Source organism: Metopolophium dirhodum, chromosome 4, assembly GCF_019925205.1.
Source record: "Metopolophium dirhodum isolate CAU chromosome 4, ASM1992520v1, whole genome shotgun sequence".
In the NCBI taxonomy this organism is placed as follows: domain Eukaryota; kingdom Metazoa; phylum Arthropoda; class Insecta; order Hemiptera; family Aphididae; genus Metopolophium; species Metopolophium dirhodum.
Genome location: NC_083563.1, coordinates 38,616,933 through 38,688,789, shown reverse-complemented (window position 1 = coordinate 38,688,789; position 71,857 = coordinate 38,616,933). Strand labels below are relative to the sequence as shown.

At 40.1% G+C, this 71,857-nt stretch overlaps 6 protein-coding genes and 2 pseudogenes across 6 annotated transcripts in view; 1 reads left to right on the top strand and 7 right to left on the bottom strand.

Annotated features, from left to right (window-relative positions):
• The first annotated feature begins 2,901 nt into the window (after window positions 1-2,901).
• On the top strand, window positions 2,902-4,074 carry LOC132943649 (uncharacterized). The gene is made up of 2 exons (XM_061012672.1): window positions 2,902-2,913; window positions 2,986-4,074. Exons 1-2 carry the CDS (start codon window positions 2,902-2,904, stop codon window positions 4,072-4,074), a joined length of 1,101 nt encoding a protein of 366 aa, XP_060868655.1.
• Window positions 4,075-4,422: 348 nt separating this feature from the next.
• LOC132942351 (uncharacterized) lies at window positions 4,423-5,854 on the bottom strand. Its single transcript, XM_061010660.1, has 4 exons — window positions 5,735-5,854; window positions 5,426-5,660; window positions 4,676-4,849; window positions 4,423-4,616 (listed from the first exon to the last, which is right to left on the bottom strand). The coding sequence occupies exons 1-4, from the start codon at window positions 5,852-5,854 to the stop codon at window positions 4,423-4,425; spliced, it is 723 nt and encodes a 240-aa protein (XP_060866643.1).
• Window positions 5,855-9,537: 3,683 nt separating this feature from the next.
• On the bottom strand, window positions 9,538-11,102 carry LOC132943271 (zinc finger BED domain-containing protein 4-like; annotated as a pseudogene).
• A 98-nt stretch (window positions 11,103-11,200) lies between these two features.
• On the bottom strand, window positions 11,201-13,318 carry LOC132943272 (uncharacterized). Its single transcript, XM_061012193.1, has 2 exons — window positions 11,550-13,318; window positions 11,201-11,445 (listed from the first exon to the last, which is right to left on the bottom strand). The coding sequence occupies exons 1-2, from the start codon at window positions 11,617-11,619 to the stop codon at window positions 11,201-11,203; spliced, it is 315 nt and encodes a 104-aa protein (XP_060868176.1). The 5' UTR covers window positions 11,620-13,318.
• A 20,024-nt stretch (window positions 13,319-33,342) lies between these two features.
• Window positions 33,343-35,203, bottom strand: LOC132943729 (uncharacterized; annotated as a pseudogene).
• A 5,251-nt stretch (window positions 35,204-40,454) lies between these two features.
• On the bottom strand, window positions 40,455-40,961 carry LOC132943648 (uncharacterized). Its single transcript, XM_061012671.1, has one exon. The coding sequence runs from the start codon at window positions 40,959-40,961 to the stop codon at window positions 40,455-40,457; it is 507 nt and encodes a 168-aa protein (XP_060868654.1).
• A 3,858-nt stretch (window positions 40,962-44,819) lies between these two features.
• LOC132943647 (uncharacterized) lies at window positions 44,820-45,970 on the bottom strand. The gene is made up of 2 exons (XM_061012669.1): window positions 45,429-45,970; window positions 44,820-45,378 (listed from the first exon to the last, which is right to left on the bottom strand). The coding sequence occupies exons 1-2, from the start codon at window positions 45,968-45,970 to the stop codon at window positions 44,820-44,822; spliced, it is 1,101 nt and encodes a 366-aa protein (XP_060868652.1).
• Window positions 45,971-70,240: 24,270 nt separating this feature from the next.
• LOC132942342 (uncharacterized) overlaps window positions 70,241-71,857 on the bottom strand; it is a 2,273-nt gene continuing 656 nt past the window's right edge. Inside the window, exons 1-4 of the mRNA XM_061010653.1 lie at window positions 71,169-71,857; window positions 70,808-70,930; window positions 70,554-70,750; window positions 70,241-70,447 (exon numbers count right to left, since the gene is read on the bottom strand). The exon at window positions 71,169-71,857 is cut by the window's right edge and continues 656 nt beyond it. Of these exons, the coding sequence (XP_060866636.1) occupies window positions 70,291-70,447; window positions 70,554-70,750; window positions 70,808-70,930; window positions 71,169-71,204 (513 nt within the window). The 5' untranslated portion in view covers window positions 71,205-71,857 and the 3' untranslated portion in view covers window positions 70,241-70,290. The remainder of the gene's footprint in view (window positions 70,448-70,553; window positions 70,751-70,807; window positions 70,931-71,168) is intronic.

Below are 71,857 nucleotides of genomic sequence, written 5' to 3'. Positions count from 1 at the left end.
ACGGCAATGTCCACAAATAATTGAACAGCTAACTCCTATTTTTCTGCACCCACAGTTAGTACTACAGCCTTTTGTACAATTACAAAAAATCATATTCAACAATTCTTCAGGTGCGGGTGGTAATAATGTAGTTACAGGTTCCAAAATATTGTCATTCATAGCCCACCCCCACTGTTCAGGATTTAACGTGTTACCCAGCCACACTTGTATTTGATAATACACACGAAGTAGATGCTGTTGGGCGGCACTAGTTGTGGGTGGAAGTGATGATAATTTGACAGGTTTATTATTTCTGGTCAATTTGGCAAAAGTTAAAAATCTATAATTATCAATGGAGTCCTCGTGTTTTGGAGCACCATACATGGCTAAAATGAATTGCAATCCATGTTTTAAAATGTCTGCGATTGGACAGTTTTTTATTTTAAATATTTCTGCTATTTTGGTAAGATCTGGACGTTTTTCAAATAGTTTTAAAACATTTACTTTTCCTTTATTGAAAAATGAAGAAGTTGTATCACATCCAGTGATAGCGTGCAAAAATAAGATTATATCTCTACCATAATTGTAGTGGTCCATGCAATCAGGTGAATATATTTTTGTTTCAACTTTTCCTTTCCCAGGTTTTAAAAAATAAACTTTTTCGCGTGACGTAGTTCGTGAAATAAGAATAACTAGGAGATCCACGTCTTCTCCAACAATTATTGTATTTTTAGTTTGAGCCTCTTCAATTGCCGTTTCTATGATAAGTACGTCAGCATCATCCTTAGCTTGTCTTGACTTAATATTAACATTTTCTAATTTTTTCATTAGTGTACAAATTAATCTATTTTTATTGAATCGATTTGAAAGAAATGTTTCTTGGTTTGTAGGTACTGTCATAGTAGAATCATTAAAAACAACTTCCAAAGACCCAATAACTGACTCACATCGTCGACGCTGTTCCATTGCCTTTATGTTTTTACTATTATCTTCATATCCATCAAATACAACTACTATATTGGACCCAAAATGATTTTTCAAATATTGAATATATTTATTTAATATAGAATCATAAGTTTCACCCTGATGCCATACAACACGATGCAAAAGAAATCCACCGTCAATAATATAGGTTGAGTTAGAAGTATCCAATTCAACAACACTTGGTTTAAAACAGTTGAATAGTGCGGATTTATTAGTTTTCCGCATACCTATTTCATCAAATAGAGCTAAAGGGTATGGAGATAATTCAAATTGTAAATATTCATGTATATTTTCTTGAAACTTTTTATTTAAACTAATCCTTTGAAACAGTAGTAGAGGATCTATTGGAATTGAATAGTCATGAACTTTAATAGAGCTTTTAACACTTAAAAGCGGGAGAACTCTGTTCGCACGCTTGAATTTAAAGTTATCAAATGTTAATCCAACCATACTATTCATTGTGACTATACCAACGTTATTAGCATCATAACAGTTAATTTCATTATTACCGGTTATTCCATTCGCTAATGACATAATTTTATTCGTACATGGGAAAGGATTGTACATTGTTAGCCACTCAATGATTTTTTTTACGTCTTCATTATCTCTATTTATGCGCGAATCTCTTGTATCAACATGCTGATCAACGGTGTCTAATGAAATGTTACAAAACGTTTCTAATTCTTCACATATTGAGTTCAAAGAATACATGCCATAAATCCATTTACTCAAAACGCTCTCTTGAGTACTTCTTCCTCGTGAAACTCCTCCTTCAGTCTTCATTGATTTCATTAGTGATTGTTCGATCACCATATCACTCCAAGTTCCGCAATTAAATTTATTATTGCGTCTAATTGTAAAAAATCCATCAGTAAATTTTTTAAACGACTGTTGGTCCATATTGTTTTGTAGTTTAAGCATATCCTGCAAATATAAATGTGCTGATTTTGCATATAGATAGTGTCCAGATGCATGAAAAAAAGGGAGCATTTTTTTCACAGCATTTAAGTGTCCTTGCCAATTTCCTAACCTTTCAGATCTGATAAAGTCTTTGACTATAGATACCATTTGAAAATATTGAACCCATAATTTTGCTGTGGGTCCTCGACTTTGTATATTTTTTAAAGTAGCATTAAACTGTTCTATATATGGTTCTAGTATACTGCTAGAACCTTCTACATCTTCGTATGAACAATTTTGTTTAATTATTTGATTAATATAACCTCTTAAATATTCGTCAGTAGAGTCATCTATTTGTGTATATTCAGCAACAATGGTTGATAACGCTAAGTGAAGTAATATGTGACCTCTAACTGCTCTTGAATAAGCATGTCCATTTAATATTTTATCCACTGAATTTGGAGCATAAATTACACTAAGAGCTTCTTTAAGTCCACTGCCTGCCATTATATATCCAATAGATCCAAGAAAAGATATGAGTAAGTGACTACGTTTACATGATACGAGTTGAGCCGTTCTTAATTGAAACCGTTTTTATTATGAGTCGACCTAATATTCCTGACCTGTTTACATGTGGGTCTTCAATATTAAATCGGTATGTTATAAAATTCATTATTCCATGACATTAATATTTCTTTCCAGCTCCATTATCATATATCACATATCCATTATCACAATAATCAAATATTAAAATTTAAAATATTTAAATATTAAAAAATATGTAATTTGTTTCTTAAATTTTAATATTTTTTGTTTATTATTTAAACGCTGACTAAAATGAATTCTATACAAGCAATCGCTTGTTTAAATCTGTATAAACTTAAATGCGAGGCGCGTCGTAGTAAATATAAACTCTTATTACTACGCCATCGACGACAATTTCAAAAAAAAATGATGTACCTTCAAATGGCTATAGAAATAATTAATCAATTCATGTACAATATGATTACTTTTAATTTAAATCATATGAGCAGAAGGATGTGGATGAAGGTACTCAATATCAATACCTATTAATTTTTGTAATAATCAGTCACTGTTATAATTTGAATGTATGATATTTAGAACAGAAGCTCCGATTTTTGGGACAGAATAGTAAATAGCAACTTTGAAGAAGAAGATTGGCTCGAAAACTTCAGAATGAGTAAAGAAACATTCCAATTAATGTGTTTCAAGTTGAATGATTTTCTTAAACCATCTGAAAATGCTGTACGTCAACCATTGAGTGTAGAGAAAAAAGTAGCTATTGCTTTGTACAAATTGGCATCATGTGCAGAATATAGGGTGGTCGCAAGTTTATTTGGTGTTCATAAGAGTTCAGTGCATAATTGTGTATATGATGTTTGTATTGCTATTATTACGGTACTTGGTCCATCTTATTTAAAAATGCCTTCAGTGACAGAAGCAATAGCTTTGGCTGAATCAGTAGAAAAAGTAACTGGAATGGTACAAATTTTTGGAGCTATAGATGGAACACATATACCTATATTACCACCTACTAATGGATATCGTGATTTTGTCAATCGTAAAGGTTGGCCATCTATAGTTATGCAAGGTATTGTTGATTGTAATTATTTGTTCAGAGATATAACAGTAAAGCACCCAGGTTCTGTTCACGATGCTACTGTTTTAAAAGATTCCAATATATTTAAACAGTCTAAAGATAAATTACCAAATCATTGTCGCATTATATCTGATTGCTCTATTCAACTGATGTTGGCTGGAGACCCTGCTTATCCTCTATTTTCTTGGTTGCTAAAGGGTTACACAGGAGCTCTTACATCAGAAGAAGAGTCATTTAATACTTACCTATCATCTGTAAGAATTTGTGTTGAAAATGCTTTTGGCCGTTTGAAAGCTAGATGGAGAGTGTTATTGAAAAGAGCTGATATTAATTACAAATTCATGCCAAGTATAGTACATAGTTGTGTCATATTACACAATATAATTGAAAATTCAAAAGATAATTTCAATCCATGCTGGTTAAGATCTGTCAATGAAGTTAATATTGAAAGACCACAACCTCGACAAGTAACGGTTACTCGGGCTGAACCACAAGCAAAGGACATTCGTGAAGTCTTAAAAAACTATATGTATAATAACTATCCATTAAGACAATCATCAGTACAAAATTATGTAAGACATACAGTTTAAAACATCTTTATTAAACATTAAAAAACAAAATAAATTTTAAAACTTAATACTTTCTTATCTTATTGCATTATTCCCCAGTCTTTGGTTTACAATTTTTTTTGTTATTTTAAAAATATATACATAATGGTAATTAATTAATATTTAGTCTTTGGTAAATGTATAATAACAATCCATCAAAACTATCAACTGTACAACATTAAGTAAGACATACAATTTAAAAAATCTTAATTAAACATTTAAAAACAAAATAAATTTAAAACTTAATACTTTCATATCTTATTGTAATATTTTCCAGTCTTTGGTTTACAATTTTTTTTATTTTAAAAATATATACATAATAGTAATTAATTAATCTCTAGGCTTCAGTAAACTTGTCAGAAGGCTAGTAAATTCTGCTTTGTCTTTCTGTGCTTGTTCTTGTTCAGCTTTTAGTAGATCTTCCTCCCATTTTCTCTGTTTTTCATTCTCTTCTCTAATGAAATCTTTATGTCCTTCCATAGTCTTATGAAAAGAATCCATTATGTTCAATAAGTCGCCAGAATCTAAAATGTAGGCAAATGCATAAAAAAAGGTAATTTTGTATACAAAGAAGTTAATTTACTTCTAGTTTTACGTCGAAATTCTCTTTTTTGGGATAGAGTTTTTGTTTCATTTTTCTGTGTTGAACTTGAGTCTAACTGGTCCTCTTGCTGGTAAACTACTTCATAACTGACATCTTCATTTTCTTCGTTAACACTTGTTATATTTTCTTCAACTTCATCAATGAACTCCATATCTATATATTAATTAGTTAGGTAAGTTATTTTATGATTTTTAAGACAAAATTTAAATAAGTAGGAATTTACATGAATTAATTATATTCTCAAATATTTAGTTATAAAGTTACTTGTATAATACAAGCTACTTGGCTACAACAAGCTACTTGGGGCAGGTGTTTAGCTTAGGGCAAAAATATTATCTATATAACAATAATGTATATATTTTGCAATTATAGGTACACAATACACATAAAAAATACAGGACAGATAAATAATATGCAACACTCCCTATAAGCATAGCTTGTATTGGGAGAGTAGACTTTAGTTTATAAGTTAATTATGTCACAGCAAGTTAAAAAGAATATAACATTAGTAAACAAATTTAAAAATAAGGAATAATAATTTAAACAAAAATAAATATATGTTCAATGTTCAAATATCATCAAAGTTCAAACCTTAACTAAAAACAAAATGTTCTATTGAACATACACCTATATTGATTAATCTTAAGTTATTTACAATGTATTATATAACATCAAAACCGCCCTAAGTTGGTCGTTTCTTTAACACAAAAGCTAAACAAAGGTCCTTACCATTTTCTTTTGTCGAGTCTGTTCCAAAGTCCAGTGGTTTTATAGATGGACGAGTTCCAAGGACTTCATCTAAATCTTTTTCTGAATCACAAGACATCCGGTTGCTTCCACTTATCTTGTTGAAACGGTTCTTCTCAGAATAGCCACTTTTGAGCGCCTTCCACTTGGCTCGAACTTGAGCAACCGTTTTAGATGAACCAATTTTTTCTAAGTCCAGTCTTACAACTTCATAAATCTGCAAGTTGGGTAAATTAGTTTATACTACTATTTTATTTTAAATTGCATAAGAAAATCAGTTTTGTTACTTACATCTGCGTTTCTGTATCGTTTCCCATCAAGGAGTTTCATTATATTATTTTCTTTAACAGAATCAACCAATGTAGCAATTTCTGCAGCACTCCAACTGCATCTTTTGTTAGAGTTATTCATTTCTTATAATATACAACTAATGAAGTTAATAATTAAACTTATTAGAGTAGGTAATAATACGACTTAGTTCACTAAAAACTTGAAAACAATTAAAAAAAGTTTTACGTTAATATACGTAAAATAAAATCTGATATATATTTGGGTATTATCATGATATTATTTCATCACTTATCAAAATAAAAGTGATCGGTTTGTTTATCGAGTGTTTACATGACAAAAATACAGCCGACTTTATTTATTAAACCGATTTAATTTGGTTAAACCACATATTCGAGCGTCCTTAAAATAAAGACGGTTTATGTTATTAAGGTCGCTTTAAAGCGTTTACATGATGCATGATTAGACCGCTTTAGTTTTTAAACCGACCTTAGTTGTGCATGTAAACGTAGTGAGTGAAAACCTCCGAGTCGTATTATAACTTTTGATAGTTCCGAACCTGGTTTAGAGGCTGCAACTATTTCTCGAGCTTTTATAAACAATGGTTGATCAAAAGTCACGACGCATGTTTCATGGCCATATGACTTCATGTTATTGAGAACACAGTTTAAGGTTGTATAAATTGTATTTAAATTACTCGCTGGGTAATGAATAAACGGCAAAAATAGTATACGAGATGTTGAAAATGTATTATTTTTTTTTGTGAGATATTCTAGAAAACCGTTCCATCCTGGAACACCCGGGACATTCTTCCATTTCCCATACATCCACAAGTAATCAACGTTATTCAGGAAAGAATCTATTGTGATGTCGTCACACATAATATTTTCTACTACAATTTTGCTCATTCCTGAAACACCATAGTTGTCATATATTTGCAAAGGCACGTGCGCGATAGCAGCAATATCTTTTGCGGCTGGCAATTTTTTTAATTTTGGTATATGATCGTTAGATATAACTGCACTTTTTGGTGTTACAATTTGTATTACACCCATAATGTGCACTGTATTATGTCCATCAATCGTATACACATTGATATCTGCGTTGTCAGCAGAATATTGTATAAAAGCGCCTGTTTCAGGTAATAGAATATTCGGTTGAGGGTGTTTAACAATAGCAGCTTCATATAACATTGCTTCATGATATGTGTTTGAAAATCCTAAGGATGACAAAATATCTGATATACGCTTAGATCCAAATCTTCTATGAAAAAATACTGATAGACCAAGTAATAATCGGGACAAAAATGATCGTGGGCGAGTACACTTCATTATAGCATGACTTATTGCAGTACATTTAGTTTCCCATGAGTTGATATCGCTTTTTTTATTTTTTAGAATTATTTGTTTTAAAAAAAATAATAAGCTGTATGGTATATTTTCATTAATATTATCGAACATTTGATTAATTGGGGGATATGAATCATTCATAATTGGGACAGCACAAATATCCTCTCTAATAATTTGTGCTGCCGCTTCTACGATTCGTAAACGTTCTTCCGACGGATTCGATTTTTTCTTTTCGTACCATGATTTACTTAAATTATTGAATTGTGATTCAATGAAACAAATTATTGTTAAATGTCCCTGCTTTGGAGTTATTATAATTTTTTTCCCGTAATGCTCTATTAGTTTAGAAATTATTGTTTTGGAATCTGGAATAATATCAGTAGTTACTACTTCTTTTAACTCCGATAAAGTGAATTGACAATCTTCGTTATTTTCGATGTAGTAAAATATTTCATACATTGCTAGTTTAACGCTTTCATCCTGTGGACGACCTTTTTTTAAACTAGTAGGATTATATTTGTTAAATGATACAAAACACGATCTATGGTATCTAGCCTCGGCAGCTACTAAATCGTGTTCAAATCTAACTCTTTCCGTCACAATTTTACCAAGTTTGTCACATCGTAACTCAGCTGTTTTAATAACAGTCTCTTTAAAAGAAAGTGTACTAACCTGAGAAATTTTCAATCGATGTTCTTGGTGTTTTTTTATCTCTAATTCTTCGTCAGCTTTTTCACCGCAAAATAAGCATAGTGTCTTAAAATCAAACGCACTTGTCCGTTTTTTATGCGGTGAAGGGTTTGATGTGCCTGCGGCCTCTTCATCACGTTGTCTTTTGAATGCGGCAATGTTTTTCTTGTGTGTATACTCTTTACGACACTCTACATGAACCGTCACTGAATTAACACTGTTTAAAAATTCAATACACCCATCTTCCCTTTCATTACTAACGGTTTTTAACGTTTGTAATCCACGTTCAACATTAACTGTTTTACCGACCGACAGTAAGTCATTACAAATAAAACAACTACCCTCCATTTAGTAGGCAATGTAATATAATACGAACAGTACAAAATAAATGTGTGCAATACTCACAAAAATAACATAAAATTTCAATGTTTGTATACCACAAAACACGACTAATCACGCATACGGACCAAACACAACTAAAAAGGTGAAGGTCGTATGATGGCAGGGCGCCGGTGCGGCGCTGTGTTAGGAATTCGCAGCTGCCCGGGCAACGTGTATTGTTAAAAAATAAAAGGGAGTATCAACCTAACCTAACATTTTCATTGAAACATTATATAGTATATCATATTATATACCATATAATATATACTAACAACATGCTGTACCACAAACAATCAGCCACCCGTTATCCAGACATGAATAAACGAATGCATTTTTATTATCGTTACGTAATCGTAATTTTCTAAATGGTGAATACTGCAAGTTAAATTACATATTATAAATATTAAAAAAAACATCTTGTAGACAATATTCTCCTCTGCAATTTTTATTTGAAACTTTTTTTTGTACGACAAGCTCAAAGCGAGATAATAACGCAAAGGCTGTTTGTTTTTTGTGAAAAAAACAAATATCTTTAAAAGTATGTACTTTGTAGGCTTTATAGCTCAAAGACTAAAACTCTTACGTGAAAATGTCATAGTTCCTTTTTTGTAGAGAATTACCTCCTCTACAACTTTTGTATGAAACATTTTATCGTACGACCAACAACCAGCGAGATATTAAAAAAAAGGCTATTTTCACGACCTTTGACCTCGAATAACCTTTGACGCGCACGTGATTTCGTGGTCGACTTTTTACACATTGTTTATGACGACGTAATAAAGATGTATGCCAAATTTCAGCTTGATGGGATTTTTTCCGAACCGAAGCATTATTTTCGTCTAATTCGACTGGGCTAGTAGTCACTCGCGGGAGACGCACATTATTATTCTAAAGACCGTCGTGTTGAGCATAGGGATGGCAAAAATCGCAGCTGTCACGATGTATCGAATAATCGATGTTTTCATTACGTCTTATCGATGTCGATGTATCGAACCGATAAAACGACGATTAATCGATACATCGCTGAATAAACACGGATGTATCGAAAAAAAAAGGCAAATTTTGCACTCTAAAATGAAGGATACGGTTATACCATACACGATTCACATTTTATAAGGTAGTAATCATGGATTACACATTCACACTTGCAGGGTATTGATCAACTTTAATATTTATTAAGCATTTAGTAGATATTGAAATCTACAATAGCTTAATTTTTATTTCCCATTAGCAATTACACATTTGTGATTAAATCAAAAAATATTTATTTGTTTTTTATTTGTTTTTATTTAATATCATTGTGTACATCATGGTTAACAAAAATAAAAATAATTTATAAACTATAACATAATAATATTATGTTTACTTACTCAGTTAATTAAAAAATTAACTAACTGGTTAAGTTGAAAAATATTAATTTGCTAGGTAACTGTTTAACTTTTTTAAAATTATTTTATACTTAATGCCCATATTTAAAAATAATAGTACAATTATCAAATCTATAATGTTCGCGCATATGTTGTATTACTTGGCATTAATATTCATGACTCATGAGTCATGAGTTGTTACAATGTGGGCTTCTTATTCACAGTTATTGCTGTAACAAAATAGTAAAAAGTATAAGCATGGTCACTATGTAGCAAATATATCTCTTAGATAGTAGCCTAATTATAATTATAGTAAGGTCAGTAAACTTTCCTAAGTTCCATAAATTTTGTTTTAATTATCTTAAATTAACTTAACAATATTTAAACATAATAGAAATTCGCTTTATTCCAACATAATAAATGATTAACAGTTACATAATCTAAAAGTAACAAATTATAACATATTAATAAAAAAGTAACAAATAATAACATAATAAAAAAGTAAAACATAACATAATAAAACTGTACTTGTAAGTTGTAACTACGGTAGGTTACTAGGTAATAAAACATGCAATTAGTATAAATATTATGAAAACCAAATGTCTTCACTCAAGGAACTTAAAAATACTAATTTTGAAACATGTTTACCTGTGAGTTGGTTTCGTGATTTGCTAATCGTTGCTCCGGCTTTTGAAAATAGACGCTCAGAAGGAACGGAAGTTGCTATAATGGACAACTTTTCCTTAGCAATAGTGTATACATTAGGATGCATGGTCTTAAGAACTTCCCAAACTTCTATGGGTTTGAATTTACAGGAACAACTGGCTTTTGTAAATATTCATAAATCTAAAAATATAACAAATTGTAAGTCATGGTGCATTTAATCAACATCATCAAAATTTAAAAATATTAACCTCTTGACTTATGGGTTGCGCTCTCCTTTGAATTTGACTCGTTGCAATTGCAGAATGGTATGTTCATAAATAAAATTATCTTTTTTACCATTATTTGAATCTACTTGTTCAGCATGTGAAGTGGAGGCTTGATCCTCAAGGTTACTTGGCTGTGGTAACTGTAACCGTAGCATATTTTTAATACCGTCTATGGCAGCTTGGCAATTAACTGGATTCTTGAAATGCACGTTCTTGAATCTAATACAATAAAATTAGTTACCTTTAAGAATTAGGTTTATATACAAATAAGGTTGTTTAATAATGATGAATCTAAATTAACTAACCTGGGGTCCAGAAGTGTAGCCAGTGGAAAGTCATTGAACTTTTCTATGTCTTTGAACCGTCTATGTATCTCACTTAAAATATTTTTTTGTAAATCAATGCAAATATCTGATTCTGCAATAATACTTTCTGTAGCACTTTTTACACAATTCAATAATGGTATGACTGTGCTAATCACTGCATACTTTTCACCAGACATTTTTGTTGTTAAATTTTCTAGAGGATGTAAAAGAGCACAAATACCTTTCAAATCATTTAACTCACGACCGGTTAACAAGTCTGGGGCATTTGGCCTAGTTAGTAAAATTCCAGAAATCATGGATGAAAGTTTTAAAAATCTTTCAACCATGTAATAAACACTATTCCAGCGAGTTTTTACATCTAAAATAGTTTTTAGTAAGTGTCCTTCTGATTTTCCTATTAAAAAAAAAAGAAAGAATAAATTAATCAGGTAATTGTAAACAATTTGAAAATCTTTTTACCTTCATTAGTTTGACATTTCCTTAACTCATCACTGACAATAGTGCTATTTTTTATGAATTTTACAATACTCCGTACCTTTTGAAGTAAGTAACTCAAATTATTTGTGTCTGATATTGATTTTTCTGCAATTAAATTGATGGTGTGCGCAATACATGGTATATACTTTTCCACACTAAACGTAACTTGTGCTGCCTTTTTTATGTTTGACCCTTAAAAAAGAAATAATTACCTATATTAATAAATAATCAAAATAAAAAATAATACCTACATAAGCATAGTTTCCTATAAATAATAGTTTATAATTATTGCTTACCGTTATCTGTAACAACAGCAATAATTTGATTTTTTGAAATATTCCATTCTGACAGACAATTCTCAAACATACGACTTATATACGTATATGTATGTGATTCATTTAATTCATATACTCCCAATGTACCTAACAAAAAAATCAAAATATAACCAATACTTACTTAATATGCTGTACATTTACTTTTTATAGTGCTAAATATAAATGTAATAATATGTAGAAAATATAGTACCCGAAACAAATTGTATTCCCTCCAAGAAATGTATTGTAATTCCTAAATAGCTTTTCATAGATAAATCAGACCAAATATCAGTTGTTAAAGTAAAATTGTTCGTCTGATTTAGCTTTTCCTTAAACTTGTTTGCCAAATACTTATATTTTTCATCAATTTTGTTTTTTATAGTATTTCTTGACGGTACTTTATATAGAGGACAGATAACTTTCATGAAATGCTTAAACCCACAGTTTTCTACTGTTGAAAAGGGTTGGTTATCTTTTGTAATAAAATACACCAAAGCATTTGTAATCTCGCCAGACTTTGATCCACCTTTAAAAACAAAATTGTACAAATCAAAATAGGTACTACTGTCTATTATCTATGGTTAAATAATGCTTACTTGTCATAGATGTACAGAATGACAAACTATCTTTAATTGATGGCTGGATATTAACCCTTTTACGTTTTACACCAGGTGTATTTACTAACTGTAGGGAGACAGACGTGTTAATACAAAGTAATTTTTAATAAATATATCAATGGATATAATTCAATAATACATGAAATAGGTAACGTAAAATTTAAATAATCCACTTACATCAGTTACATCCTCTGAATCGTCAACTTTTTCTGGTTCTAAGATACTCTTAGATTTACCGTCCAGTGTTACATTGTGAACATTTACCAGGTGTTGACGCATGTTGGTGGTATTACCTGCAGTTTGTAAAGTTTCACCACATATTTTACAAGTGGCCAACGTTTTATTTACTTTATCAAAGTGTCGCCACACTGGGCTTATTCTAGGCATGTTAAAAGTTTAGTAAAATAATATAACACAAATATTCTTGTTGAGTACTTGAAATTTGAATGTCCGTTAGTCGTTACCGACACCGTAAGTCCGTAAATCGTAAATGTAAAGCATAATAAATTAATAAAATAATAACTAATAACTCGTGTCAATACTCAATGGCAGTCAGTGGCGGTTCTGGCATTAAAATTTTGAGGAGGCAACAATTTTGTTCCTACCCATCTGGACTTATTAAAGCGAATCGCACAGTCCTAAAAACTCATTTATTTTGTTTAAATACAATTTTTTTCTTTAAAAATCTGTCAGAGAACGGTTTCATTTTCACTATAACACATAATTAAATGCTAACTACTAAGTTACAATTTGGCATTACTGGTAGGTATATTGTATATTGTATATAATTATAATTTATAATTTTCGAATATACTATATAGGTACATCTATGATTTATACAAAACTGAGACACAAACCCTATAAAGTGTCTCTTTAGTTTTGAGTTACAAATAGTTGAATATTTACAAAATTGATGCAAAAGAAAAATTTCAAAAAAATGTATTGACCTAAATAATAAAAATTTTTAGTTTCTAAATTGACTAGTGTCTTCCCAGTAAAAATCACATACAAATTTAAGTAACTTAAATAAATGTATAGTCATAAAAACATATTTGAATAAATAATAAAAATGTTAACAGTTTTAAGTTTATGGATTGACTAGTGACTTTCTAGTAACAAAACAAAAATTATAGAACAAAATTAAACTGACAAAAATAATTAAGAATATAAAAAAGTATTATACTTTATATATTAAATCAATAGATCTATCTTTTTTACTGGCATATATATTAATAATTTCTTCATAAAATGGTTCATTTTCTTTAAGCTGTTGGATTAATAATTTTTCAATGGATATTTTAGACAAAGAACTTAAGCGCTGTTGAGAAGTACTGTTTCTTAAATAAGTCTTGATACGTTTCAGACAAGAAAAACTTCTTTCGACTGAAGCGCTAGTAGATGGAATGGTTAAAATTAATGAAAATAACTTGTATACTTCAGGCATAACTTCCTTTAACCCATCTTTTTCAAAAATCTTAATCATTTCATAAATGTGTGTTAAGTTATAATAATTGACATTATTATAAAACACTTCCAGTTCTACTTTTAATTTGTTCTCATTAGGAAAAATATTTGAGTAGGTTTTTATAAGATTATCTAAAGCAGACTTTGGGAATATACCACAATAATCTTTAAATTTTGTAACGTCAGCTAATTGTAAAAATAATAATTTATCTGCATCATTAAATCTAACACTTAACTGCATTAAAATATTGTCTATAATTTCAAAAAATAAAATTCTATAGTTAAATTCTGTATTGCCATTGTTTCTAGAAGGTTTGGGCAGTTTGGTTAAAGAAATTGCATTATTATATATTTTTAGGAATTCTGTTTCATTTCTTTTGTTTTTTATAAGATCACACACAATACTTATTTTCTTTACACAATATTCCATGTCAAATGATTTGTTTTGCAGTGTGTTAAACAAGTTATCTGTAATTAAAAATATATCACTAAAAATGAGTGCTAAAAATGCAAATTCAAAAGATTTGAGATTTTTTAAATGTCCAACTGATCCACAAATAGAATCAGCTGATGACTGAGGGTCATTTATTATAGCTTCAAAAACTGCTTTAAAGTTAATCCATTCTTTAACTAATAAATTTAGAATTTTTGATCTAGATGCCCACCTTGTCTGTACAAACTGGGGAATGCGTTTACCTACAATACTGTCAACTACATTAGTACGGGATGTTGAATTGTGAAAAAAAGCTGATATTCCTGTTAAAGTGGCAAAAAATATACGACATGGCTTATTACTATTACATCCATGTTGCAACACTAAATTTAATTTGTGTGCAAAACAATGAGTAAATAATGCATTGGGTGCAATTTCTTTTATTCTAGCTTGTAAACCATTCAAATGCCTTGCCATCACACTAGCTCCATCGTAGCACTGACCAACCAATTTTTCTTCAATATTAAACTCTATTAAAAGGGAAGTAATTAAATTAAATAATCCTTCGGCAGTATGGTCTTTGCTGACATCATAAAAACCAAAAAAACGTTCAACCAACTCAGACTTATTACTTATGTATCTTAAAATTACAGAACATTGTGTTTTCTGAGTTATGTCTGTAGTATCATCAATTTGTATAGAATAAAACATGCATTGTCTAACTTCATGTTTAATATGATTTTCTAAATATTCAGATATACATGAAATTATTTCATTTTGTATGATTTTTGATGTACCTGTAAATTTATTCTGCAGCGATTTGTAATGTGTTTGTACTTCTAATGAGCATCTACTAAAATGTAATTCAAGTAACTCTTTAAAATTGCCTTTATTAATAGAATTTGCACTTTCATCATGCCCACGAAATGCCAACTCTTGTTTAGACAAAAATAATACCAAATCGATGATGTGTTCCATGCATAACCTATTTAATCTTACATTTTCATTATAACGTAATTTAAATAATTGTCCATGTTCACTTATTATGTCCATAACACTAGTAGTATTTTTTTCTAAATTTTTTAGATTTAAAAAATTGTGAACATGGTCTTTGGAAACTTCGTGTCTCAGAATACTTCTGGAAAGATTTTTAAAATCAGCATAGCCTAATGTAATCCAAACAGAATTTGACTGACTCAATAAAATGCATGGCCAACAGAATAACCTCTGTAAATAAAAACTTCCACATACCCAAGGATGTTTAGTATAAACGTTGGAATTGAAAGACCTACAAAATACTTTTGAGCCATTTTTGTCTGCAGACAAATACGTCAGAGAAGGAGTTGATTTACCTTGCCTAATTCAGTAAAATATGAAAGTAATCTGTATCCTATAAATGATATACTATAGGTATTAGTTACAGCTATATCAAACTTAAAAATTATATTAAAAAAATTGTATTTAAAATACCATTTAAATACATCAGTCTTTAAATACTAGTATTCAAATACTTGTATTCGAATACTTTACAAGACTGTAAACAGTGGTAAAATAATCTGCAAAATATATCTAATTAATTAATTTTGTAAAAGAAAATTGGACTTAGTTACCTCAACAATGAAAAGTACCACAATTTTGGTTTGTATACAGTGTCAGCCGACGCACCAGACTTAATGGATTGTTTTATTTTTTTGTTCTCTTTTCTGTAAGCGCTTCTGAGGTTGTTAATTTTTTTTATTACACTGTCTTTTGTGGCGTTTGATTCGATTACTTGTTGTTTGTTTACCAGTTTCCCATATGCTGTATCTTTTTTATTCTTGTCATGGTATTCTTTTGACTTTACATTCCAAAGACAAGGCTCGCTTTCATATAACTTTATAAACTCTTCCGTGAATTCGCGGCTCATTTTCAAAGTTTGTTTAAAAGAAGTAAGTTTTTAAACAAAAGTACCTACTTTTGTAGGCTTGTATTAAAATAAAAAAAAAACAAACAAAATAATTACGTCAAATGATAAGTGATAACAATAATTAATAACAAAGTAATAATAATGATATCGCACTAATCCTCAAGGCAGACCGCAAGTGTGCCACCACACGAATAACTTTTAACTGTACAGTCCGGCCCGCGCAGTTTTTCCTTTTGAAATTTCGAAAAGGATTTTTGGACTGTGCGGGCTGACATGGGCCTCAAGGCTGACCCTCTACGTGTGTACCTACCTTTACACTCTATGTATATTTTTGAAAGACAACATACATTTTTTATTTCTTAAATAACTTTGGAATACGAAATTTATAAATACCTCTATCAGTTTTCATTAATTTATCAATAAACTGTTTTTTTTTTACATCAAGTTCTTCCGTAATTATATCATCTTGTAGCAAATCTGCTAATCCATAATGTTCATCTGGTCCAATAAATTTAGATTTTCTTTTTGATTTCCTTTGAAACAATTTGCGCCTTCTTTGATTATTTAATCGTACCCTATTGGCACTTTTCAAAAATGTTTTACCAAATTTTCCTAACATTACATTATTTAAATTAAAACGTTGAAAATTTAAATTAATATATTTTTTTGTATAATACCTGGACTTTTATTTATAACCTTTTTAGTTATAGCACGTAAATACTGGTTTGAGTTGTCGTGTATGCACTTTTCAGTGATACACCTCTACCGACACTTGAGTAACCAAAAGACCATAAATTAACCGGTTACAGTTTGGCTCTCTAGACGTCGATATAGCTACCTTACTGTTTGGCCTTTCAATCCTCAACGACCGGTTTCAGATCGGATTGAAAGGATACAATTAACGTAGGACTACCTTCACCGTTTGCACTTTAAATCGTCAACGACCATAAATTAACCGGTTTCAGATCAGATTTAAAGCGTACGTAGAATCGTGTGGCTACTCAAATAAAACATATAATTTTCGGGTCGGAAACACTTTTATTAAAATATAAAACAAACATAAATAATTCAATAATTATTTAAAATACTTAGTCTATACCACGACTGCCAAATTACTCGTACAATAGTAGTACCCACGTCCTCGCCGTAATACCAGCGACAACGGGACTCCCCGTGCCTTCGCGTACGGTGGTGTTATATAGTAATATAATTATTGCTGCCTCAGCACATCTTGCTTCATTGGCCTGACCTATGTCAACAATTTATAATAAAATGTTCCCACCTATGTTATGTGTGCATTATAGTGACGACTGTTTACAATATACGACAGAGTTAAAAGAAATTACTGCTGCTTCAACTCTAGTATTATAGGCGTTACGTTGAGATAAATTTATCCTTTTGCCACCGATGTATTTGTTTATCACACTGTTAAATTGTTCACAGATGTTGTTGTCAAGATCTATGATTAAGCTTTTAGAATTAAAAACTAATCGATTGGCTGCATTATTAATTTCCAATGCCACTTTCTATTGCTTGTGGAACCCAATTTTCTCCGCAATTTTTTTTTATCACAAAAATATTTATCACATTTGTAGTGTTGTCCAAGTACGTGAAATGGCCCATTTTGCAAATCTTTAGCTAAATCTAAAATATCATGGAATAATAGCGTTTATTAGGTACACACATTAAATAAATAATTTTATAATTTTATTAAACACATAACTTTTAAAATGCATAGGTAAGTACAACTACTTACCATCAATTTATTGTGTTGTAGATGTACATTCATTTTTACGGTGAGCTATAGCTCTAATGACTGCAGTTCTGTATTTTTGTTTTTTTAGATTTTATTGGCTTGGTTTTTATACGTTTTTGGTCTTCCACATTAGTGACATCATGAACTGTTATGCTTTTACCTGATGGTACCTGCAACTTTTTTCGTCTTTTTACGTTGCTTGTACCAAGATATTCAGTTCGTTTGGCTTCTAGCTGGTCAATAAATGCTTCGCTTATAATACTACTGTCATGTTCACTTAAATTGTTTGGAAGACAATCAAGTAAATATTATTTATTTATAGGGTAGATACCACATTTTTTAAACCCTGAAATTAAATTTTGAGTTATATTTTCTTCTAGTCTATTCATTAGTTCTTTTAAAAGTGTAGGAAATAAATCCTTAGGTATTGTTGGATACTTTGATCCTGATTCTGATTCTTTCCATGTTGTTAAGATACTTCTCCATATTTTTTTCATGGGACCGAAAAAGGAAACATCTAGTGGCTGGGTGATATGAGTGGTATTTGGGGGTAAACACATAAACTTAATATTATTTTGTTCACAGAGTTCAAGAACTCTAACATTTATATGTGAAGAATGATTATCGCCTATTAAAACATTGGTGCATTTTCATGTTTTACTTCTTTCAAGAAACTGAACTCAAACCAATCTTCGAAAGTCATTGAGTCAAACCAACCACTTTTAGTACGGTTATAGCGTGCATGTTCTGGCCCCCTTCTGTCCAAGTTGTCCAGATATTTTCAGCCTTATAAACCACATAAGGTGGAAGGCATTTACCTTCCGCATTGCCACAAAACATAACTGAAGTTGAACTTTTGCTATAATTACAAATTTTTTCAACATATTTCATTCCTCTTTTACATATTACTTTTTTATTTCCCGGATCATCGCTAAAATTAGTTTCATCGTAGTTCCAAATTCTAGATGGTGGTATATCTTTTAATACATCAATTAAATTGTCCATATATGAATTTATTTCATCGAAGCCAACTTGAGCTCTAACTCTTTTAATGTTTGAACTCATGCGCACAGAGAGATTATTATGCCGATTTAAAAATGATTTAACCCACTCATATCCCGGGAGATTATTTTTAAATATATTTATTTTGACACCTTTTTTATCGAGGTAATTTTTAACAGTTATTCGAAAGTCAGCTTCAACGACTGGAAAACCATAATCAGCTAATTTGATTAAATGTTGTTCGAAAGCTTTTTCTTCGGCTTCAGTAAATACACGAGAGCGACCAACAGGTTTCGAGTGATTTCCTTTTAATTTATTTTTAATTGTGGACCTAGGTATACCAAAATGTGCTGCAGCTTCCCGCTGAGTCATTTTACGCGAAATTACATTGTGTAAACACTCATTCAAGGTTATCTTAGAACAATTTGTGTACTGTCTTGATCCAAGACGTTTTTTATGAGTTCGCGGCATTTTTTAAAAATAATTCAAGTTTAAAGTATTGAAAAAAACAAAAAAAAACAAATAAAACGTTTATAAAATTAAAAGCCACAATAATCAAAGTTGACAGTCTTAACGTCGAAAAAATTTAAAGAATATTTGCGTTGGGTAACTTTGGCCCAACTTAGTTCTGGGCCAAAGTTACACAAAATAATGGGACAATGTTAGACCAAAATGATAATGAATGATTTTACAAAATGTTAATAAAGTAATTATATTCAAACCACCATATCTTATTTCTATACTAAATTTTGTACTTAACCTTTTCAATGCCCAGACACATTTTGCAATGGCACCTCCACAAGCCCATGTTTTTTTAAATTTTTTTTATGTTTACCTCATTTTATTTTTAAATACTTATAAATAAATAAATTCATAAAAAAAAAAAATTCATCAATTAATTACTAAGTAATTTTTTTTTTTTTTTTTATTAAATAAAACAAAAAACATTGTTATATCTACTACCTTTAAGCAGAGCTTGAGTTGGTAGTAGAGAGTTACATGTTACAACTTAGATTATATACATATATTAATTACTAATTACAACAGCAAATTGATTACATCGACATTCGACAATTAATTAAACATAAAAGAGGAAGTACAAAAAAGAATGAAATTAACAACATATTCTATACATACATAATATTTAGACATTTCTTAAAAGATAGAGATTATATTTCTTGTAGAAGCCAATTGTAGATTATTATTTTATGATTAGATTTGGGATTTGACCTTATAGTTTTCTTGATTGCGAAAGGCATTGCATTGAAGAAAGTTGGTCCTAAATAGTCCACGAATCTTTGTCCAATAGTTTTTTTAGTGTAATTATTTGAGATGTCATATGATCTATTACGTTTTGAATATACAATATCATTTATAGGAGTATTTTTACTAAGAAACATGATCGCGAATTTTTTGTAAAGTAAATTAATAGGTAGAACGCCCAAGCATTTATAATTTAATTTAGTTGATCCTTCTAACGTGTTTTTGTCAAGGCATTTACGAACTATTTTGTTTTGCTGTATAGTTAAAGGCTTAATAGCATTTTCATATGTACCACCCCAGGCAATTGAGGGGCGACAATGCAAAACGTACTATTTCCATTTTTTGTTTTTTCCAGAAACATTGATTTTCTATAGTAGCTTATTAAAAAATCATAGTAAAAACCTTAAGAGGACGCTACACAGGCAAACGAAACCGAGCAATGACCAAGAGAATGCGCTGTTAGGGCCGGGCCACACTATCCGTTTTCACCGGTCCGTTTGTCGCGTTGATCAACGGATGCATTTTTACCGGATTGTGGTTTGGCGGCCAGACCATCCGTTTTTGTAATCCGTTTTTATTGTCGTTAAGTTTTCCCGCCAAATTTCAAAACATTATTCCCATTTCCCACCAAAATTATGTTAGTGATAGCGTTGTACCACATATCACACAACATATTTTGCATGACAAATTTAATTTAATTTGTCATGATATTTTGTGCTATGCACTGTAGGTACTTCATCGTCTTTTTTTTTTATTATTAACGTACATATTGTTTCAAAAAACAAATTAAACCTAGTTTGAACATCTTTTAACATGAATAAACAAAATAAAATTAAAATCATTTGCTTATTGGAAGGACAAGGTTTTTTAAATGAAGATAAGTCTCCTATAAACAGACGACATTGGGTGCATCCATTAAATCTGCAACGTGAAACACAATTTCAATATTTTTATTCAAACATACGGCAATACCCTGAAAAGTTTTTCGAATATTTTCGTATAAGTATAAAAACTTTTGATGAATTATTGGGACGAATACGTGAAAGTATTACAAAGAAAATTACTGTACTCAGAATGCCTATCAGTGTAGAAGAAAGGTTATCAGTTACTTTGAGGTAAGTACCTTTTTTTTTTTTTTTTTTTTTTTTTTTTTTTTGTGTTGTATCACGGCGCTACAGGGGGGCACTTCGCCCGGATGGGTCGTCCTTCCCCCTGTATCCGTATCATTTATTGCAACAAATGAATTTACAAATAGTTCCTTAACTAAGGCCTTGGCCTTTACAAATTAATGGAGGGCTCTATCCCTCCAACGTTCGCCTTCGGCGTATAATGTATAAACACTTAACTAATTATTTAATTACGCTGTGCCGCTGCTCTCTGCACCGCTCTTTCCTCTTCTTCTTTCGTGGACAGCACTTTCTCCACGAACCTTTTAACCGCTTCCCATTTTTCTCGGGATTCCAGCATTTTCCCCACGATTGTATCTGGCACCATTTCTGTCTCCAGGATCACTTCTAATTCTCTCCTTGTTCGCCACCATCTGTCGCAGACGAATAATGTATGTTCCGCTGTGTCGTCCACTGCCCCGCAGTCGACGCATTCCGGGTTCTGCCTTTTCTTGTATTTTGTTAGGTATTGGCCAAAGCATCCGTGGCCGGTTAACATCTGTGTCAGATGGAAATCGCAGTTGCCAAATTTCCTCTGTAGCCAGTTTTTGATCTCCGGTATTAGTCTTCTGGTCCATTTTCCCTTGTCTGACTTCCTCCACTCTTCCTGCCATTTACAGATGGTAGCATTCCTCTCTTCCGATTCGTCGTAGACTATGCCTTCGCACCTGTGTCTGTAGCGTTTTTGTTGCTCCTCTGCCAGCAGGTGTGCTGGTATCAGCCCGCTGACGACCAGCGCCGCTGCAGTCGACACCGTACGATATGCCCTTACACATCTTAGAGCTACTTTCCTTTGAGGCCCTTCTAATGTTTCGACATTATTCTTGAAGACCAGTGCGCCTGCCCAGATTGGCGACGCGTACAGCAGCTGGTTCGTCACCACGGTTGCTAATAGTCTCCTCTTTCTCTGGCTGGCGCCACCGATGTTCGGCAAAATCCTTCCTAGCGCGGCTGCTGTTGATCCGGCTTTTGCTGCGGCTGTCTTAATGTGATGCCTGTATCCAAGCTTTTTGCACAATGTTAGACCTAGGTATTTCAAGCTTTCGGAGGGGTGAATCGAGACACCCTCCAATGTAAATGTCGGTGCTTCGTACCCTCTCTTTGTAGTTAGCATAACTGCTTCGGTTTTTTGTGCCGCCAACGTCAGTCCATTTGCCTTCATCCATTCCGATACTGCGGACAATGCTCCGTCTGCCGCCTCCTCCAGTAGTTCTCTGGTGTGGCCCGTCGCGATGGTTGCGACGTCGTCTGCGAAAGCGACCAGCGAGGATGAGCTATATCCAGGCTTGTTCACTCTCAAGTCGATGTCCAGGAGATCGTCGTACATGACATTCCATAGAGTAGGCCCAATTACCGACCCTTGCGGAACTCCGCAGGTCACCGCTTTGTTCTTCGTTTCACCATAAACCAACGTCCTGTCGCTCATGTAGCTGCGTATTATCTGTTGTAGATAGCTTGGGAAGTGTTTTTTAATTAGCGCGACGTTTATCCTGTCCCATCTTGCAGTATTGAATGCATTTGCCACGTCAAGTGCAATCAAGACACACAACTCTCTGCGATGCAAAGGACCCGTGGATTTAGAGTCTACAACGTCAATGCATCTCTTGATCGCGTCGATGGTCGATCTTCCCTTTCGGAACCCGTACTGTCGATCACTCAGACCTCCTTGTTCCTCCAAATGCGTTTCTATTCTTCCCTTGATTACCCGCTCGAAAAATTTTCCCGTTGTGTTGAGTAGACATATTGGTCTGTAGGAAGAGGGTTGATCCAGTGGCCTATTGCCTTTTTGCAACAAGACTAGCGCTGCCTCCTTCCATACCGCCGGGAATAGACCAGCGCCCAAGCACAAATCGAACGTCCTGCAGAAAATGTCCGGTCGGATTTCGGCAATCTTCTTGATGACCAGATCAGGTACCCCATCCGGACCTGGGGCCTTGCCTATCGGGACTTTCTTGGCCTGTTGTAAGATCTCCGCCTCAGTTACCTCTGGGAATGCATATTTGTCCGCCGCAGCTGGCCACTCAACAGCAGCGATGTTCGGGAACAGCGTGTCTACTATGCTCTCTAGCCGGCCCGGTATGTTTATCCCTGGAATGGGTTTCCTGCCTATCAGTTTTTTAGTTACCAGTTTGTACGGTAGTCCCCATGGGTCCGTGTCTACTTGTTTGCATAGATTGTTCCAGCAGTTTTTCTTGCTCTTGTTAATCGCGCGTTTCAGCTCCCTCCTTGTCTCCCTGTATTCAGTGTTTTCCGCTTCGTTCCTATACGGCTCTCCTTTGAGTCTGCCTCTTTTTATATGCCTGCGGGTTGAGTGGCATTTCTTCCGCAGCTCGTCTATTTCCGCCGTCCACCAATAGACCGGCTTTTTCCCGCCTCTGTAGCTTCCCTTGGGCATGCTCTTATCACAAGTTTCCTCAACAATGGACTTCAATCTGTCTGTTGCGGCTGCGGCGTCGGCAGGGTCCTTGAACTCAACCTTGGATACAAACGTCTGTAATTTGGACAGATCAAACCTCCTCCAGCTCCACCTTTTGTCTGTTTGTTGACTGCCCTGGTTTCGTGTTTCCTGACTGATGCTAAACGTAATATACCTGTGAAGGCTCAGGGATTCCTCTTCATCGACTGTCCAGTCACGCACCTTGTGTAGCAGTGCTGAGGCCGCAAAGGTTACGTCGATGTGTGTGCCAGAGTTTCCTCTCACGAATGTCGGCGATCCTCCCTGGTTGCAGGCTATCAGATCTAGTGATTCCATGAGGTCTGCCAATCGATGCCCTCTTGCGTCCTCGATGGGGCTGCCCCAGGTTCCAGACTTGGAGTTGAAATCGCCCGCTACTACAGCTGGTAGATCAGATTCCCTAATGCTTGTCTCGAGTCTCTCTAGGAAGTCATCGAACTCTGTAAGGGCTATGTTAGGGGAGCAATAGCAACTGTAGAATCTAATTTGGTTTGCCTCGATCCATCTGAATCCTTGCAGACGAGGTCCTATCTTGTCTACTTGGAGATTTCCCATAGCTACTATTGCTGCCCGTCCGCTCGCATCACCGTACCATCCATCCTTCTCGTCCTTGTTCCGGTATTGTTCACTTATTGCGATGATGTCAATGCCTCTATTATTCGCCGTTGCCATTGCCAAATCTTGCGCCAGCCTGCCTACGCCTACATTGATCTGTAGGACACTGATCATTGCGTTGCGTCCACGGTATCCCCCAGGTCAGTTTTTTGGCTTAGTTGAACCCTAAAACTGGCTTTGTCCTTTTCATTTGCCCCACAGTTGGCCTCAAAGTGGCCTGTTTCACCGCACGCCCGACAGCAATCTCGTCTATCTGGCCCTTTGCAGTCCGCATGCGCATGACCGACGACCAAGCACCTTGGGCACCTGCCGCGTCCACGTTCTTCCCACTGTCGCACCCTGCAGTTCACGTATCCTACTCGCAGTTTCCCGATCGCTTGTGCCATGCTAGCTGCTTTGGTAGGTAGTGAGACCACCATCCACTTCTGTCCCCTGCTTGCTGTTATCGTAGTGACCACTCTTGCCTCTCCTGCATTGCCTTCCGTTGCGGTTATGATTGCTTCTAGCACTTCAGCCTCGCTTGCTAGTTCATCTAGGTCTTGTACCACCACCTTTTGGTACTGTATCAGCTCTTTAACCAACTCGTTTCCACCCACAGCCGCCCCCAGAGCTTCGGCTAAGGGTGCCATTCCTTCTTGGCCCGGGTTAACACGCACCAAGAGGTCGCCGCTTTTGGTTTTCGTGAGCGCCGTTATTTTGTCCGCGACTACCTTCATCTCCTCGCTGTTTCTTACTTTTGTGAGTGTGCCCGTGTAGTCTCCGTCCTTTACCCGCACCAATATTGCCGCAGGGCGCGCCCTAGCTCTTTGCTGCACGGTTTTTGGTTTCACAGGTTCATATGTCGTTGTCTCTGCCGGGGGAGGTTTCTGTTTCCTCCCCTTCTTCACCACCTCAGTCCAAGAGTGTGGTGCGGCTTTATTCGGACCAGCATCCCCACTGGTTGTTTGCGGAGCTGGCGCACCACCAATGTCCCACCAGCAAGGAGACTGGGTCTCAGCGTCTGCGGAAGAGACCTTTGGTGAAGTATTATCGTGTCCGGCTTTCTCCGCCACAACCGAATCCCAGGCCTGGTTAAAAGCTCTGTTCACTTTATCGCGGCTCTCTTTGAGTCCCGCTATGACTTCCAGGAGCTCGACAACCGCCTCCTTGCCGGTCGCACTGCGGAGCTTTTTAATCTCCGGAGCTAGAGCGTCCGCTTTCTGCCACATCATCTTACACCCGCCATCATGGGTGTATAACACAGAACGGAGTACCTTCATCGCCGTGTATGAGTCGACCCCGTGATTCAATTGACTCCCGGAAGCCGCCACGGCGGCCGCTCCGTCGGGATTGCTCATGGCAAGGGGGAGGTCCTGCGACCCTTGCCCCCTTTGTTGCTACCACTTCTCCTCTCGGCAACGGGCGGTGAAGCAGTGCAGGAACCAAATCCGAAGGTATCGGTGCCTGCACTAGCTACGGGTGCCTATGGACTCACTGTCCCTATCCGATTTATGGACTCACTGTCCCTATCCTATTTATGGACTCGCTGTCCCTATCCTATTTAAGTACCTAACCTAACCTAACCTAACCTAACCTTTGAGGTAACTACCTATTTATAAGTGCATTCAATTTATATAAGTATTTATAGTATACACTAATGTATTATAACCAGTGACTATTTTTTTGTGCACTACAACACACTTTGCAAATTAAGATTTTTTAAGGCATGGTTCCATGTTCAACCGTACTGCGGATGTAAGAAGATATTGTTATTTTTCAAATTGAGTTTTTGAAAACAAAGAATGTTTAAATTGTATTCATTATTGGGTCTAATGTATAATTAATTAAAAAAATATGCATTTTTGTATGCATTTTCAATATTCATATAAAATACTAAAAAGAATAATAATGTAGTAAGCAGGGGTGGACTGAGGCCCTGAAGGCTCAGGTGGGTATAAGTTTTAAAACTACCAAACAAGAGACTCCATGTTACAATGTTTGTTTTAAATAAAATAACTTTTTAAGGAACTTATAACAAAATGAAAAAAATTCTGTAGGTTTATACTTAACTAAATTTAACATAATAAAATAAAACAAATTACTTCAATATTAAAATTTTTAAACATTATTATACAAATAAAATTAATTAAAAATTTTTTTTATGTAACCAAGTTCCACATAATAAAAAAACAAGTTACTTCAATATTTAAATCTTAAATCTTTTTCAATACAAATAAAATAAAAAAATTCAAAAATAAATATTGTATTGTTTTTAATTTAAATACTATTTTTAATACTTATTACTATTATTGTTTTAAAAAATTAATAAATTACACATATTCGTTACACAATAAATTCCAAAAATGAATCTAAAATAACTTTCATAGCCTTCGCAATTGCAGTCTGACTATTCCAGTTCTTTAACTTTTGTAAATAGTACCTATTGTAATATTGTATTTTTCGTTTTCGAGGTAATGATTACGGTGTGGAATTGAAAAATTATTAAAAATAACAATTATAGCTCGAGGCCCAAACATAAAATTTCTAGAGGGCCTGGGTGGGTATGGCCACTTACCCGCCCTGCCAGTCCGCCCCTGGTAGTAAGGTACCAAGGAAAATATTACAAATGTTTTAATTGATGGTGTAGGTATTAAAGCACTATAGTGTTTGTGAGTGCTGATTTAATGTTTATTAAATTAATTAACTACTTATTATTATAATTATAATTAAGTAAAGTACCTATCATGGATAGACGGATAGTACTAAAAAGTCAAAAGAAAAATAAACTATAATAATATTACTATACCTAATAGATTTATTATACATTTATACACGCAGTCAAAAATATGTTTTTTAATCATTAAGTCTATAACCGAAGCAATTGATTTTTTGATATTTTACTATGGTGTGAGGGTAGTAACCTTTAAAATTACAATTCTAAAGTGTAATACATGTAATAAACAAAATATAACCTGTAAGAATATATAATATATAGTATAATAAAATACATTTTGCGTTAAAACCCTATTACTACAGTCATTAGTTATCAAATTCAAATACTAGTGTTCATTCCGGAAAATCTGAAAAACCACTGTTATTTTTCATTTTAAAACACAAACAATGTTTACATAATATATCTCAGCATATTCATGTTTCAAATTTATTGAATTTGTTTCTTTTTACATATTTTGTGTCCTTTATATTATATGAAAACAATTATTACCTATAATAATTCCATTGGTTGTTCTTCAAAATTCTGCTTGTATAGTTTTATTAAGTATTTAAAAACAAAAAAAAAATAACTAGTTTATTAGGTATACTTTATTTAAACATAATATTTAAGTATTATTTGTAAATTGTCCTTTTTCGTTCCAATCAGGGTACATTATACAACCTACTTCGGCCCAACTTTTTTTTTTTATATTTGTGTTCATATATTTGCTGGAACCAATTTCCCACAAAGCACTTTGACCATGTACTGCTTGAATTAATTTATCAGAATCCATCATTAATTAATAACTTAAAAAACAATAAAAAAAAATATATATGTGGCCTGGCGCCTAGGAACTTTTCGCGCGGGATGCGTTAAAAACGGATAATGTGTCCACTATCATCAAAAACAACGTGTTTCAATAAATAAAACGTTATCCGGTATCCGTTTTCAACGCAGCATGTTGCGTTGCGATCCGGCTGACGGACGACGGAACGTTGCGCACCGGACAGTGTGGCCAATTATATTCATATCAATGTGTTTCGTTTTTATCAGCTAACGTATCCGTTTTCACCGGTTACCAACGGACCGGTGAAAACGGATAGTGTGGCCCGACCCTACAATATAAAATTATTTTGTGTTTAAGGAAACCTCCTAAAGAAATAAACGAATTAAAAATAAAACAGTAACTTTTAAAAAAACAATGTCAAACAGTTTAATAAAATTAATATAATTTCAAACAAAATCTTCAAGTTCGAAAACAGAAAATTGATTCCGTTTGGAAACAATCTTAGGAGGGTTGATTTTTCTTAAGACGTCTTTCCAATCATACACTACCTATAGCATCTTTTCTTTGTGGCCACCTCCAGAACTTAAGTCTTTTTTCCATACAGTCTACTACTGGGCCTTTTTTGGATATACTTACAATTCTTCCAGGATATTTCTCTCCATTTAATAACACTATGACAAAGTTATCAATCTCTAAATCGTTTTGGTTTAAGACGATGTCACACCAAAACCTGTACGCGTGCAACGCTCCAGAGATGGCGTTGTTCGCCATATCACCGCCGTCGCGGCAGGCCGTAACCACGCCCATTATCTCCGTGACGGGGTCCTTGCGTCGTAGTCGGCACTAGTCGCGGGAGACGCACATTATTATTCTAAAGACCGCCGTGTTGAGCATTACGCGTCAAATGTAGTTGACGACAGTAGCATATGCGTATTTAGGCCGACGACCTATATATTTCTAATGTACTAACACGCTATACTTGGCATTTTAAATACCCTCGAGTAACCATGAATTAACGATTATATTTTATAATGTAATTCACTCCTTTAATATATGTAGCAATATAAATAACGTAGAATCTGTATTAAAACATAGCTTGTTTTGTATTTATTGAAATATTACTCATTTAAATATCATCTAGGTATAATACCTATAATAAAATTAAATAAAAAAACTGTATTATAAACCTTTTATGGTAATAATTTGACATTTTTTTTGGAATAGAAACAGATAACTTATTATTTAAAAAAAATAATAAAATAAAGGTAGGTATACCTAATAAACCTATAATTAATTAAAACCAATTTCTTTTGATTGTCGATTTAACTACTATATGTCTATATTGATGATTGATGGATAATTGATGTATACTATATATAAAACCACTTATAAAAGGTTTATTTATTAATATTTCTGTATAAATGGTACATTATTTTATTAACACGATTGTTTGGTTGGAGCTGTTTTTTTTTTAAAAATAATTTGTTGTCTTTCCTTTATATGTTTTGGCTCAGCAATATCACTTATTATAAATCTTTTACCGAATTTGGGGTTCACTATTTCAGGTAGCAAACACTTGGTATAAAATCTGAATCAAATTTAAATGTTACCTACAGATTTAATAATTATTGAAAAATTATTTTTAATACGTACGTGCATAAATGGTCTACCATATTGTCCCAAAATTGATTTTCATATGGAATTTCAACCATATAATTCCAGTTTTCAGTGTACATAAAAAAATAACACGTTGATCTTTTTGTGATGTGCAACTGTCCCTGGATTTGATAAAAGTAATCACTATTTTTTTTTAGTTTTACTTTATTATTTTTGTCAACTGTACAATAAGTAATCTACAACAATATTTAAATGTGTTGAAAACGAAATTAAATATTTAAGACATAGGTACATTGATTATTACTTTTCCTTCTCGGATTGCTTCAAATATATCATAATATTCACGAGCGAAAAAAGGACATTTTATTTCAATAATATAATTTTTTCCTAAAAGTCCATCTAAAAACAAGATATTTGTACAAGTATAACTTATTTATTATTATAAATATATACATATATTAATTAATATACTGTAATATTATAATTACTGTAATGTAACATGCATTCTAAAAAATATTTATAAAATTATAATTCTTACCTGGACTTGCAGCCAAATAAGGTATTTTATCATCTACAAACAGACCAGCTGGGTCGATATTAAATCCAAATTTTTTTTCAAATTGTAATTTCGCGAATGGCTCCATAACTCTTCCATATTCAATTGCCTTTATTTTATGGTTCATGTTTCCGTATAATAATTCATGCACTGCATTCTTACACGAAGTATTAGGCCTCATCTTACATGTTTTCCCAAACTTTGAGGCTGTTAGACGATGTTTTCTTTCAGTATTGTAGTGATCCCTCACTAACGCTTATATTTTTGAGTTGTGACGACGTTGCTGTATGTGGTAGGATTTGTATTGACAGAGGTTCAAGTCACAGGTTTCAACAATTAGTTATAATAGTTTATTTAATAAGATAAAGTAATTTGTTACAATAAATGTTATAAAAATTTGTGGACAGCACGTTAAGTTACTGCCCGAGAACTAGTTAAATCTACGTAAGATTACTGGGAATGTACTTAGTCTGGCGGCGATGTAGAGTGCGCGGACTCTACGACCAGGTAAGTACTACATGTAGGTCTATGGGACTAATTCTAATTCTGCTATGGATGGAGACTCGTATATATACCAAGTCTCCCTTAACGATTAGGTACACGGTATCGACTTAGGAGGTGGATCGGAAGGGCACCGGCGAAGGAGTAACGAGTACCGGCGCAGGTGTGAATGTTGTTGCCAAATCCTTGAGTTGTATAGGTACCGGATTATTTGTGATTCTCAGAATCTGGAGACTTGCAACAACAATCAGGCGTGGTACGAGGTTTAATTTATAGTGAAGTGACAAATAGTTGAATAATAAAAATAATAGTAAACTGTCGTCGGTTTACTACACTCCTCCCCTCGAAAATGGAAGTCCCTGGCTTCCCAAAAAAAAACTTAAGCAAAGTTAAAATTTCTTGTAATTGGATAGCTTATTGTGCTATTCCTAGGCGTCAGAGGATATTCGATTATGTCGATTGCTCTAGGTGCGGTGGCTAAGCTTTGGTTTTCTTCATTTTGGTCGATGTCGTCCGTGTTCGTTTTTTTGTAGAATTGTAATTTTTACATTTTGATAAGTATATCATTACAATTGCCATAAAAATAATACTCGTAATTACGTAAAGTACGTAATCATTTAGTTGTTGTGTATTTTTTAGTTCGTCGATCTTGTAGTCGACCTTGCGTTGTTTTTCAAGTTGTTTCTTTGAACCTGACACTGTATTGTAGGTCGTCCATGTTGTTTGTTTTAATATGGTAATCTTCCATTAAGTTGTTATTGTCGGTGTACGGCATATCCATGACTCGTTCTATGGTTGACTTTGGGTTGAAATCCATGTAGTCGGATTTGTAGTCAACTTTCCCAGGTATGAGTACGTCTCTGCTGGCGTATCCTTTGCAAGTTTCGTTGAGGCGTAAAATGCCTACTCCCTTTAGTGTGTGTTTGGTTGATTCTTTGTCTTCGTCACATGTAATAAATACTACTTCGTAGTTAGTAACGTATATCCATTCGTTCTTGAATCGTTTTTTATGGAAGATGGAGGTTCCGATTTGAACGTGCATGATCTCGCAGCTTGTTGGAACTTTCATTGGTTCTTGTAGAAGTTATACTTCACATATTGGGGTCTACTCGTACGTGGATGTAAAGGATTACCTTCAGGACATAAAAGGAAGTCTCTAGCGTGCTTACAATGGGTATAGTAAAATTCATCATACATGGCGTAGTGCTCGTTATTTTTACTTATAGCTAAATACTTATTACTAGGTTTTGTATAAACACAATCGTTTTCGGTGCACACTGGCACAGGTATTAAATTATATAAGATAAAATTATTTTGATAAATTAACGGTAAAGAAATTATAAACACTAAGTTGTCATTTGCATAAAATATAGTAAGGTCTGAGAGCTTTACTAATTCATAAATGTTTTGTATGTCTAAGTCCGTGGGTAAATCAGTGCCCCTAGGTAATGATACTTTAATGTCTTTGATGTATTTTGGAGTTATTAGACTTAGGTGTATAACTCCCATTTTAGCTTGTTGTATTATTTCTAATATTGTGTTCGTTTCTGTTTTTTCACCAACGAGAATTTCTGTTTTTAGAATTTCACAATTTTAATTTTAATTGCGCTATGCAATCTCGAAATATTAAGATCTGGGCTGAGAAATTCTTTACTATTTTTATTACGACTATAATGTGATTCTTCTCTTTGGAATTGCATCACGTGTAATATAATAGAGTTTCGCGTTTCTTCTTGGTACTTTATTTTATGTAAATGCGAATTTGGATTTTTTCCGATGTTACTTATAAAAGATATCTCACCCTTTTTTGCGTGCACAATTAAATTCTGTAACCGACTATTCGATAATGAAAATAAACGCATAAATGACTGTTTACAAACCTGTAGCAAATTCTCTTCACCCGGCACTGTATATTTGATTGAACATTGTCTACGACTGCTATCAGGAATTTCTTTTTTTTCCTTACTACGCCGCTGAATACTGTTCAAGGAAATTCTGCTCAACAAATAATCCCCTTGTTGTTTATAACGCAAAGACGCAAACTGTTTACGAGTCATAACGATACGATTCACAGTCAATTTTTTACATTCATACGAGCATTTACAAACAACTAGTGACTCAGGTGTGCATTGTGTTACCGTTTTTGCTTTCTTCATATTTGAATAATTTATTATTGAAAATTTGTAACAAAAAACGAAAAACGAACAACGAAAAACATGTACATGTGAGTTGTAATATTCAAGTTTGAACGTATTGACTAATATATACTGATTATGTTATCAGATGTAACATACACCGATTTCAACAAACGTCCACAACTTCAGATACATAAAATCTTTCTTGAAATCGATTTTTTGAATTCTTAACGTACATAGGTTCTTATTCATACATTATGTACTACAATCTGTTGGCAACACTGAGTTTTATCAATTAATGTAATAAAACGGTTTTTGAAAAATTGTAACATACACCGATCTCCACGGTAGGCCTTCAATTATTAATCTTGTTAATTTAGACGAAGCAGATAATTAAAGTCGAAAATTAAAAATCACTAAAATACATCGTCCGATATTTCCAAGATCGTACGTAGGTACGTAAATGTCATTTAGATAACGTATAATATTTGGTCGTCGGAAGGAAAAAATCAAAAATTACTAAAATATGTACAAAATATGTATTTATTTACCAAATATGTAAAAATATGTATTTATACCTAAATATGTAAAAATATGTAAAATATATTTGGGTTTATTTTAATTAGAATGATCTAAATCGTACACATTTTTTATCAGATTAAAAATATCTCATTTCAATAAAAATATGTATTTAATATAAATTCGTTCCCTACTAATAAATAAAAAAACTTGTTTTAAGTATCACTCTTGTTTTTATTTTCACATAAATTTAGTACAAATATTAAAATAGTTTGCGTTTTACGCTCCGCATAGATGGTTTTTTTTTTGCCAACTTTTGACCCGTGAATCCTAGAAGAGCTGGAGAGGATGATGGTGAGAGATTGAAAGACGTTGGACCGTCATTCTCATCAACTGCAGGACGTGGTGGTGAAGATTCAATATATTGAGGCGCTGTATACCACGGAGGGGGCTGTGCAAAATTGTCTCAATCAAACGATGCGGGAAGAGTGTCTATGATCGTCGTCGGTAGACTGCCAGGATCATCAATAGGCTAAACAAATAACTATTTGTTAATATATATTCATCATAAAAATTAAATGTGAAATTTACCAATGGTTTTGTTTTCCGAGCTGGTGCCCATGTCGCCTGTGTTAAAAATTCATCGATACCACGTTCCTCGTCAGCTACCTAAATAATTATTATAATTATTAATTGTATCATTTTTTTAATTTATAAATTATAAATTACCCTTGCTTGTGAAAGGTCTTCGTGCATTGGAGACATACTCGAATATCTCGGGGGTGAAATGAGCCTCATTTCAGATTCGGTGAATAACTATAAAATAATAAATATACATTAAATATTTTTAAAAGTGATATAATTTATAGATTTACCTCTGGTGACATTTCTCCATTCCATCGTTGCGCCCATTGTTCAGCTAATTGAGACGATGCATACATTTTCAGTTGACTGATGAAATTCATGTCTTCTTTAGGAGTTGATCCAATAATTTTATCATCACTTAAATTGTTGATAAAAACGATCATTTCTTCGGGTGTCTTTGGTGGTGAATCAACTTTGGTAAATTCCTGGTCCAAATAATTACCCATAGTCTCTGTGGGTAATACTCTAACTGTTTTAAGACAAGTGGTCGTATAATGGTTGATTTTCGAACGACTGTTTCGTTAATCGACCATTCTAAATATTGTAATTTCATTAAATCTGTGCGACTTAGCAATACTCGACATCCGGCTTGTGTTTTTGATTCGATGACAAGCATATTTTCCCCTTGATACGCCATACTAGACATCGAAATAATTTCTGTTTCCAGAAATAAATTCCGCTTGTATTTTTGCGGTTGATCCAAAATAAACGACAATATATTCCCCATCAGGGAAAAAATACGTCTTAAGAGGTTCACAGATATTTTAACGAAACGCGAAGGTGTAATTATTAGTATGAACACATCGAATTTCTCTGTAGGATTCAGACCGACATGTAAAAACTTACGTTCAGTAAAATTGATCTTGAAATTTGTAGATTCAATGAGTTCGGACGGTGGCGTAGGCGGAACGTATATAAATTTTTTCTTGCATAATGCAGCCATGTTTCCAATTGAACCAGCCATGGTTAAAAGCAAATAATTTTCAAAGAAAATAAATACTTAAAAAAAAAATTTTAAAGTCGGAGCGTATTCGTGTACACCGGTTTAACGTAGTAGACGGACTAAAAGACTACCGGTTCTTTCAGTCAATAATCACTGCAATCACTGCAAAATTGATATTTAATTGTATACGTCCGGCAGAAGGTACTAATATCGGTTTTAATGTGATTTTTCACTAATACCTACTTAATGTCTCTTCTTGTCAATCAATATAAATGGTTTTGCAGTATATTTAAATATATAAGTATATAAGTATATCCGAACAGTCCCACAACTATTTGTTTTAATCTTATGTAGATATGTGGAAAGCAATGGTGAAGTATACCAATTATCCGTGAATAATGTACGACCTTTTTTTCAAATATCCACGCAACAATGTACAAACTACAGCTCCAGATTGTCCAAGATTTACATCACAGGCTTTTAACTCAGTAGTTTTACCAGTATATATAACAAAATCTAATATAAAGTCTGTTTCTACATCACATAATATAAAGAACTTGATACCAAAACGATGTCTTTTAGTTCGAGTAAATTGCTTGAAAGAGAGTCGACCTTTCCACAAAAGTAGACTTTCGTGAATTACAAGGCTTTGAAATGGAACCATAGCATCTCTGAAATTTTTTTTAACTTCAATATAAAATACATATAATTGGCATGTCGAACACATATCGAATGTTGTTCTTGTTTATGAGATCTATAAAAAAATATTCTTATATTAAACAAAAACCTTTTTTTTATTTAATTATATAATATACCCTACCTTGCTTCATCCACCATTATTGCAAAAAATCCAGTACTTATTATTTTTCTAATGATAGCCAATCTTATATTATCTGCACTTATTTGCAATATACTTTCTTGTATTTTCCAACTAGTGAAGTTGATTTTCTTTTCATGATACTCTTTGAAGTCCACTACACATTTAGAGAACACATTGCAAAGTTCCAAAAAATTACCTTATGAATATTGAAATTATGTTTTATTAGTTATATTATTTATTGTTAATAATTTATATATTATAGTATAAATTTAGTACCTTGGTTGCATGAATCAGAATCTTCACGGTGCCCCCTAAACGAAACACCTTGTTTTGCAAGATACAAAACTATTTCGATCAAATTTAAAATATACTTGCGATTTTTAATAACTATTTCACTTTGAGCACTTAAGATTTGAGATTTAACACTACCCGTTTTTTTACTTGATTTATAAGCTTCCATTTTTGATACATTTGTTAAATGATTTTGGGACGTTTTGTGCTTATTTAATTTATCAACAAACTAGATTATATGGAAAAAGTATAAATATAATGATTAGTTTAAATAATAAAAACTTCCTTTTGCCAATTACTAAGTCCAGTCTTTGTCCATGCTGGTTCAACATCACCCGTACCAAATATGCGACAGACATAACAAAAAGCAGCATCTAATTTAGTGCTATACTCTAGCCATGCACATTCAATAAACCATTGTTTATTAAATGATCTATATTGCTTCCCAAACTTTGTTTTTGGATAAGCCTAAAATCATTTAAGCATATGCAAAGCAGTAAGCACTAAGCCTATACTTACCTATACTAATGTAAAATAAAACTAAGACATTAGGTACTTACTGCCAATATAGGGCGGTATGGTCCATTTTCTATATCTCCTAATCCTAAATTCAAAATTTGAGAGCTACATACATTTTCATTGTCAATGTTAACGTAGGTAACATTTTGATCTTGTTCACACAAACTACGTGACGTGCTTGGACCAGGATCATCAACGGTTTCACTGTCTGAATGGTCTGACTTACTTTGAATACTTTTTTTTTTGAAAATGCTGAACATTATGAATATCGAATAACAAATTTAATAACTGCACTAAATGAAATAACGAACACTTTCAAGCGCTCGAGACCAGTCCTGTATGGCTGTATATACGTCCGTGCTCTCGACCGTCTAATGCAAGGTTTATAGATAATATTATCTATGAACCATGCGCCTAAATGTAGTAATGTCTATGATTAAAGATTACAATTTATTTATAATATTATCTTTCAGTAATCTCAACATGACGATATTATGTTACTTATTCTCTATTATCATAGACCCATTATCATGTCTATGACTATAATAGTAATAATAATATATTGAAATATAAGAAAAAAATTACATAATGATATCTTAAAAAATAAAATTACATTGTTAAAACTTAAAACTATAGATATTTTAAATTATAAAGACATTAGTCTTGGGGGTGCTTAAAATAGAGTTGGGGGTGCTTAAGCACCCCCTAGCACCCCCGTAGTTGCGCCACTGATATCGAGTGTGATTGTAGTGAGCAGCAGTTATACAGTGATAACGTTAACACAATCATAACAAGAGGACCATGTGCGAATTAACAGTGTTCCCAATGCAACAACAAGATATCTCCCACTATTTATTTTAGTGCAACAACAAGATATCTCCAGAGATGTCTTGTTGTTGCACTAAAATAAAAACCAGACATGTCCATTTATATGATATCTTTGTATTTAACAGTCGGATTTGTCTGGTTGTTGCACTAAACGACGCAGTTTTTTTCTTGATAATGTACAATCAAAAACTTATTTTGGCCAAAATATGTAGATGTCTTGTTGTTGCCCTCAGGTCTTCAATTAAACGCTTGCCCTTGCCACTTGGGTTGGTAGCACCGACTGTTAGACCCTTCAGGAATGCGTCTCTGCCAGACTCGATGGTTTTGTCTACCCATATTTTGTTTGAAACGTCACCTGCGTTTACCCACGTTTCATCCAGGTAGTAAATGGTCCTTCCTTCCTCTCGATATTTTCGCATGTTTTCTAAATATTTATTTCTCCAAATGACGATTTCTTCTTTTTCAATCATAGCACTGTTACGACCTCTCTTAGTAAACGTACAATTTAACTTTTTCAATAAACGGTACAATGTTGTATGAGAAAAATTTGGAAGGTCAGGGTCTTCGTTAATTGAAGTCAGTATTTTTTCAATAGTCGGTAATTGACGTCTAAACCAAAAGTCATGAACTTTTCGCCACACAGCATTCTTTTCGAAATCGTCAGTTTTTTCGATTACTGAAGCCCTGATTTTGGTTTTATTCGGAGACTTTAATACGCCTTAATTTTTATAATCCGAAATGGTTTTACTAACTGTATTCCTACCGATACCAGTTGTTTTGCAAACGCTTAGAACCAAGTCCATATATTTAATTTTTGGTTGTTGTAACAGTATTGATTTGTATACATTAATTATTGTTTCCTTTTGACGAGAGCAAACGAACTAAAAAAAAAAAAAATTGAAATATAATTCGTGTCGTAATTTATTATGTTTACATTTTTATTTGAGATATTTATTTTATTGTACAATTTCTTTTTTTATTATGTTTAATATTATTATTTTACGTAATTTATAAGGCTTTTTAAGGTGAATTTTGGTAAGATATAGTCCACGAAAAGAAAAATTAATTTTATAAGTGGGCCATTTAATGATTTATAAATACTGTCAACTATCAAAAGTCTTTCACTTAAAATTCTATCCTTAAAATACAAATTTAAAGCATCCCATTGTTCCAACAATCTAGATACAACGGCCTGTAAGGATAACCATCTCGTTTGAAATGGATGCAATATTTTATGGGTGGGTGTTGAGCAAAATTCTTGGAATTGAACAAATTGATCATTTCTTTTTGAGCTCATTGAGAAGAAAGAGTAAATGCTACGAGCTAGTTCTTCACAGCGTTGATGAAGACTTTTACACGCTTCACTAGCACATAAATGTAGAGAATGACAAATGCATGTCCAAATTGTTATGCCCGGGAATTTTCGTATCATGCGACTGGCAACCGAATTATGAGCACCCATCATTACATTGCATCCGTCTGACCCAAAACCAATTAAGTTATTAAGAGGAATATCATAATCATTAAATGCTTTTAATATACTATTAAATAAATTCTTGCCTGTGGCATCTTCAAATGTCTTGTTATGATCATTTGGTCCAAATACACAAGATAGTTCAAAAAAATGACTGATAATTTTACCTACATCTTTGTTAAAATACCTAACCACTACACATGATTGTTTTGTACATCGGTAAGAACGCTAAACTTAACTTCTCTGAGGCATTGTGTCAAATATTCCTTATGGCATTTTCCAATTACATTTTTCATAATGGCAGTAGTCTTAGTTCGTTTAAGATGGATGTTTTTTGCTATCTCAGAATCTGGGAAACAAGTTTTAATTAAGTCGGAAAAATGGTCCATAGTATTAAAGGAAATATTATGTTCGGCCAGAAAAGCTGTTATTTTAATTTCAGCATTTTTTACTTTTTCGGATAATGGGGTAATTTTGGGTTTTAGAGCTTATACAATAGATGATGAATTTGATACACTCAAAGAATTAGTTTTATGTTTTTTACTGTTTACATGGCGGTTTAATGACGAAATTTCAGTAGCTAATGTGACGTTACAAATAATTTATGAATTCAAGTGGTTATACCCGTTGGTTGTGATATCAAATCCCTCTCATTAATATTTTATATTAAAGCTAGCTAAATTACCTTCTTACTCATCATTACTGAGTTACATTTTTATTATTTTCCTATTTAACACAAATTCTTGAAGATTTCAAAATTCAGACTTTTTTCATTTCAATTACCATACTTACTTGATTTTTAATCAAGTAAGTAAAAATAGTATTATATACGCACATTATTTTAATATTTAAAAATAATCTAATTACTAACATCAATTGATGCCATTCAATTGTAAAATCTATTGTATAGTATATTATAAATTATGATGTAATTATATGTACACAATATGACACATGTTCATTGGCCACATATCATATAAAATAATTACCATCGTGTTCATCCTCACAACCAGATGTTTCCCCATAAAACAACTGTTGAAGATAAGTCTGGCAAGTCTGGGTTTCTTGGAGTTCAGAAGTATTTGTTTTTTTGGATATATCTTTTTGTAAAGTATCCAACAGATATTTATTTAACTGTTCTTTATCTAATATAGAAAAATAACAATTTGTATACATTTGTGTGGTAGATCTTGGTTGAATACTTAAATATTAAATTATTAAGATATATATTTTACTATTATTCCCAATATTACACAAATAAACATCATTTTCAAAACGGACAACAATTATTTTGGTTTAATGCATGGCAAATTGATATACCTAATACATACAGAAGTTGGGTAACTATTTTTTTATAGAGTTAACTAGAGTTGAGTTTTCGAACGCACCCCTGGTTGTTCCCCGTCGCCTTATCACGCGGGGGCAGTTCTTCCCTACGTGGAAACAGCTGTTAATCAGCTGTTTCTTGGTTAAACCGTTTTCGCGCAGGTGGTTTTGGGTGGCTGTGTATTACTATCGGGATGAGGTAAAACAGACGATTACTCACCTGATACTTGTCGGACCTTGTCGGACCTTGTCGGACAAGGTGTCCCCGAATTGGTCTCCTCTAGATGCGTCTTTTTGGCCACTGCGCGCGAACGTGCCACAGGTATTACAGCCGCAAAGGTCACGGCGGCGTTGAATCGCCATTTTGTAAAAGATCCTAAACGTCTCTTCAGCTTCGTTGAGAGCGATCGCCTTTTTCTGAGGGTCCGCTGGGAGTTCTTCAGAGACGGTGCCGCATAAGATGTCCTTGACGTCATCTGCTGAGGTAGGGTGCCCCAGCCGTTCGCGGAGATAGCTGTTGAGCTGACCAATTCCCGTTGAGGTTTACATGGATGAAGCTAATCATATTGGCGGTTGCCGGAGCGCCAGGATCCAGCAGTACACCTAGCTCCGCAGGCGGCCGAACCAGGTCTGTGGGGGCCCGAATTCAGGCCAGCGCGGTCACAGGCTACGCATTTGGAGTCGCGAGTGCAGTCCTTTTCGTTGTGAGACTTCTCCCCACATTTGCGACAGGAGTCCCTAAGGTCGGGACCCGTGCAGGTGCTTTGGGAATGGCCGAAACCGTGACATTTATAGCACCTGGTGGCGTCAGGACGGCGTAGTCTGAATCGGCAGCTGGTCCAGCCGACCCTGACGCGAGTGACCTCTGTAGGTTTAGCAACTCTGGGTTCGCTGACCGTAGCTACCTGTTGCCCGTTCTTCAGCCTCCAAATGGAGGTAACAGATATCTGGCTGGTGGCAGTCTCAATCGCGGTGTCTACCTTGCTGGCGGCCAATATGGCGCTTTTGACAGCCTCAAGAACTGCTTCAGCAGTGGAGGTAGATTCTACGTCGATTACCTCCATGTCAACGCACGTGCCAGCCTTGGCTAAGGAGGCCTGCAGCCCAATTAGCTTTTCGGAGAGGGCCCTTTGTCAGGCGAGGCCGCTTCCCTAGACTTGAGGCTCCTCCCCAGGTCCAGGACAACGTCGCCCCCTCTTGTCTTTCGAATTCCGTTTACAGTGGCCCCAAAGTCGTCGGGGTTGACGCCTGACCCTTGGATGGCCTTGACTGTGTGTTCGTAAGTAGAGCCAGACGGGACTTTGACTATGATGGCGGCGTTCCGGTGTGGAGGCAGTCTCCTGGGCGCCGGCGTGGTCGGAGGGAGGGCTGGGAAATTGGCTTCCCCGTCGGCGGGCGGAGCAGCAGCCTTGGCCGACTTCTGGGTTTTTCTTCCTACCACTTCCTACCATGGTGCCTCTGCGTTGGGGGTAGAAGCTGCGGTCTTGGAGAGCTTGTTGGGCTCTGATCCAGTGTGACCTGACTTCGCTGCCCGTGGTGCCTTTTGACGTTGCTTCTTCTTCATAGAGGTGCTCTGAGGGTCTACCTCCATGGATGAATTTACCTCGGTGTGGTTGCACTTGGGGCACGGGACTCTGGTCAGCCGTCATGGTGATCGGGATGCTGGTGACGGGGGTGATTGCTAATGGCTCGGTGGTGGAGGTAGTCCCGCCTAGGGTTGGGCGAGAGGTCCTGCTGGTTTGGGTCCCGGTTTTAACGCCTCCGTAGGTGACCGGGAGGCCAACCGTCGATTCGTTTGGACCAGAGTTGAAGATGCGTTGGTTGATTGCGGAAAGAATGCCATGCAGCTGGTTCACTCCTTCACCTAGGGGACTGCCAGCCAGAGCTTTGGCCATCTCGCCGAGCCTGTGGACGATGGCGTGATGTACATCCCTGGTGAGTGGCGTCTTCGGAGTGGTGTCAGGTGCGGTATCCGGAGTTTCGGGCTCCGTGTAGGCGTTGGTCCTCTTCCTGGACCCCTCTTTTGTGAAAGGTTCGGTTGGAGGTGCTACCCTGTGTATGGCCCCTTGCCTATCAACGATGAAGTTGACGCCCTCGGCGGTGGTGTACACCTGTCCCAGTATGTACTCCTGATCACCGAATGCCGATTTGATGTAAATCTTGGGGGGTTCACCAGGGAGCGTGTTTTCGGGCATGTTGTCCGATGCCGCTGGGTGGCGTGCTCCTGCGTGGGTTGAGCGCAGCCGGGTGCGCGGGCTGCTGGGATCCGCGTCGGGGGAGGAGGGGAGGGATGGCGTTGCCGCCGCCTTGTTTCGCACGGTGCCTACGCGGCTAGCGTGCTGACCGACGCTCGGCTTAGTATTATTAATACATTTAATAATTACTCACCCGTTGTTTGGCTCACGGCGGCGGGTGTTGAGTCCTGGCGTCCTGTGAGCTGAGCTGGTTGTGCCTTGTGGGCCACTTGGTGAGTCGCGGAGAATAATTCACATGAAAGAATAAAATTTCGCAATTTTCATAGCACACAGTGGGGACCGGTACCAATCGATTTGTCTGAACAACACAATTTTAGAAAGCCTTAGACCTAAGTCGTAAGGTCAACCAAAGTCGAGTAATCTCAAAACAAAGAATTCGCGTTATGGCGTGTATTTACGCGGACTGATATTATTTTACGCGGACTGAATTATTTTACGTGGACTGAATTATTTTACATGGACTCTATTATTTTACGCGGACTGATTATTTTATGTGGACTGAATTATTTTACGCGGACTGAATTATTTTACGTGGACTGAATTATTTTACATGGACTCTATTATTTTACGCGGACTGATTATTTTACGCGGACTGACTCCTACTAACCTAACCTAACCTAACCTTTTTTTTTTTTTTTCAGTTTATAACCGACGACGCCGCGGGAACTGCTCTTGCATTGCTGCCGCGACGCCGCCATCGTTTATTGAAGCAATTAACAATATTAACATACATACGGGAGGGGTAGACAGGACAACTCCCCGACTTACCCCCCCTTTTACATGACATTTTATTTTTAAACATAGCCTGTGTGTTGACCTAGCTCGTCTTCTCAGGCCGACCGGAGTCCGGCGCCCTGGATGACTCGTTCGTCCTCCCCGGTGTACTGCGATGCCGTGATCGCCTTCCCTCCCGTGGTGTCACAGGTGAGGGGATGGAGAACGGTGGTCGGTGACACCTCCGACGTGTCGCTGTTGCGACTTTGAAGATTGTCGGCCGTCCGTTCTCCATCGTCCGCTGCCTTCAGTGGAGCAGCTGCTCCTCGCGTTCGTCCGCTTCTTTGGTGTTCAAAATTGTTTCCCATATCACCACGAACTCCATCCTGTTGGTCTTGGCTTATTCCAGGATCCTACGCCGGTGTGTCGGTTCGTCGGGTAGGTCGTCGGGCCGTGGGCCGCACAAGAGTTCCTGCACGTCCCCCGGCTCTGGTGGGCGCCGAAGAATCCTGGACAGGACTGCACGTTCGTCTTCCCACCTGGGGCAAGCGAAGAGCGTGTGCTCTGCCGTGTCCTCAGGGTTCATGCAGTATGTGCAGTAACTGTCGTCGGCACGGTTGAACCTCAGCAGATAGCTCCGGAAACAGCCGTGCGCTGACAGTGCCTGGGTCAGCCGGTATGTGAGGTTCATCGTGGGCTTAGTCACTCAGCGTGCGATGTCGGGCAGCAGCCGGTGAGTCCATCGGCGTCCGACGGCGTCCGGGCCGGCTGCTGACCGGTCCCATCTGGATAGCCACGATGATGTGGTGATCGCTCTTTCCTCCTTCTTAATTGCGGTGGTCGTTAGTTGTTCTCCCTCTTCTTCTAGCCGGGTCTTGACTCTTGCCCGTTCGTGGGCGAGGAGGTCGGCGGGCAACATGCACGACAGAACGGAGGATGCGTCAGCGGACACGGTTCTGTAGGCCCTGATGGTGCGGAGTGCCGTGATCCTCTGCGCCCTGGCCATCTCGTTCCGGTTTTTGGCTGTCTTGATGCCGACTGATGCCCAGGTAGGGGACGCGTAGAGCAGCTTGCTGTTGGTGACTGACCCCAGCAGAGCTCGTTTTGCCTGGGCCGGGCCGCCTACGTTGGGCATCAGTCGTTCGATGGCTTTAGCCGACTCGGTGGCCTTTCTCGACGCGGTGGCTATGTGCGTCGTGAATGACAGGTGGGTGTCCAGCTCCACGCCCAGATACCTGATAGCCGGCTTGACGGGAATGGCGTGGCCCTCCACGCGCAGTTGTGGATCCTCAAATTTGTGTTTCCTGATCAGGACGACGGCCTCAGATTTCTGGGGAGCTATCGAGAGCCCGTTGTCGCGCATCCAATCCGAGACCGTGTCTAGTGCTGGGTTAAGTAGTTCAGATGCGGATGCTCCGGTCCGAGAGGTTCCGATTACGGCCACATCGTCGGTGAAAGCTACAAGTTGGACTCTAGGTTGCATGTCCGTGTCCAGGAGCTCCTCGTAGAAAATGTTCCATAGCGCATGGCCTAGGACGGAGCCCTGTGGAACGCCACATGTTACTCTCCTCGGTGTTTGAGCCTCTCCGACGAGGAGGGTCCTGTCCTCCAGATAGGATCGTAGCATGCGGTTCACGTGTGGGGGGACCAGCCTTTCGCGGAGAGCAGCGTCGATCCGCGGCCACAGGGCGGAGTTGAAGGCGTTGCGCACGTCCAGAGACACGACTACGCAAAGATCGCGGTGCTGGACTGCGCCGGATGCGGCTCCCCGGGCTGCGCGGATTACACGATCGATTGCGTCGTCGGTGGATCGCCCGTGTCGGAACCCGTACTGGTTTTCCGACCTTTGTCCGGTCAGGTCGAGGTGCTGGTTGAGCCTGATCAGCAGCAGTTACTCCAGGAGCTTGGCCGTGGAGTTCAGCATGCACAGGGGTCTGTAGCTTGAAGGGTCTTCTATCTGCTTGCCCGGGCCCTTGTGAAGTAATACGAGCCTCGAGGTTTTCCATAGTGCTGGAAACTCGTTCCTCCGGAGGCCGCAGTTGAAGGTATTAAGCAGCGCCTGCGGTGCGATTTTGGAAACTCGGAGAAGGACTTCATTTGGAATCCCGTCTGGTCCGGTAGCTTTCCCAGGGGGAAGCCTAAGGCACGCTTCCCGTAGCTCTTCCGGAGTGAACTGGTCGGCTTGAGGTTGGGCGTGTGCTTCCGTGAGTCGGGGTTCCAGTGACCAGTCGGTTGCCGGAGGTTCGGGAACAGGTGGTCGGCTATGGAGTCCTCCCTTCCGCGAGCTTCGACACCTGGCCGCTGAAGGCCGATCCTCTTGGTCACGACCCTGTACGGTAGACCCCATGGGTCGTTGTCGACGGCCTTGCATAGCTCAGACCAGCTCTTTGCCTGAGCTTCACGAACGGCGTTGCGTAGGTCTTTACGTATACCCTTGTGTGCCTCGCGATGGGCGTCCGTGACGTCACAAGGATCGTGCCTCCGAGCAGACCGTTGAAGAGCCCTGCGTAGCCTGGTGGTTGATTAACGGAGTGCGGAGAGGTCCTTTGACCACCAGTGTACTTGCTTCCTTCCTGGTCTCCGCGAAGCCCTTGGAGGCATACAGGAGTCGCAGGCTGCCTCCAGATAGGCGGTGAGTTGCTCAGCTGCCTGTGACGCCGTGGTGTCTTCGTCGACGTAGGGTTCAGCCTAACCGTATTGCTGAGGTGTGCGGCCAGTGCTTGGGCGTCCAGCTGATGGAATGACCAGCCTCTTGCGTGATTGCCACCAGTGTCATCCACGTCAGGTGTAGGATCGTGAGTAAATTCGATGTAGCGGTGGTCGCTGGCTGACTCAACTTCTTCCAGGACTCTCCATCCGCGTATGGTGGCTGGTGCGACGAGGAGTGAGAATGTCACGTCGATTACAGACTCGGCGTTGATCCTCCGGTATGTTGATTTGGAGCCGATGTTTTCAGTATGGAGGTTCAGACCGGCCGCGAGGTCTGAGAGACGTTCTCCTCGCTGGTCGTTGCGTGCGGATCCCCACTCCTGGGACCAGGCATTAAAATCGCCGCCAATCAACACGTGAGTTCGGGCATCACATTCGAGCACAGACTGATGCATGTCGTCAAGAAAAGTTTCAAACTGTTCATCAGTGGCGTTGCGGGAGGTGTAGCAGCTGTAAATCCTTAGCCCGCGGCCTTGAATCCAGGCGAAGCCGAAGCCGGACCCTTTCGCCTCGGGTACGAAGTCCGCTGAAGCCGTGAGGACCACTGCGCAAGAGAGATCATTGCTCACTGTCCATCTCGCTCACTCCTTTCAACAACGTCATATCTCAAAAAGTTCAATTTTTAAGGAGAGCGATTTTAAACTTAGAAAGTAGAATAAAATCGCCTAAAATAAATACTAATGTACCGATTGAAATTTTAAATATGTGAGCCATACATTAGAGATAATACCTGCTTTTGTTTCTTGATTTAAAGAAGAATAACACATAAAAACTTTAAGTTTAAAAAGTTCCTCTTGATTTATTTATGACATTCTTGTTCAAAATGTCATTGATGGTGTTTGAAGTATTTCAAAATGTGTCATTATAGTCACTAAAATAATACGTGTTTCGTGAACGACAGCTGCGTGTCGAGCTCCACGCCGAGGTACCGCATGGAAGGTTTGATTGGGATCGTGTGACCTTTTACGAACAGCTCCGGGTCGATGTAAATGTTCTTCCTCGTTAGGACGACGGCCTCGGTTTTTGCAGGGGCTAGCTTCAGTCCGTTGTTCGTCATCCAGTCTGAAACCTTTTCCAGCACTGGATTGAGTAATGTCGCTGCTGCCTCTCCGTTGCGGGCGATGCCTACGACGCACACGTCGTCGGCGAAGGCCACTAGTTGGACGCCCGACGGCATATCCAGATCCAGCAGTTTGTCGTAGAAGACGTTCCACAGGGCTGGTCCGAGAACCGAGCCTGGGGGACGCCACACGTGACGTTTCTGCTGAGCAGCGACTGGCCGACCTGGAGTTTTCTGCCGTCGAAGTACGATCGAATGGTGTTGTTCAGGTATGGGGGGATCTGACTTGCTCGTAACGCGGCATCGATTTTCCTCCATGGCGCGGTGTTAAAAGCGTTTTTAACGTCTAGCGAGACGGCCACGCATATGTCCCGGTGCTGAACGGCGCCCGTGGCCGCCCTGTGAGCGGCTTGGAGCACTCGCTCGATTGCTTCGACGGTCGACCTGCCATTGCGGAAGCCGTACTGGTTTTCTGACCGCTGACCAGTGTCGTCGAGATGTTGGTTGAGTCTGTCGAGCAGAAGGCGCTCCAACAGCTTGCTGGCAGAGTCCAGCATGCACAGTGGTCTGAAACTCGATGGTTCGTCTATCGGCTTCCCGGGTCCTTTGTGGAGGAGCACCAGTCTGGCCGTCTTCCAACGTGCTGGAAACTCTCTGCGGACCAGGCATGCGTTGAAAATTTTTAATAAGACCTGAGGACGGAGTCGCGATACGTGGAGTAGGACCTCGTTTGGTATGCTGTCGGGCCCCGTAGCCTTACCCGCAGGTAATCTTTTGCAGGTTGTGAGGATTTTGACCATGGTAAACTCATGGCCTTGTCGTTCGTCGTCGGCCAATGGAGGCTCGTGGACCCAGACTGTTGGCGGTGGATCCGGGAACAGGTGATTGGCTATGGCCGCTTCTCTGCCGCGTGCTTCGATCCCTGGACGACTTCGGCCTATCTTCTTGGTGACCACCTTGTAGGGAAGTCCCCAAGGATCGTCGTCGACGGCTTTACAAAGCCGTGCCCAGCTTTTGGACTGCGCGTCGCAGATGGCGTTGTGGAGCTCCTTCCGTTTTGACTTGTAAGCCTCGCGGTGATCGTCTACGGTACCTTGAGGGTCGTGCCTGCGCGAGGACCGTTGGTGAGCTCTGCGCAGCTTGATGGTCGAGCTGCGGAGGGAGGTCAAGCCGTTCGACCACCAGTGAACTTCTCTTCGGCCCGGTCTATGAGGTGTTCTTGGGGGCATGCAGGAATCGCAAGCGCCCTCGAGGTATTCGATTAGTGAGTCGACCGCCTCTGATGCGGTGGTTTCATCGCGTACGACGGGTTCAGCGGAAGTGGCGAGGTATGCAGCCAAAGCGCCGGGGTTTAGTTGACGGTAGGACCAGCCTCTGGGGACGGGGCCACCGATGTCTTCCGCTTCATATGCCCTGTCTAGGGTGAACGCGACGTAGCGATGGTCGCTGGCGGAATACACATCGTCGAGCACCCTCCAGTCGCGAATAGTACCCGGCGCGATGAGGCGGGAGAATGTAACGTCGATTACTGATTCGGCGTTGACTCTGCAGTAGGTGGGAGTGGTGCCTACGTTAGCGACGAGGAGATCCAAGCTGGCTGCAAGGTCTGCCAGTTAGTCGCCTCTTCCGTCGTTCCGAGCTGACCCCCACTCTCGATACCAGGCGTTAAAGTCGCCTCCTACCACTATTGCAAGCTGCGGGTCGGCTTAGCGGACGTATCTTGTATATCCATGAGGAAGGATTCGAAGTTAGCTTCGGAATCGTTCTGCGAGGTGTAGCAGCCATAAATCCTGAGGCCTTGAGTCTGGATCCATGCGTAACCTCGATCGGACCCCGTAGACCCGGGGGTGAAGTCAGCTGACGCCGTGAGAGCGACCGCGCAAGAAAGGTCATCGCTGACTACCCAACTGACGCCGTGCGCAGGGCTCCAGTTGTATTCCGATACGAGAAGTACTTGAGCGTCGGTAGCAGCGGCGGTCTGCTGGAGCAGACTCTGCGCTGTGGGGCTCCGGTGGAGGTTAATCTGTAGGAAATTAATCATACTCGGTTGTTGGAGGAGTGTAGCTCATTGATGGCTTTTCTACGGGCGGCGCAGGACGCGTGCTGCGTTGATGCGGTCACACGCCACGCAGTGTTCGGCACTCTCAGTGCAGATGGCCTGCTTGTGCCCTGTGAGCCCACATCTCCTGCAGGCGGTAGCGAGATCGGGACCGGTGCACTGTCGCGTGGAGTGGCCAAAGCCGTGGCACCTGTAGCACCTAGCTGGTTCAGGCCTGCGCGGCCGCACCCGGCACTGTGTCCAGCCAACGCGTATCGAGGTGAGACTTCGGCTGATGGCTATGGGAACGGTGGCGGTGGCCATTTGGCGGCTGTCACGAGTTGCCTATATGCCTGTTATCTTTATTTCCTCTGCGGAGGGGAGGTCTTCTTCGCGTAAGGCCTTGAGGATCGCGGCTAAAACTTCGTCCTTCGTAGTCACTTCGTCTAAGTCTGTTATTTCTACTTCGGCGGTGTGCCGGAGCCTGGTGATTACAGATCCAACCATATTTTCGGCCAGCTTGTCCCGGATGACGGAGGTGGCTGCTGTGGCCTTAGCACCTTTGGTGAGCTCCACCAGGAGGTCACCGTTTCGCGTCTTCCTCATTGAGGTCACGTGTGTACCCATGGCCTCGAAGTCGATTTCGGTTGCTCTTACAGCGCGCAGGGTGTCGGCGTATGTCCGGCCCTCGAGGACCTTGACCAGGACGGCCGCAGATCTCTGCACCGTTTTCCTGGCCGTTTGGGTCCTGGGGGGGGGGTTGATTTTTCTGGCGGGCCTCTCCACTAGGGTGAACTCTTCTGATGGTTTATGGCCACCGTTTCGGGCTGCTTTTCTGGCGCGACCATCTCGATCAGCGTGCCTGAGGCAGGAGTGATGTTGGTCGGGGTCTTTGAGTCATTTTTGCGGGATTTATTGTTGTTGCTGTTTCTTCGGCGTTTGTTTCCCTTGGGTTTGTGCGAAGCGGGTGGTGGTTGAGTCGATGGCGCAGGCTGGGCGTTGGTGGCAGCGTCTTCTTTCCGTTGGTTGTCGGCGACGGTTAGAGCTTGTCACTCTCTGGAGAGTTGGGACAGGGCCTGGCAAACCAGTTCGAGAGCCTTGGCGATTTTGGTCATGCACGCCCCGATCTGGTCATCGTGGTAAAATTCGTCGGCGAGGCCTTCTGCGAGGTCGCAGGCGTACTTGGTAGCCTTGGCCGCGGCACCAAGTAGGCTGTCATTGTCGATGTTGGTCGGCACTTTGGTTTTGATGGCAGGCTTATTTCCGATTGTCTTGGTAAGCTTCTTTTTTGAGTTCGGTTCTTCGGTTGATGAGCTGGAGCCCTTTCTCTTGTGTTTCGGGTTGACTTCTTCCGTGTCCATGTCCCATGTGTCGGGGACTGAGGACGGCATGGCTAGCTAACCTGAAAAAACGGTGTCGTGATGTACAGGGGAAAAAAAAAAGGGGGGGGATTTTTCGGATTTTTCTGTTGGGGGGACCTCGTCTGGGAGTTTCCTCGGGGCCTTGTGCCCGAGTCCTGGGGTCGTAAGACCTTCGGAGCCGGAGTTACGGGTGTTTTTTTAAAACGGGGTGAGGGGAAAACTTTTGCGTGGGGTTGGGGGCCGATGCCCCGGCCTCGTAGCTGTTTTCCGCAGCGCTTTCCGAGCGCTGGTTCTCGCTCACCGGCGTTTTCAAGTTTTCCGGATTCTAACGGGCTGACGCGATCGCGGTGGCGAAATCCGAATTTCGACCGACCCGATGGCAGTGTCAAAATCCGTTATCACGGCTTTCGGGGCTGCGCGATAGTACGGGCGGCCGTGTTAACCTTATGGGCTGAACTAATAGTGCACTCACCTGAGCCCTTTTGGCCGGATTTGCCCCCTGGAGGTCTTATTAATTCGGGCTCGACTGGGTGCGTCGAATCAGCTGATGTACCTCAGCGTGGGACCTTTGGTAGTCGCTTAGTGAACGCTTTTCTGGGCGGTTTAATGAGGTGGCTCAACTTGACCTGGTGCACTGAGATCGGCACCAAAACGAGCGAACGAGCTGAAAAAACTTCCGTACGGACACTGAGCACACTTTGCGCGGTCGGAATTTTTGATTCGAAGTCGCGGTTGGCTAGATTACGTGAACTTTTGACGCTTGCGTAATTCGGTAGCACTGAACTCGGAACCGTCGTTAATCGGTGTCGGATTTGATCGGACGGGGGGCTACAGATCCGCTGAGTACATCAAAAGATGCGCACGACTGGTGTATCGAACGGGTGTGTGCGGTAGTCGGTTCGCCAGTGTCAGCGAAGTGGCGAGTGACCGTGCGATCGGCGGCCAGCCGCGGTGGGCTTAAGTCGCCGTGATGCACTAGGTTTTGAACTCACGGTCGCGCGCGATGTCTTATTCTCTTAGTTGGTGCGAGACGAAGATTATGAGACCTCGAACGCGTGGATCGGACGATATTTTCAGACGAAATATTTTCCAGCGGCGGGCGGCGGATCTCGGCGCACTGTTTTTGCGATTTCTCGGTCGCACTTTGACGGAATTTGACGCGCGATGTCTTTGCGTGACGGCGGAGACAAGACGCAGCGATGGGTACCGGATTCGATCGGATCGGTTCGATGTTTTTCGAGAAAACAAAAAACACGATGGGAGCGGTACGGAGGTCCGTGTTGTCGGTTTTGTGGTCGGAGCCAGACTTTTTTTTTTCTGTTTGAACCGACGGCGTCGCGGGGACAGCTTTCGCATTACTTCCGCGACGCCGCCATCGTTTATTGATAATCAACATTTTATACATACATGAGGGAGGTAGATGGGACAATACCCCGACTTACCCCCCTCTTTATACATGACAACAAATTTATGTTTACAATTACAGGTTGTGTGTGGGTGTCTGATGTTTTCCTGAGCCGACCCGAGTCCGCCGCCCTTGCAGTCTCGTTCTCCAGTTGTCCAGCGATGCCGTGATAGCCGTCCCGCCCGTGGTGTCACAGGTGGGGGGATGAACAACGTGGTTGGTGACACCTCCGACGACTCGCGGTAGCGAATAGTGTGAGGGTCTGTCCAGTTGTTTATCGTGAGTCCCCGGTGTGAGTCAGCCGTTTCGCTGATCTTCTCGTTCGTCTTCTTCTTTGGTCCCCAGGATTGACTCGATCATGGCGATGAGCTCGAGCCGATTGATGTGTGCCTGCGCGTGTAGCCTGGACCTGGCTGATGCGTCGTCTGGTAATGCGTCGGGTCGGGGGCCGAACAGAATTTCCTCGACGTCTTCGGGCGCCGGTGATCTTCGCAGGATTTCTACCATGCGCGAGCGGTCGTCCTCCCATCTCGGACAAGCGAACAGCGTATGCTCGGCTGTGTCGTCGGGATTCACGCAGTAGACGCAGTAGCTGTCCTCCACCCGGTCCCTCTTTTGGAGGTAGCTTTTGAAGCAACCGTGACCGGTTAGCGCCTGGGAAAGATGATACGTCAGGTTTAGTGGTGGTTTGTTCAACCAGCGCATCACATCCGGGAGCAGGCGGTGTGTCCATCGTCCGCTGGTAGTAGCGCGATCCCATCGCGATTGCCACGCACGTGAGGAGATTTCCCTCTCCTGTTTCCTAATCGTAGGAGTGGCGGTGGCGTCATCTTGGTCGTTGAGCTGAAGACGAATTCTTCCCCTCTCATTTGCCAGCAGGTCGGCTGAGATCATCGACGACAGCAGCGAGGAGGCGTCCGCAGAGACGGTTGTGGTAGCATCTTGTGATCCGAAGAACTATTTTTCTTTGGGCCCTCGCCATTTCGGCCCGGTTTTTCGCCGTCTTGGTGCCCCGTGAGGCCCACGTCGGGGACGCATACAGCATCTTGCTGTTAACAACGGTGGCGATCAGTGACCTTTTGCTCTGTGAAGGTCCGCCCAGGTTTGGCATCAGCCTGCCTATTGTCAGTGGCTCTCTGGGAAGCTTGCTGAATGTGTTCCGTGAACGATAGCCGCGAATCCAGTTGCACGCCGAGGTAGCGCATGGACTGCTTCACAGGTATCGCGTGTCCGTTGACGAACAGTTCTGGATCTGTGTATTTGCGCTTCTGGGTTAGAACCACTGCTTCGGATTTTTGAGGAGCGAGTGTTAGCCCGTTTTGCCTCATCCAGATTGACACCGTTTCTAGGACTGGGTTCATCAGGGTTGTTGCTGCCTGGCCGGTCCTCATGATCCCCAGGACACAGACGTCGTCTGCGAAGGCAACGAGTTGAACGCCTTGGGGCATTTCCAGGTCTAGAAGTGAATCGTAGAACACATTCCAGAGAGCCGGCCCTAAGACTGAGCCCTTGGGAACGCCACACGTCATGTCTCTCCGGAGCAGAAGTTCACCGACGAGGATGGAGCGATCCTTGAGGTATGATCTGATCATCGAGATTAGTCGAGGGGGAACCAGTTTGCCCCGGTGCGCGGCGTCAATCATAGGCCACGGGGCCGAGTTGAAGGCGTTCCTTACATCCAGCGAGACGGCAACGCAAATATCCCGGTGCTGGACGGCGCCCAAGGCTGCACCGTGGGCCGTCTCGAGTAGGCGCTCTATAGCGTCTTCCGTTGACCTGCCAGACCGAAAGCCGTACTGATTTGGGGATCGGCGGCCCGTGCGGTTGAGGTGCTGGTCGAGCCTTGACAGCAGCAGCCTCTCCAGCAGCTTGCCAGCCGAGTCTAACATATAGAGTGGCCTATAGCTGGTTGGTTCTGCCATTGGTTTTCAAGGTCCTTTGTGCAGGAGTACTAACCTTGCCTGCTTCCATTTGGTAGGAAAGGTGGTTTTCTCCAGGCAGGTGTTGAAGGCCTCGAGAAGAACGCGAGGCTTGAGAGCTGCTATTTTGGCGAGGACTTCGTTTGGGACGCCGTCTGGTCCGGTTGCCTTGCCGGGAGGAAGTCTCTTACAGGATAGTTGCAGTTCAGGCATGGTGAACGGCCCAGTAACTTGATCGTCGTACTCGGGATCCTCCGGAGGGAGCGGGGTGTGATGCCAGTCAGTGAGTGGGTGATTTGGGAAGAGGTGATCGGCTATTGTCGATTCTCTACCTCGCGATTCGATTCCCGGTCGATTGCGGCCTATCCGTTTTGAAACGACTCTGTAAGGAAGTCCCCAAGGGTCGGAGTCAACGGCGGCGCAGAGATCGGACCAACTCTTGGCCTGAGCGGTTCTGATTGATGTTCGGAGCTACTTCCTCTTGGTTTTGTATGCTTCGCGGAGAAGTTGCAGCTGTTCAGTGGGCTCGCGTCTTCGGGCTGCCCTGTGGTAGCATCTGCGTGACCTACTGTGCTCGACGCGTAACGCTGCTATGGTTTCGTTCCACCAGTGCACCTGCTTCCTGCCTGCGGGAGGATGAGCTCTGGGCTGCCGTGTCAAGGCGTCTGTAGGACCACCCTCTGAGTCGTTCGGGAGGATCGTGCCGTTTCTGAGCCCTTTGTAACCGGAATTTTATGTATCTATGGTCACTCGCCGATTCAACCTCGTCCAAGACCCTCCAGTCTGCGATGGAGAGGGAAGATCGAGGGCGGAGAAATGTGCCATCTATGATGGACTCCGCGTTCGACCTAACGTACGTGGGGACATAGCCATTGTTACCAACGAGGATGTCGAGACTAGCAGCAAGATCTGATAGTAGATCGCCTCTCTGGTCGTTCCGTGTTGACCTCCAACTGTGGGACCAGGCGTTAAAGTCGCCTCCAATGACGAGAGTGCAGTTGGGGTCTGCGGACCGAACTGACTGCTCGAGGTCACCGAGGAAGGCCATGTAATTTTCGCTGGAGTCGTTTCTGGAGGAATAGCAGCTATAAGTTCTGACGTTGCGCGTCTGGATCCAGGCAAATCCGCGGCCCAAACCTGAGGTGTCTGCAACAAATTCGGCGGTAGGCGTTAAGACGACTGTGCAAGTTCCGTCGGTGCTGACTGTCCATCGGTCGTCCCGAGCTGGACTCCAGTTGTTCTGCTCCGATAGGAGTAGGACCTGAGCGCTGATGGAGGCGGAGGTCTGTTGAGCCAGGCTCTGGGCAGTGGCGCTCCGGTGGAGATTTATCTGTAGAAACGTGATCATGTTCGGTTAGTGGCATTCATCTCAGAGATGGCTTTGCGATGGGCGGCGCAAGCCCCGGAGCCAGGCTTGTGAGGTACGCGTGGAGCTTTCATGCGGTCGCACGCCACGCATTGTTCTTCTCCCTCAGTGCAGATGGCCTGCGTGTTACCTTTTTGGCCGCATCGTCTACAGGCGTGCGAGAGGTCGGATCCTTTGCATTGCCGTGTGGAGTGGCCGAAGCCGTGACATTGATAGCACCGTGCTGGTTCGGGTCTACGCGGGCGGACGCGACACTGGGTCCATCCGACGCGGATGGATGTCAGACGTCGTCTGTTGGCGACGGGAACGGTGGCGGTGGCCATTTGGCGGCTGTCTCAGGTGGCCCATAGGCTGGTGATTTTGATGTCGTCTGCGGATGGGAGGTCTTCTTCACGTAAGACCTTGAGGATCGCAGCCAGGACTTCTGCCTTTGTGGTGACCTCGTGTAGGTCAGTGATCTCCACTTCGGCGGTGTGCCGAAGCCTGGTGACTACTGATCCGACCAAGTTCAGTGCCAGTAGGTCGCGGATGATGGAGGTGGCCGCTGTGGCTTTAGCACCTTTTGTCAGTTGGACGAGGAGGTCGCCTTTTAACGTTTTCCTCGTGGACGTCACATGTGTTCCCATGCCGTCAAAGTCGATCTCAGTGCCCCTGACTTCGCGCAGTGTTTCGGCGTAGGTCCGGCCTGCGGGGACCTTGAAGAGCACGGCAGCTGGTCGTTGGTGGGTTTTCCTGACGGGCTGTGTTCTGGGGGCGTTTGGTTTCCTGGCGGGTCTCGCAACGAGCGTGTAGGGCTCGTCTTTGTCTTCTTCGCGTTCGGCTGAGGTCGGCGCGGTCGGTTCGACGGTCGGGATGGGCGTTTTCTGTGGTGCAGCGTTGCGCGCGGGGGTCCTGGCGTCGAGCTTCGATTTGGTGTGCTTTTTGTTCTGTTGTTGTCTGTTGCCATTGTTAGGCCGATCGCCGCCGGTGTGGTGTGGAGTTGGGGGTGGCAGCGGAGTTGGTGGTGCGCTTTCGGTGTTTGTCTCTGCGTCCACTTTTTTTGGATTGCGGTTGGGTGTTGCACCGTGCCGTTCCATAGCCAGGTGGAACAGTGCCTTGCAAACCTGGTCGAGGGCTTTGGCCACTTTGCTGAGGCATGGCCCAATCTGGTCTTTGTGTTGGTATTCATCGGCGAGGCCTTCGACCAGTTCGCACGCGTACTTGGTTGCGTCGGTGGCAGCTCCGAGAAGACTGCCTGGGTCGCTGTTGGTCGGAGCGTTGGAGGTTTTGGCCAGCTTCTTCTTGGCTTTGCTCTCTTGCGTTGGTGCGCTTGACCCCTTCCTTTTGTGCGGGTTGTCAGTCGGGTCTTGGTCCATGTCCCAGCAGTCTGGGATGCTGTTGACCATGGCTAATTAACCTAAACCGGGGTCGCGAAGGCCTGGGAAAAAAAAAAAAAAAATTTTGGGGGGGGGGATTTTTGGATTTTTTTCTGTTGGAGGGACCTCGTCCGGGAGGTGCCTCTGGGCCGTGTGCCCGAGTCCTGGGGTCGGGGGACCTTTGTGGGCTGAGTTACGGGCGTTCTAAGAAAACGGGGTGAGGGGAAAACTTTCGCGTTGGGGTGGGGCTGCTGCCCCAGCCACGTGGCTGTTTTCCGAAGCGCTCTCTGAGCGCGGGTTCTCGCACACCGGCGTTTTCAAATTTTCCGATTTTTTGACCGAATGACGTTCGTGTCGTGTGTCGTTCGCGTCGCGTTGATGTTGGTGCGAACGTCACGGATTTTCGACCGGCCCGATGGCGGTGGCAAAATCCGTTATCACGGGGAGCGGGGCCGCGTGATAGTACGGGCGGCCGTGTTATTCTTATGGGGGTGTATGTATAGTGTACTCACCTAGGCCCTTGAGGTCGGATTTGCCCGCTCGGAGTCTTATTAATTCGGGCTCGACGAGGCGGACCGGATCAGCTGATGGACCAGGACGTGCGACGTCTGGTCGTCGCTGGGTGGTCGCTTTTGTCAGCCGATATTATACTTAACAACTGTAGTTCTGGTGAGCTGGTTTTTGCAGCAAAACTGAACTTAGAACTCGCGTTGTGACCGGACTGTCACCGTACATTTAACGCGCGATCCGGTTTTTGCGTTTGAGTTCGCGGGCGTCGCACGGGCGGTGCGGATTTTTTGGTGTATCGAACGGGTGCGTGCGGTGTTTGGGTGGTGAGCACCAGTGGATCTGGTGTGGCCGTGAGGTCGGGCGGCCAAGCGCGGTGCGCTTAAATCGCCGTTTCTCGATGAGTTTTAGCCCTACGATCGCGCGCGATGGCTTTTTCGCTTAGTGGCTGGCAGCTGAAGCGATGGAGACCTGAATCGGGTGGATCGGCGAACTTTTTTGTCGAACTTTTTTCGTCGGTGGCGGACGGCGGAATTCGGACACTGAAATCACGATTTCTCGGGCGCGGCTAAACCGATTTACGCGCGCGATGTCTTTGCGTAACGGCGGAGTCGATATGAAGTGATCGGCACTAGTTTCACAAAGATTGGCGCGGGTATTCGGTCGTACGCAAAAAACTTCGGGGGAGTGGTACACGGGTGCGTGCCTTTCCGTTGACAGTCAGCCTCCTTTTTGTTTTCTCTTCACGACCCGGTGTCCTGGACCAGTCGGTCTGGATTCCCGTACGCGTTTCATGCACCAGCTCTCTGTTGGGTTCTCCTCTCCTCTTCTTCTCTGTGCATCATGATTCTGGTGAAGAGCTGGCTTACTCTCTCCCAGGATGCCCTGGACTCAAGCATGACTCCAATCACGTTTTCCGCCGTGAGTTCCGTCACCTCTAAGTAAACACACGCTTCGCGTCTCCAGCGGTACCAAGCGTCGCACTTGAAGACCGCGTGTTCTGGGCTGTCGTGGGCTTCTCCACATAGCGCGCACGCGTCCGACTCCAGGTTGCAGTACTTGTTTAGGTAATTTCCAAAACACCCATGGCCCGTCAGTATCTAGCTAAGGTGGTAGGAAACCTCTCCGTGTTTTCTCCGGTACCAGGCAGAGTTGTTTTGTTTAAAACATTTTGTTTTAAACACATGTTTTAAACATGTTTAAAACAACTAAATAAAACAATCTTCAATTTGTTTTAATCATTTAAAACAGTTGAATAAAACAACATAAAAAAAACAAGTGTTTTAAACATAAAAAATAGCTGAATTTTAATTTTCTTAAAAATGTATATGTTATTCGGACCACAGATTATATTCATGTTTCAAATTAATTTATATTTTATAATTTTACGCAATCAGTGAATAAACCTGGTGCTTATATTTCCAAGAAATTTCTGGCAGAAATGAGTAAGGGAAAAAGTTTAAACTGATTAAACAGTTTAAAATAATGTCCAAAAAAAAAAAAATAAATAAAAATTCATAATAACCATTTTACAGAATATATTTTTATAAACTTTATTATAATATTAACATTTAAAAATAAATAATAAAGGTAACATATTTTGTGTTTTCTTTTCAGTCTTTGAAAATTATATGAAAAACTTATTACTAAAATAATTAACAAAATAAAAATTGTAATTAACTTTAACATATATAAATAACATAGTTTACTTATTTAACATATTAATAAATATTATTTAATCATACGTGAAATCTTTGTTCAGTGATTTAAAAATAGAAACCAATTTTGACGATTTTGCAATTCCAAGCCTGTTTCTTAGTTTTGAATGAACAAGACCATACGAAGAAAATATGCGTTCAACTCCAGCTGAAGAAGCACTAGCAGTCAATAACTTTGAAACTAGTGATAGCATTTCTGAAGAAATATTTTTTTTTAATGATAACCACCAAGTTAAAGGTGTAACTTTACTGACTGTTTGTTCTTTAAAAAGATAGTCTTTAAAAGGATATGCTTCAGCTTGATATGTTATTATTTCTGGCATAATTTCTTGGTGGTATAAATTTATAAAATCTAGAGTGGAATCCATTTGATCATTATTAATGTTTATTCCTCTATATTTAGGGTCCAAAATATAAGCTAATAAATGGTATTCTGTCACTGCCATATCAAATCTCATATTAACTTTTTCAATCATTGAATCATTGCAAACCTCAAGTTCAAAAAACTGTTTTAATTCTAACCATAAATGAGTTGCTTCACTTAAAGTACATCCATCTGCCTGAACTTTGTCTAATGTTATACTTATTTTTTTTAATTTCACAAGATATTCTTTAGCAGTTGTTTTCATTTCTGTATCTTTAACTTTAGAAAATATTGTAGGATTACACGCAGTTCGATTCTCATCACACACTTTATAAATTATGTGCCAGTTGTCCAAATAACACTGAATTGTGTCTGAAAGTGTATTCCACCTAACATCTTGAGGAAGAATTAGATACTTCCCTCCTTCAAGTTTGTATTTGGCAGCAAAGAAATGTGTGTTTCTAAAATATTTAAAGATTGATTTTATATGACTCTTTACACCTACAGCTTCTATGTCATGTGCGAATAAATTTAATAAATGAGCTGAGCAGCCGTAAGTTATAATATGTTTATTATTAAGTCCTTCACTCATAGCTAAGTTCATTCTCATTTTACTCATATTACTAGCATTGTCGGTGACAACGCTTCCAACAGTGCAACCAAAACTTTCACATAATTTAATAGTGTTTTCTGCCAATTGAACAAGATAATCCCATGTATGGCTATTGTCTTTGGTGTCGATAGTATCTAATAAGTATACAGCATTTTTAACGTCGCTCATATCAGTAACACAAACACAAATTATAGACTCATTGTGAATATTTGACCAACCGTCTAAAGCCATGCAAACAGTTTTTCCACGCAACTCTAGTTTGATTAATTTAGAAAGAGAATCATATACATCATTTAATAATTCATTGGCAATTTTATGTCTGTTTGGTGGATCATACCCAGGACGTAGCATACTTATCATTTTTAAAAACTGAGGATGTTCGACTGTTCTGAACGGTGAATTTGATGCAAATATGAATCGTGCTACTTGGTTATCAAGTTTTTCTTTTTCATACTGTGTTGTTCGAATGACAAATGTATTCATTAGTGGATTGTTTGTTTTTTGTCTCTTTGGTTGATCTATTTCACTAATGTTCTTTTCATAAGGATTTGACATATTTGCTTTACCACTATTAACTTCTACTAGTTCTATTCCAGCTTCTTTTGCGGATTGATCATTAAGTTGACCTAATTCAAAATAAAATTTTTTATAGTATGCTTTTTTTAAAATATGTAATTAATTTTTAATTTATAGCAAATTTTTTTAAATATAAATAGCCAAATAGGTATTTTTATTATTAAATAAATAATATAAAATGTTTTATATTATTAAAAAACTATGCAGAATATTTAAAGTGTTATAATTTTATAAAGGTAACAACTAGTTTCAACTTTAAACTATTATAACATATTAATCAGGTTACTTACAAATATTATATAAAATATAATAACTAATAAGATAGGGTACAAATCATTAAACTATGACTGAATGACAAAGATATGTAAAAGTGTAGGTTAGTAAATTATATAGGTAAATTATTTTTTGTTGTCAAGAACATATTTGTAAATATTATTTTTAAACTCTGTTTATACCTATATTTAATAAATTATTATAATTATCTAGATATTTAACTTCATTATAAATAAGTAATTCTTCTAAAATTCTAATACTGAGTTAACATTTAAAATAAATACATAGTGATTAGTGATAATTATACAAAGAACAAAACAGACTTAACAAAATTAGTTTACTATGTATTGGTTTTCTGAGAGGTTTCCCGACTTCACGAGGTGCTCCCGTAGCCTGAGAGTTATCAGCTTCTCGAACAGCTTGCTGACTGTGTCCAACATGCACAACGGCTGGTACGCTGACGGGCTATCGAGTGGTCTGCCCGATTTGTGTAGCAGCACTAGCCGCGCTAATTTCCAATCCGCCGGGAAGCAGGCTTGCTCGATGCAGCTGCTGAAAATTGTTGCAAAGAACCCCGGATGCGTCTTGACTGCCATCTTCAGTACCTCGTTGGGTATACCGTCCGGCCCCGGAGTCTTGCCGTTTGGTAATCCGCGGGCTGCTGCTAGCAGTTCGTTTACCGTGAACTTTGTTCTTTCCAACTCATCAGCACCAATCGTGCTTGTTGTTCTCTCGGTAATCGGTCTGCGCGGGAAGAGGGTGCCTACGATAGCGTCTAATCGGCCAGGAATTTCCATTCCGGGAATGGGCTTCCTGCGCACTAACTTCTTCATTACGACTTTGTATGGCTTCCCCCACGGATCCCCGTCTACTTGAGCGCACAGATCGCTCCAGTGTTTGTCTTTCGACTCTGCGATTTTGGTGGCCAGGATCTTCCTCTGCTGCTTAAAATGGTCTCTTTCTGTAGCACTGCCTGCCTCATCTGCCCTTTTCCTCTTCCTAGTGTATGCCCGTCTCGCCTTGAGACATGACCTCCGTTGCTCGGCTATCTCAGCGCTCCACCAAAAAACTGGTCGTCTCTTAGTGCCACCGCCGGCGCGGGGCATGCATACGTCGCATGCTTCCGTGAGCCAGGATATCACTTGGTTGCATTCACTTTCAGCGTCATCCGAAATCAGTGGTGTTCCTAGTCGGAGCTTCTCGTCAAGCTTAACGTAGTCCAACTTCCTGTAAGCCCAGTCTTTTTGGATCTTCGGTTTCTGTTGGCTTCGGAGAACGTTGATGTTGAAAAATAAATATTTGTGGAGACTGAGGGCTTCTTCATCAAGAATCGTCCAGCCAGTTACATTTCTCACTGACGCTTGGCTGACAAGGGTGAGATCAAGATGTGACTCTGAAGCGCCCCTGACAAAAGTCGGCTTGTTTCCCTCGTTGCGGACGGCCAGCCCCAGAGCTGCCAGTAGGTCGGCCAAGGCCCGTCCTCTCCGGTCTTCGATTGGACTGCCCCATTCTGGGGACTTGGAATTGATATCGCCGGCAATGACTATGGGTCCTGTGGCTCCCCTGACGCTCACTTCCAAACTGGATAGGAAGGCTTCGAATTCAGGGAATCGCACGTTCGGGGAGATGTAGCAGCTGTACAGTCTGTACCCTTTGATTTCCAGCCATCTGAAACCCGGCGATGGCTGGCCGATGGTATCGACCGAGATACTGCTCATAACGGCGATGGCTGCTCCACGTCTAAGGCTACCACCACACACAGCTTCCTCTTGTATAGTGGTCCCGATCCGGCTTTCTCGACCGTTTCCATCACTTTCTGTATGGCGTCAACCGTGGAACGCCCCTTCCTGAAACCAAACTGTCTGTCGTTGAGGTCTCCGCTCTCGATCAAGTGCTTTTCTAAGCGCCCCTTTCCCAATCTCTCAAACAGCTTTCCAATGGTGTTCAGCAGACAGATTGGTCTGTATGAAGACGGGTTTTCTAACGGTTTGTCTCCTTTCCGCAGGAGCACCAGCTTGGCCGCCTTCCACGGGGTAGGGAAGAGGCCGTTCCTGAGTAGGCAGTTAAAAGTATTCCGCATGATCTCCAGTCTCCTGTAGGTGACTTCTCGTACTATTGCATCAGGCACCCCGTCCGGTCCTGGTGCCTTCCCCATCGGAATCTTCTTACTTAGATCCCGGATCTCCTCGCACGAGACGTCCGCGAATGGGTTATAACCGTTTACTGTTGACCAAACGATTTTGGGATCCTTGGGGAATAATCCCTCTACAATTGCGTTTAACCTTCCGGGTATGGAGAGTTCAGGAATCGGTCTTTTGCCCATTATTTTCTTGGTAACCAATTTATAGGGTAGACCCCATGGGTTTTTCTCTACTTGCTCGCATAGGTTCCTCCAGCAGGCTTCTTTGTTGCTTCTGATAGCCTTTCTAAGTGTATTCCTCGCGGTCTTGAAGTCCTGCCGACATTGTTCCTGCACCTCCACCGATTTGTGACGCACTCTCTTACTTCTACGCCTCGCCTTCTTGCAGTCGTTCCTCAGATCCGCTATTTCACTGCTCCACCAGTATACTGGTTTCTTTCCCCTCCTGTACTGACCTTTGGGCATGCAACTGTCACATGCCCCCACAAGGTGCCTGTCCAGCGCAGTGTATGCAGCTACAGGTTCTACTTCTTCTTCACTGACGTTGCTTGAATTTATGTATTGTACCAGTTTTCCCTTGTCAAGCTTTCTCCATGCCCACTTTGTTCCAGGCTGATGTATTTCTACCTGTTTTCCGCTTGAGAACTTATATACAAGGTATTTATGCAGGGACTCAGTATAGTCTTCCAGGACCTCCCAATCTCGGACCATGTGGTACCCGCTTCCTGTGACGAAGGTTATGTCAATGTGGGACCTTGGTTATCCTCCATTATACATTCTACAGAATGTTGGTCTGTCTCCCTGGTTGCATGCCACCATGTCCATGCTGGCCATCATGTCCGCTAATGCTCGTCCTTTGGGATCTTCTCTATGATCTCCCCAGACTGGGGATTTGGCGTTAAAATCTCCTGCGACAATAACGACTCCTTTGGCGTTCCTAACACTGCCCTCCAGCATGTTCAAAAAGTCAACAAATAAGGTATAATATTCAGTGTTAGGTGACCAGTAGCATGAATATATTGTGACTTCTTCCAAGGTAACCCATCGGAAGCCTGCGTTGTTCCTAGGACCGACCTCTCGCACCCGGGTCATGGGGTTGGCTATAACCACAGCCGCTTTGTTTGTGCTGTCTGGAAACCATCCTTCCTCTTCTGATCTACTGCGATAGGGTTCGCTGACAATTATGACATCAGCACCACGATCGTTCGCTGTAGCCATTAAGAGATCCTGAGCGTTTCTCCCACCGTCAACGTTGATCTGTATGATATTTAACATACTGACCGTGTTTCTGATTCTTGAGATGTGGTCTCCTTCCCTTTGCTGCAGATGGCAGTGATCACCTCTTGGTATCCTAGTGTCTCTTTTTTCAAGGCCTCCGTGAACGCTGCTGCGTCCGCTCTTTCCGCTGTACAGTCGACAACGTAATAGCCGTCCTGGCCGCACCTTCTGCAGCATTTGCTTCGGTCAGGCCCCTTGCAACTCTTTGACTCGTGGTCAAATGCCAGACACTTAAAGCACCTCCCGTTTCTCTTCTCCACCTCTCTGACCCTGCAGTTAACCACGCTGATCTTCATCCGTCCTTTCTTCACTACCTCGTGCAACTGACTGGCCGGAAGGAGGACTAAAGCTGTCTGAGAGCCACCGTACGACGCCCTGAGGCTAATAACCTTGACGTTTTCTTTAGAAATTGCGGCTTCCTTCTCGAAGGAATCCATTATGTCTTCCTTATTTGACCAATCATCAATGTCACGAATCTCAAGAAGCGTTCTCTGTTGCAGCAATCTGACGTTGATCTCCTGTCCGGCGGATTTGGCAACTTTCTCTCTAATAGATTCCAGCACCGTGTCATCGCCTCTCACCTCTAGGAGCAGTCCGCCATTCGTTCATTCTCGTTATGGCATCACACTGGTCGTCCATGCCACTCTTGATTCGCCTTGCGAGCGCCGGGAAGTCATCATCACTGGTCGCGTCTACTATGATAGCCGGGGGTCGCCTCCTGATGCGCTTGGGCTTGTCCACCTTGTTGGCCTGCTCGACTCCACTCCCCTTTGTAGAATCCGCGGACTGCTGGCCTGCCGGGGGAGGTTTCTGTTTCCTCCCCTTCTTCACCACCTCGGTCCATGAGTGTGGTGCGGCTGTCGATGAGCTGGCATCCCCTCGGGTATCTTGCTGGGCTGGCGCGCCAACGATGTCCCACCAACACGGGGACTGGGTCTCCATGTCCTTAGTGTTCGTCGCACCCGACCTCCTCTGCTCCTCTTCCTTCTTCATCAGTCTCTTAGTGTCATTGTATGCAAAAATTACCTTTTTGTTGCAGTCCTCGATGGCGGACATTACTTCGAGGAGCTCGTCGAGCGCGGTTTTCACCGTCTCTGATTGCAGCTTGTCCCTTGTCGCCCCGAGCGCCGCGGCCTTGGTAAACAATAGTTTCAGGCCCCCGTCCTGGGTTGACAGAGATTGGCCTAGCTGACCTAGAGCCATGTAGGATGCACCGGGGGAGTCCATGGCAAGGGGGAGGTCCGGTGACCCTTGCCCCATTTGCTGCTACCACTTATCCACCCAGCAGCGAGAAGTGAAGTGGTGCAGGGACCAAATCCGTGTCGTCTATTTAGGAACAGTCACCGGGGCACCCAATCCGAAGGTATCGGCGCCCTGGTCTGTTTGTGGAGCGCTGCTGGCTGGCCCCTGAGCGCCCCGGCCGCTCCAAAACTTCGGGGATATGCTTCGAAACTCCAATTTAGCAGTATCCCTGAATTTGACGCCAGCTTCCCCAGAGGGGGGAAAATCCCTTTTTCCGGACCCTTCGGATCGGCTCCAAATTGAGCAGGGCCCTTTGGCTTGGCCTCTGGATACCGTGTGCCAAATTTGGTTAGGATCCCTTCGTGGGAAGTCCCGATTCCTTGGAAGGGATTTTAGACCCACCGACTATGGAGGGGACTTGTAGCGGACAGTTATCCAAACCCAAAGGCGCAAGAACGGGTCCTCTAGGATGATTCCTGGCCGAGATATACTTAATTGAAAAAAAACTCAAATAACGGGGGGGGGAGGGTCACTTTTAATATGTAGTGCGCCAGAGTGCACTAGTGTATATAGTGTTGACCCCAGCTCTCTCCGACCCTTCGTTGTTGCGTAATACCCCTAAACGATAATCTTCGCACGCGCATGCACGCGGCGTAAAATTTGAATTCCCGCCGATACGTTGGGGAACAAGAGACACCGCAATTATTTCCCCGTCGTCTGTTCACGTGGCGATAGTTGGTCCACAACGCTATCCCAGCTGTTTTGCTCGGAAACAGCTGTTTAAACGGAATTACCGTTTTCACCCGGCGGCTTTGGGCGGCTGTGTATTAGCATAGAGGAATACTTAAATGCAAGATAACTCACCCGTTCTTTGTCGGACCTCGACGGTGAAAGTGTCCTTGGCTTCGTCTTCGCCAGACGCGTCTTTTGAGCCGCCGCGCGCGAGCGTGGCACTTGTATTTCGGCCGCTAACTTCTCGGCGGCGCAGGGACTTAGCCTGCTGGTTTTCTCGGCACCTGGGGGTCCGAGGGAGGCGCGCGATGCACCGAACCCTTCGGGAGGGTGCGGTGGGTTTTAATCAAGCTGACTCAACACCGACACCGGCCCGAACGCGCACTTTTTACGAAAAAAAAGAAAAAATTGATTACTTACGTAACACAATAGCCAAAACAATGTCTATACCGAAAAATTGAGTTTTCTCAGCGAGAAATGTGCCGATTTGTCCGCTGTTTGCACCAGTCGATTCAACATTTAATGATGCGTCAATCGGTGCATAAAACGTAAAAAACTGTTCACTATTTCCACGGAAAAAACACGTTTTCGCAGGAGCGACGCGAAGGCACGTCCTTTCGCCACGACAGCCACCGCTGAACTACTGTTGAACTTACCTAACCTAACTTTTTTTTTTTTTTTTTTTATCACTGATCGACAGGGGCGAACTGTTTGCTTGCGTGACACACTACTTACCCCTGCCGACCATCGTTTATTAGACATAAAAACGACAACTTATATGAGAAGTGGAGGGCCAATCTCCCTCACACTAACTCTTACATAACAACCTAATGAACATATTACTGTGGGGCTCTATCCCCACAACTTTGCTCTTCGAGCCACATTTTATTTGACTTAATTAGTAGAGCTAATTTGCTTGAGCCGCTTGCAACTCACGTTCGTCCGCTTCCTTCTTCGTCAGTACCGCATTTGCAAAATTGACCACCGCATCCCACTTCGACTTGGAAGCAACCATGGCCGCTCCTATCTTCCCCGGCGTAATTTCACAGCCTAGAGCGACTTCAACTTCCCTTCTCAGTCTCCACCACCGGTCACATTTGAAAAATGTATGCTCCACATCGTCATAAGCATGGTCACAGTACATGCATACTGCGTCATTCCGCTTCTTGAATCGGAAAAGATATGCGTTGAAGCACCCATGTCCAGTTAGAAACTGGGTAATGTGGTACCCTATTTGCCTTTGCTGGTTTTTCATCCATTCTTGAACGTTCGGGATCAGTTTGTGGGTCCACCGGCCGTTGGTTGACTCGTCCCACTCGCGTTGCCAATTGACCATTGTCCTTTTTCTCGCCTCCCATTTGGCGACGTCCGTCGCGATGCCAGTCTTTCGGTCCCTCTCGACTGCTGCCCTTTCCTCAGCCAGAAAATGGATAGGCACGATGCCCGCAACCACCATTATCGCTACATTAGACACCGTACAATAAGCGCTTGAAACTCTGAGCGCCAGCTTCCTTTGTGGAGAAGACATTTTATTCTTGTTGCACCCGTGACCAAGTGCTCCATACCAAATTGGGGCAGCGTACAGAAGTTGCGCATGCACCACGGTGGCTAACAGTTTTCTCTTCACCGCTGATGGTCCTCCTACGTTCGGCATTAGCCTCGATAGTGCCGACGCTGTTTTCGACGCTTTTTCACTAACCACCTCTATATGTTTCCTAAACCCTAGGACAGAGCTAAGTTGGACCCCTAGATACCTGACACTATCACTGAGTTCGATAACCGTGCCGTTGATTTGGAAGACCGGCTTTGCGTATCCCCGCTTGGTGGTGAGCATAACCGCCGTTGATTTGGTACTGGATAATGTCAAGCCTTGTCCAGCCATCCATGCCGCCACCATCTGCAATGCGTTATTCATATTTCTTTCCAGGAGCCATGTGTTGTGTCCGGTTGCCACTATAGCCGCATCATCAGCGAAGCACACAATGTGAATGCCATCCGGATACTCCAACTGCATTAGCCCATCGTAGAAAATGTTCCACAATATGGGTCCGCTGACGGAACCCTGCGGAACACCAGTACTGACCGAGTATCGTCCTTCGTCCGTGATAATGCAACGATTATCAAAATATGACCTTATCATGTTGATGAGGTATGGAGGAAAACTCTTGTCAATGAGTGCCGCATCTATCTTTACCCAAGGGGCGGAATTGAAAGCATTCGCCACGTCTAGTGATGCCAGCGCACATAACTTTCGATTATATAGTTGGCCACTGCCTACACGGTTTACGATGGACATCACTTGTTCGATCGCCTGTGTAGTTGACCTCCCCTTCATGAAGCCATATTGGTGTTCAGAGATGCCATTCGGCTGCAGCTCTAGATGCGTGATAATCCTCACTTTGAGCAGCCTCTCGAACAGCTTGCCTATTGAGTTGATCAGGCACAGTGGCCTGTAGGAAGACGGTTGATCTAGCGGTTTAGTCTCTTTGCGTAGTAACACCAGGCGAGCCGTTTTCCAACTGTCAAAGAACCTGCCAGTCTTCAGGCACTCGTTGAACGTTGGGAGAAGGAGATCTGGTCGAATCTTGATAATTGTGCGCAGGATTTCATCTGGAACGCCATCTGGAGCGGGCGCTTTCCCCTTCGGCAAGCTGCGTCCTGCCTCCCTCAGTAGTATATATTTGTATGTTCACAGCCAGCTTTTCCACGGTAAAAATTTTTTTTCAAGGGGGAATGTCCCCCTTGGAGCACTCAGATTTACCGTGTAACACATTTCACACTGATTGTTAGTAAATTTTACCTCGAAAAAATGTGCTGTATTTCATTTTTACTCATGTTGGTTACACTGATTTTTTTAATAATGATAAAAACATTATTTATTATTTACAATAATTTTAAGCTGATTGCTGATTATTTTTTTCATATTCAGTTACTAATGATCCATCGTTCACTCAAGTCGTGTCTCATTTTTCTTTATTTTCTCAAAGTTTTATTAAATTGTATAAGTTATTTAATTTCTTCAAAAATGAATTTTCAAAAATGCGCAAACGATGTCCAGTCATTGGTCGATCAAATACGATTCAATTCAACGCCAGCGTATCCAGAATTCTCTGCATTTGTATCTAGGTTACGATCTTTTAAAAGTTTTCCTCCAAATACCGGTCAGAATAAGTACAAGCTCTCGGAATGCGGATTTTACTATATCAATCTCGATGACGCAGTTCAATGTCATTGGTGTGGAGTAATTCTACATAGTTTTGAAATCGATGATAATTGTTTTATAGAACATACCCGATTCTCACCAAAATGTTTATATGTATTATTAATGAAAGGTAATCAGTTTGTTCAAAAAGTCTTAAGTAAATATTGTAAAACCGAAGTTATTTGTAATTGTGAAACCGGTTCGTACGACACCATTTGTTAAATCATGTTTTTTTTATATAATATACTGTTTATAATATTTGCTCTATTGAATAAAAAAAAAAAATAAAAAAAAAATTGAATGTTTTATCTTAAATGTTTTATTATTCGATTTAATATCTTGTGGACGTATAGCCTAGCGGGTTAGTGCGTATATAATAATTTAAAATGTTTTTCAGGTATCAGGTTAGTAAGTATATGTAAATTCCCTCTCTAGTATGCACTAATTCGCTAACTGTACGTTCACATTTTTTGCATTTTTTTTTTATCTGAGTTTTTAGTATATAATATGACTGCAAAGGAAAAAACTAACAGTCCAATGTATAACTCCTAACAGTTATATCCTACTTTTTATTGTGTACTTTTTTAGCAAAAAAAAACTTCATTATGAGTCCACCAATAATTGTCTGTAAGTCTACATTCGACATCCGAGCTTTTAACAAGAAAAGTATTACAGTTGGATTACTAATTAATAAGCAGATTTCAATTATTTTATTATTAGAATGTAAACTTTCAAAGAAAATTATTACATTAAGTTTAGAAGAATGGTTCACACTGATGTCTGAATCTAATTACAATTCAATTATTAATAACCTAAATACCAGGGTGAGGCGTGTAAAGATTACCGATTCCTTTTCATATTCAATTAATGTTAAACAGAGTTCAATTACCCTACATCTAAACGAGGAATATATTACCTTGACACACGTAGATTTGTACGGGCTTCGTCAATTACAGAATTTGATTGATTTGTATGTGGTAGACAAGCAAAAACGTTTAGCAAATTATCAAATTACTTTCAACACTGCATATGACCTAATTAAAAATGATGTCCGTGGTCTGCCATCCACTTGCCAAAGGAACGAATTTACCAACCAATATATTCAAAACTATGATTTTAATTATTATAATCATTTACAGAACGATGACACATCATTTTTATATGAAATATTACAATTTCATTTTAACACATTGTCCGATATGATTTTACAAGATCTAATAATATAAAATATATAAATATGTTTAATAATTATTTATTTAAAAAATAAAAACTTTTTTATTCAATAATAAACTTGCTTTTTTTTCTTAAATTATATGTCACCTTTAATCATAAAGAATAGTTTTAATGCGTTTTAGTTTCAAATTTTATGTTTTCAGTAAATAAGTAGATTAAATTTTGATAGTACAGAATTGATAGCAATGTTTCAATTAGAAATTTTTTTCTCAGACATACTATATAGTTTATAGGTTTATGTTTTCCAAGACCTTTGAGTATTGAACAAATAAAAACATACATGTATAATAATATTTTGTTTTATTAAATGAAACTCATTTTTCCGTATAATAATCAAACAACCGTCTTGCTTTTAATAGTTTGACGCTTTGGATCGGTTAGTAATTTATCAAATATAATTTGCATTGTCTCATTAAGACCAGTATGAAGTGTTTGATCTTTTGATTCGTCGGTCGTGTACAATCTAACAGTAGCTTCACTGAACTTCCATCTATTACAACAAATTATTTTATTTAAAAACAAAAGAAGTAAATAAAATCAGTAAAAAGAAAAAACAGATTCAGCAATAGTTATTAAATTTAAACCAATGTATTTACCTGTCCTTTACTGGTACATTCTCGATGTTAGTAACCTTATAATGACTTAGCACCCAAAGATCCTTTCCTTTTTCTTCAAAAGGCGTCTTTATTGTCACAACGCCATCTCCTTGTCTGAATGTTAGCGAATTAAATACTTCAACATCAAAATCTTCTGATCTCAAGCGTTCGCTGATATTATCTCTGTATGATGCATTCTATAAAAAAAATAAATTATTTATGCTATCATTAGGAAAAAATATTATTTTTATTACCATTTTATTCTGCTTCTTTTTCATAGGTTTTTTAACACTTGTTTTTTCTGCAGAACGTTTTAATCCAGGTTTTGTTTTTGAAAAAGACGGTCTTATATCAATTGATTCGCTAAAATGTTCATTCTGTGAAACATAAAACATAGTATATTATTTTTTACTGTTTTTTTTCCATTATATATTTTTTCTATGTCCCAAGAATTATACCCAAAGCGTTGAGTAATGTTACGACGCACTTCCAATATACTATGTTATAATCAGTCATTTAATATTATTTTAAGAATTATAACCATAGCGTTGAGTGGTGTTACGACCGGCCTCCAATTTTCTATGGTTATAAGATATTTACTAAGTAGTTACTAACCTCTGAATCAGTTGAAGCAATTGTACGGTACGACATTTTATTTTGGTAGTATTTCTGTTGAACTGAGCTTCTTGTCCTGGGATGAAATCTTGAAGACTGGTGAATATTAGAGAATTCCCTCTGTCTTTTATACACAGATTTTTACCACTACTTCAATAATTAAGTATACAAATGGTCATAGCCTTACATTATAGAAACCTGCTAAAACATGAACATACAGGTACAACAGCAAAATCACATTACATGACTTTAAATTGACGCTAACATAACCTATCCCAGCCAAATGTTTATGACATTCACCTTTTACCATGGTCAATACCCTCCTTGAATAAATTTCTACAATAACCTTACCTTAGATGGGTGCTGAAACATGTTCATATACAACAGCAAATTACATTACATGAATTTAAATTATTACAAACAGGATTTAAAATAAATTAGAATGTATACATTCATTCTCAAAAACCAATTACATTATATGAATTTTAATTGTTGCTAACATAACCTGTCCAGCCAAATGTTTTCACATTTACTAAATGTCAATGCTTAGAATGTATACATTCATTCTCAAAAACCAATTATATTATATGAATCTAAATTGCTGCTAATATAACCTGCTCAGTCAAATGTTTTCACATTTACTTAATGTCAATGCCATTATAATATTAAAACAGGATGTAAAATAAGTT

Excerpts from the sequence above, each read along its gene's own strand:
- LOC132942351 (XM_061010660.1), bottom strand. The coding sequence starts at position 5,854 with ATGAATAACTCTAACAAAAGATGCAGTTGGAGTGCTGCAGAAATTGCT. Across the intron at positions 4,850-5,425 it reads AGACTCGACAAAAGAAAATG|ATATGGAGTTCATTGATGAA; the intron begins GTAAGGACCTTT and ends ATTAATATATAG. Across the intron at positions 4,617-4,675 it reads ATTTCGACGTAAAACTAGAA|ATTCTGGCGACTTATTGAAC; the intron begins GTAAATTAACTT and ends CCTACATTTTAG.
- LOC132943272 (XM_061012193.1), bottom strand. The coding sequence starts at position 11,619 with ATGTTTGAGAATTGTCTGTCAGAATGGAATATTTCAAAAAATCAAATT. Across the intron at positions 11,446-11,549 it reads TGCTGTTGTTACAGATAACG|GGTCAAACATAAAAAAGGCA; the intron begins GTAAGCAATAAT and ends TTCTTTTTTAAG.
- LOC132943648 (XM_061012671.1), bottom strand. The coding sequence starts at position 40,961 with ATGGAGGTAATCGACGTAGAATCTACCTCCACTGCTGAAGCAGTTCTT.
- LOC132943647 (XM_061012669.1), bottom strand. The coding sequence starts at position 45,970 with ATGCATCAGTCTGTGCTCGAATGTGATGCCCGAACTCACGTGTTGATT. Across the intron at positions 45,379-45,428 it reads GGAGACCAGGAAGGAAGCAA|GCTACGCAGGGCTCTTCAAC; the intron begins GTACACTGGTGG and ends ATCAACCACCAG.